This window comes from Terrapene carolina, unplaced genomic scaffold, assembly GCF_002925995.2.
Source record: "Terrapene carolina triunguis isolate 2854851 unplaced genomic scaffold, T_m_triunguis-2.0 Scaffold85, whole genome shotgun sequence".
Classification (NCBI taxonomy): domain Eukaryota; kingdom Metazoa; phylum Chordata; order Testudines; family Emydidae; genus Terrapene; species Terrapene triunguis.
In genome coordinates, this window is record NW_020664436.1 from 23,923,274 (window position 1) to 23,995,362 (window position 72,089).

At 42.7% G+C, this 72,089-nt stretch overlaps 2 protein-coding genes across 2 annotated transcripts; one reads left to right on the forward strand and one right to left on the reverse strand.

The window, feature by feature from the left end:
* Window positions 1-4,387: 4,387 nt before the first annotated feature.
* Window positions 4,388-38,996, forward strand: RAB4A (RAB4A, member RAS oncogene family). The gene is made up of 8 exons (XM_024213810.3): window positions 4,388-4,510; window positions 17,035-17,115; window positions 21,085-21,199; window positions 23,432-23,494; window positions 27,582-27,736; window positions 30,222-30,317; window positions 32,503-32,664; window positions 38,279-38,996. Exons 1-7 carry the CDS (start codon window positions 4,480-4,482, stop codon window positions 32,616-32,618), a joined length of 657 nt encoding a protein of 218 aa, XP_024069578.1. The 5' UTR covers window positions 4,388-4,479; the 3' UTR covers window positions 32,619-32,664; window positions 38,279-38,996.
* Window positions 38,997-49,643: 10,647 nt separating this feature from the next.
* On the reverse strand, window positions 49,644-65,724 carry CCSAP (centriole, cilia and spindle associated protein). Its single transcript, XM_024213820.3, has 3 exons — window positions 65,326-65,724; window positions 54,886-55,154; window positions 49,644-50,159 (listed from the first exon to the last, which is right to left on the reverse strand). Exons 1-3 carry the CDS (start codon window positions 65,660-65,662, stop codon window positions 49,986-49,988), a joined length of 780 nt encoding a protein of 259 aa, XP_024069588.2. The 5' UTR covers window positions 65,663-65,724; the 3' UTR covers window positions 49,644-49,985.
* Window positions 65,725-72,089: the final 6,365 nt, after the last annotated feature.

Here is a 72,089-nt window from a genome sequence, read left to right on the forward strand (position 1 = left end):
CTCCCTACCTGGCTCTGCGCCTTCCCCCCCAAGCAGCAGCAGAGTTTGGGTGTGGGTGGAGGCAGGGGGTTGGGATATGGGACGGGGTGAGACAGGCTCTCAGCTTACGCGGGGGGCTCCCCAGAAGCAGCGACACCCCCACTCGCTCAGCTCCTAGGCGAAGGCGTGGCCAGGCAGCTCTGTGCGCTGCCTCCACCTAGAGTGCTGGCTTCGCAGCTCCCATTGTCCGGGAACAGCGGCCAATGGGAGCTGTGGGGGTGGTGCTTGCAGGCAGAGGCAGTGTGGAGAGCTGCCTGGCCATGTCTCCACCTAGGAGCTGAGCGAGGGGGATGTCACCGCTTCCAGGGAGCCCACGGAAAAGTACCGCTGCATGGGTGGGTGGGGGAGAGGTGTAAAAAGTTTCTTATGTACCCTTATAAATACAGTACAACTTCTAGTAACATGGGGGATATTGAATAAGTTTGAATAATTGAGGTTTTTAGGTAATCAAGGAAATTTTCAATTTAATTCAATGATGTCATGGGATATGACCCTGGTTTGGATAACAGAGATTATCAGATAACTAATGTTTGGCTAATCAGAGTTGCACCCTATTAAGAATCGGCTCCATTTCTTTACATATGTAAATTGTTTAAATCTCAGCACAAAAACATTACATTTTTCTAAAGCTCATTAAATGCCCTGATTAAAATACCACTGGCCTCTACAAAATGGCGAATCTGGGGGGATTTTCTTGACCAAATTACCTTAGGAGTAATTACCCCACTCTTCGCATATTCAAAACTCCCACAGGTTCCAGGATCAGGCCTTTATTACTAGCTGTCCAACAAAGCAAAATGTACTGACTGGTATCGTACACCCACAAAAATTATTTGAATCAGTATTGACTAATTATCTATTTCCAAGCACAATCTTAAAATTCTATCTTTTCTCTCTTTTGGAAAAGCCCTACATAATTTTAAAAATATGAAAACAGTAAGATTCTATGGAAATGTAATCAATTTCTATAGAAGTTGCTCTAAAAATATGGATCCTTTCCACAGGTGGTTTTAAAATTACCTTATTCAAACCAGGAATGCAATTGTCTATTGAACTGTATATAAATTTAAAAAAAAAATCTTTAGAAAAGTTATCACTTCCTATTAAATTATATAGGATTATTATAAGATTAAGTTCTATAGGACTTTTTCATAAGGATTACCTCATACATCAGGAATCATAATACTCAAAAACCAGTGGGAGAACACTTTAACCTGTCTGGCCATTCTATGACAGACCTGCGGGTGGCTATCTTAAAACAGAAAAACTTCAAAAACAGACTCCAACGAGAGACTGCTGAGCTGGAATTGATATGCAAACTAGACACAATCAACTCAGGATTAAATAAAGATTGGGAATGGCTGAGCCATTACAAACATTGAATCTATCTCCCCTTGTAAGTATTTTCACACTTGCTTCTTATCAAACTGTCTGTACTGAGCTATCTTGATTACCACTTCAAAAGTTTTTTTTTTTTTCCTCTTACTTAATTGGCCTCTCAGAATTGGTAAGACAACTCCGACCTGTTCATGCTCTCTGTATGTGTGTATATATATCTCCTCAATATATGTTTCACTCTATATGCATCCGAAGAAGTGGGTTGTAGCCCACGAAAGCTTATGCTCTAATAAATTTGTTAGTCTCTAAGGTGCCACAAGTACTCCTGTTCTTCATACATTACTGCTATCTTTCAGCCATTATTGAAAACTCCTTTCTAAAGTACACTTTTCTAATTTGAACATTTGTGTTATTCTTCATGTCCCTCTCCACTGTTGCCTATTCATGGCAACCTGCTTTTCCATCTAGCCCTGAAGCACATTCTCCAGGTGGTTAGATAAAGGGATCACAGAATTTATCAACCACCAGGGGACACTATTGACAATAGAAAGAGGATACTAATGTTGACTCATTAAAGGGAAATGCAATTTAAAACTCAAACTCCTGTGTGTGTATATATATTTATCTATAGCTATATATAAATAAAACTTACTATTGTTACAAATAATACTTAAGATTACAATACCTGAATGGAAATGGAGAAAATTTTAGTTGACTTTTCCCCCCAGTTTGTTTACTTTGTGTATTTTAAATGTGTGTAATCAGTTTCACTGTTTTACCCTATATAATCAGTTAGCTATTGAGTCAGTTTCTTCTGTTGTTTATGTGTTTTAAAGAAGTGTTTTAAAATGACAAAAATAGGTGTCCTACCTGAAACTACTCAATGTACTGAAATTTACCAAATTTCAGGCAGATGGTGCCTTTTTAAAACCCTTATCAATATTTATGAATGCACCATATAATAACTCAGCATAAGAATATTATATTAAAACCATCACAGCCCACTGAAACAATGTTTTAAAAACAAAAGCTACTGACTTACAGAATCTAGACCTTATTAGTTGATTCATAAAAATGACACCATATATCAGAGTATGGCAAAAAGCCATGTAAATAAACCAGACAACTTCCAGACCTCAGTATTTAAATTTATTAATGAAGTTTCAGTCTGCAACTTTGACAAAACATCATTTCGGAACACCACTGAAGTCAATGGGACTGGTAGATGCAGATGTTCACCAGTCTGGGGCTTGTTGCAGGACTAGGGCCCTAGACCATACACAAGCGGTGTCGGCTTCCAACATTCCCCGGGGGTGTTCAACCCCCACTCAGCCCCAGACCCTGCCCCAACTCAACCCCTTCCTCCAAGCATCCATCTCTGCCCTGCCAAGGGTGACCGTATTTTCCAAAGGGAAAATGGGACATCCCTAGTCATTCACCCGAGCACCCTCCCCCCCGCAAGGCTGTTGCCGGTCGCTGGAACCCTGACAGCCCCTCGCATGCTGGAACGCTGCGTATCCCCCAGCCCGCCTCCCCCCGAGTGGGACTGCAATCTCCGTTCGCCTCCTCTCCCCACCTCCGCACATTCCTCTGCACCACACCACACTTTTTTGACAAAAGTGGGCATTTGTCCCATTTGCTCTTGCCAACTGACCAAGTCAGCAAGAGCAAATGGGACAAATGCCAACTTGTGCCAAAAAAGTCAGGACAGATGGAACAGGACTTAAAAAAGGGGACTGTCCTGGCCAAAATGGGATGTATGGTCACCCTAGCCCTGCCTCTTCCTGCCACCACTCTGCCCCAGGCCTTGCCCTCACTCCACCCCTTCCCCCAATCCTCCACCCCCTTACACCTCTGCTCCGCCCATTCTCGCCCAGTTCTGCCCCCTCCCCCGAGCGTGTCCCATCCCTGCTCCTCCTGCATGCTATGGAACAGCTGATCTGTGGTGGGCAGGAGGCGCTGGGAGGGAGGGGGAGCAGTTGATCAGTAGAGCCGCCGACAGGCACAAGGCACTGGGGGGGAGCTTGGCTGCAGATGGGTGCTAAGCACCTGCTAATTTTTTTCCATGGGTACTCCAGGGCTGGAGTAGGTGCCTATGAGACCATATCTATTACTACTATTACTTGGCTTTATATTGATACCTCTTCCCTCATTTCCAAGAGACTGATTATTAAGGATCAAGAACTCACAAATCTAACTATTTACAAAAATCATCACCCTCCCCTCCGCGTGGGGGCCATGTTGAATATAAGGCCTTTCAGGTCAGCAGCTCTATTAATCAAACCACCACCAAGAAACTCATTTTAAGTGTGTGTCACAGGAAGACACAAGCACCCAAGGGTGGGTTGCTTCCACTAGAATCAAATCACCGGCAGCCCTCGGGCTACTGGTAGCCAGCCTGGCCTTAGGCCGGGTAAAGAGGCACAGCTAGCCCCGATGCCCCCGCGTTACCTCAGGGCCCACGAACCACCCGCCCCAGCCATCCCACTCCTGCCTACCCCGCTGGCGGCCCAGGCCAGCGCACGAGAAGCTGCACTGCGGCCGGAAGGGTCCCACCTATCGCGCACCAGGGGCTGGCGAAGTGACACCACCCACCTGACCCTCCTCACGTGCCTCCCATACAGTTACCGGCCCTGCACCAGCCGCCGCCCGCCCCTCCCTCGCGCCCTCAGTCACCTGCCCGCGTAAGGGCAGCCACGCCCACATCACCTGCTCGGCTCGTTCCGTGTCTCCTCCCAACGGCTCCGCGGCTAGTTCTAAAGCCGCGCACGTGCGCTTTGTTTTGGTGAGCGCCGTTGGGGGTGGGGAGGAGGGCGGAGAAGAGCAGACAATGCGCATGTGTGGAGGAGAGACCACGCCCCAAGAGGTTGGGGGTGAAGAGCTGCGTGCGCACGCATGCGCAGAAGTGGCAGTGCGTGTCCGTTCCAAGCCAGTTGCTGCTGCTGGGGAAGCTTCTCGGGTTGGGGGGTTTGTAGCGGCGGCCGCGGTGGGGGCCCCCCCCCCCCCCCCCGCCCTTTGTACCTGGCGGCCTGAGGCGCCCCCAGCCCCTCGCTCAGCACCAGCCGAAGGCGCGGGAGGAGGTGGAGGCGCGACGCTTCCAAAATGTCGCAGACAGCCATGTCCGAGACCTACGGTAAGAGCCGGGCCGGGGCCGGCGCGGCGCTGGCCGGGGGGCTCTGCGCTTGCGGGGCGTGCCGGTCTCCCTTTCCGATCCCCCGGGCGTGCGGGGTCCCGGAGGGTTCGTTCCCCCGCTCCCTGCTCTCCCGGGCGGGGTCCGGGCCCCCTTGCGGCCGGCCCGCCGGCGCTGCCCCTGCCCTGTGTGGCGGTTCGGCCCGGCAGGGGGTTGGGGACGCTCAGCTCCCCGGGGGCAGGGCGTGTCAGCGGCTGCGGGACGGGTCTGAGAGCGCTGATGGTTATGCGGTAGCGCGTGTGGCCCCGGCCCCAGCGTGTGGGATGCAGCAGGAGCAGCTTCCTCTCCGGGCGCAGCGCTGCGCGGTGGCCTCGGTGCATTATCATCCCGGGAGTGGGGGGTGAGATTTGCATCCTTCTGAATGACCAAGAGTTGGCCACAGCTGGCGACAGAACAGGAAATTTGAACCCATCGCCTCACTCCGTTTGGCAGATCCTTTGAGGTCCTGGACTGCAGCAGGTTTTTGGTGCCTATCCTTCAGCCAGACCTTTTTCTCTTACATTTGTCAAACAAACAACATACATTACTTGTGTTTTCAGCTTCCTGGATTTCACCGTGGTCCTTCCCTTGGCTGCTCAGTACAAGCAGCCTAAAATTAGAATGCCTGGTTTAATATGGTTTTTCACTGTTAAGAACTGGTGAGTTATTTGACTTAGTGGTGAAATTCAGGCCTTGAATCTTAAGTAGACACTTAATACTGTTGTATTTTAAATGGGTTCAGAAGGAACATCAGAGATCCATTATTTTAGCAGGAGGTGATTGTTACTTTTATGGCAATGCTCAGAGGTTCTAATTAGGATTAGAGTCGTCTTGTGCTAGGATCATGTCTTTCTATAAGTTTGTACAGAACCTATCTCCAAAAAGCTTAAAATCAAAGATAAAATATGTAAGTATAGCAAACCATAGGAGGGAATGGGGAAAGAGGACAAGAGAACAGTGATATCTTGTCTATGTAAGCACATGTTACAGGGCAAAGTTAAGGCAATCATGGGGCCTGTGCACAGCATGGGCATCTTGTTGCAGCTTGGTCTGGCTCGCCACTGTAGCTGAAGGTGTTAGGGCTGTTCTCCTGTCCTAGAAAGGGGAAAGCGCACTTCATAGTTGTCCTGTTAAGTTGAGGATGCCTTCAATACATCATTGTAAGGGTAAATACAATTCACGTTTACCTGAGATTCCTTCCACTGCATTGGACTTGCCTGTGCTTGACTGCTGGGATTGCAGTGGAGTCTCACCTGGCTCATGGCATAGCTGGATGCACTAGTTGTATGTCCTCCAATCCTTCTCCTCGACCTCATTGTTCACACCAGGGGCCTCTGGCTTGGTCTCCTCAGACATTTCTATGGGGGCATTCAGGGTAGTGGTGGGGTCTCTGCCAAATATGGCATGCCACTCTTTGTAAAAACAGCAGGTGCGGGGTTTGGCACTAGGTTGATTGGCCTTCTGATATGCCTGAAGCAGTTCCTGCTGCTGGTTCCTGTCATACCTTCTCCTGCAAACCTCCTCATCCCCGTCCCCCCATGCAATCTGATTGTAGATGTCTCTGTTTCTAGCACTGATCCGTAGGTGTGCTTGCACAGCCTCTTCTCCTCACAGGCCCAGTAGGTCCAGTATTTCATGTCTTCTCCAAGCTGGAGTGCATCTGTAGTGTGTAGCCAGCATGATCAGCTGGGCAGTTGCACGCACACACACACACACGGAAAGCTGCTAAGTGTGCTCAGCAAGCTGAACAATCAGGAAAAGGCATTTCAAAAATTCGTGGGACTTTAAAAGGTAGGAGGGCCTTCTGGTCTTTGTGACCTGTGGGCAGTGGAGTTCACAGTAGTGACCAGAATGGTCAGTGTCAGGTGTTATGTGACAGCTGCTGGAGGACAGTGATGATTGATATAAATAACATGTCTACACTTGCTCTGCATTGACCTCAGTACATTGACTATGGCTCAACACCAGCTGGGGATGGTGAGGTGTCTATCTAATGATCCCAAACTGGTTCCTATGCTTTGAGGCTTCAAAAGTTCTGTTCCCCGTCTAGCTGTCAAAACCTTCAGATTCTCCTTGACCTCTTGAAACGAAAGTTGTGCATTGTTGGTACAAAGGTCTGACACAGAAAAATGAAAATATGGGGGATAGCATATAATCTGAATTTTCTATCAAAATAGCACAAAGATTACTGTATGGACTATATTTTTGTGTATTATCAAAAAATCAGTTTTTTAATTTTAAATGAAGCTGCTGTAGAATTTAGTTTTATCAGTGCCACAAAAAAGAGTGCCTTTCTGCAGACTTTTAGATCTAGCTTAACATGACATATGCAAGGCCTTGGTTAGAGTCTGATATTGCTTAGGTTGAGATCTTTGTTGTTATGATGTATTTTGATTGGACATAAGAAGTATGCTGCAGGCAGTCCCATGTATGATGCTGCTGGATTTACTCTTGCAAAGAGCCAGGTCCATCGAAAGTGCCCATGGGCTGCGGGAAGCAGCGCGGGCTGAGGGATGTGCTGGCCGCCGCTTCCCACCGCCCCCATTGGCCTGGAGAGGCGAACCGCAGCCACTGGGAGCCACAATCAGCCGAACCTGCGGACGGGGCAGGTAAACAAACCAGCCCGCCCTGCCAGGGGTGCTTACCTGCCGATCCCTGCTCTACAAAGTACCCACATTGATTTAACCAGGATGTCCCGTGATATCTGGAAACATTCAGGACTAGTCTCCACTACAAAGGCTTTGCCAAAACAGTTGTGCTGGTAAAGCTTTATTGACAGACTCCTTTAGTGGAGAGTAATACCAGCAAAAAAAATCTTGTTGGTATAGCTAATCCAACTCCCCGAATGACGTAAGGTACACTAGCAAAGGAGTTATTTTGTCATATAGTGGCATCTGCATGGTCCATTTGACCGACAGAGATGTGATTTCTCTCTTTCTCCTCCTCTTCCCCCCCCCCCCCCCCCCCCCCCCCCCCCCCCGGTCTGACTGACATAGCTTGCCAACACAACTTTGCCGTTTAGAAGTGATCTCACATTTTTCAGTTTGGTTCTTGGACTCTACCTACTGCAAATAAGAATTTATATTGAGATGTTCTCCTCTTCTTCCAATTAACTTTGCTGCTGACAGAATTTTGGAAAATGGAAGGTAGCTGTTTTGCTAAGAAGGTGGTGTTAGCTCTTCTCACAAAATCAGAGCAGTTCCAGTAACCTTGATGATTCACATGTAGGTAACAGATTCAGTACAACTTGAAATAATCTAAAGACCATCTTAGGAAACAGTCTATATTTATAGTAATATCCAGTGTATTGCTGAGATTGATTATGCAGTGTTGCTTCTTCCACTAGGTGAAAATGTATGGACCCTACCAAGAGATGCTTGAATTTGCAGTAATAGACTGGAACATTGTAATTTGCAGGTGATCTGCTATTAAAAATGTCTTAATGGTATCAAGAGAATAGTATTCTGTGACTCTCGTATCATATGAAATTGTTCCTAATACCATTTTTACAGAAACAATGATTTTTGTTTCAAAAAATCTGGATGCAAACAGCTAAAGCAAGATAATTTATTTCTTAATCAAGTTTCTGTTTTGGCACTAGATTGAAAACTTGCCCTGAGCTTAACCATGAATACATTTTCAGTGTGAGTGGAGGTTTTCAAGAGCACCTAAGGGAGTTAGTTGCCCAACTTCCACTGAAAATAAGTTGGAGTTGGATACCTCACTCCCTCAAGTGCTTTGCAAATCCCACCCTGTTTACCAACAGAATTTTAGATAGGCAAACAAAAGGCTGGATGCTGTGGTGAGTCAAAGATTTGAAGGAGGGGGGTTGGAGGTCATCCCCCAGCAAATTGTAACATACTTGATGCAATTTTCTGCATTTCAGAAGATTTTAGACAAAAGTTTTAGGCACTATATAAATAAAAGCCAAATGAGCAGTGGGGGAGGGGAGCCTATCTGTTCTTAATTTGGAGTTCTGGTGTAACTTGCCGGTGACAAATAAAATGCCAACAAAGGTGCATCAGAAATCCTGTGTTCTAAAAGATGGGGATTTTTGCATGCGATAACACTAGCATTGTCACTGTTTGGTGGGTTCTTTTTGTTTTTAAAACAGAAGATTATCACTGTCTCCATAGACATTAGCCTTTTATGTCCGTTGCCTGACCCCAGTCCTTTCATCCTACACATATATACATTCAATAAAAATGTTTGATTCTACATCATATTTTGCTTTTCAACTTTTTATTACATAAGTAAAACAAATGTCACACTTCAGTCTTTTGATGTCTTTTTCTACTCACTGTAGGCCTTGCTGGAGCCCTAGGCATAACTAATAGTGTGAACCAGAGTAGGCCTGACCTTGGCAGAAACACAACAAAATAGGTATTTGTTAATGCCAAGAAAGCATGTACATGACGTAAGAGGATGGCACAAAAACACACATTAACTACGTACACACTCCTAAGAGATGGTACAAGAACACACAGACTCTTCATAAAGATAAGGAGGAGATGACAGGATAATGATGTTTTGTTCCAACTGTAGCAACAGGCCTGAGTACCGGAAACTTTTCCATTGCAGAAACACAGAAGTGAATGGGCAGGGTAGTGGAGTAAGGGGCAGCACATAACTGCGCTACTCAGAGTAGGTAGGGGACCCAACTGTGATTAGGTGACAACTTGATCCCTTTTTTCCTCTTGTTTTGGGGTGAAGTAAGCAGCATTAGGAAAACGGCTGGCTCAGCTTTCTCCACCATAGTGCTAACTTAGCTGTGTTGGCCAACCCATTGTGGGGGTGGAACCAACATGCTGGTGATGCAGGTAGTCTGTGCAGGGGAGGAACAGGGTTCCTTATAAAAACAACAAGGAGTCCTTGTGGCACCTCAGAGACTAACAAATTTATTTGGGCATAAGCTTTCATGGGCTAGAACCCACTTCATTGGATGCAGTCTTTATTCAGGCCTAATCTGATGGTATCCAGTTTGCAAATTAAATGAAGTTCTGCAGCTTCACGTTAGAGTCTGTTTTTGAAGTTTTTGTTGTTGTTGAAGAATTGCCACTTTGAGGTCTGTTATTGAATGACCAGAGAAATTGAAGTGTTCTGCTACTGGTTTTTGAATGTTATGATTCCTGATGTCAGATTTGTCTATTTATTCTTTTGCGTAGAGACTGTCCGGTTTGGCCAATGTACATGGCAGAGGGGCATTGCTAGCACATGATGGCATATATCACGTTGGTAGATGTATAGGTGAACGAACCCTGGATGGTGTGGCTGATGTGGTTAGATCCTATGATGGTGTCCCTTGAATAGATATGTGGACAGTGTTGGCAGCGGGGTTTGTAGAAGAGTTTGGTTCCTTGGTTAGTGTTTTTGTTGTGTGGTATATAGTTGCTGGTGAGTATTTGCTTCAGGATGGGGGGCTGTCTGTAGGCGAGGACTGGCCTGTCTCCCGAGGGCTGTGAGAGTGAGGGATCATCCTTCAAGATAGGTTATAGTTCCTTGATGGTGTGCTGAGAGGTTTTAGTTGGGGGCTGTAGGTGACGGCTAGTGACTTTCTGTTACTTTCTTTTTTGGGCCTGTCTTGTAGTAGGTGACTTCTGGGTACCCTTCTGGCTCTGTCAATCTGTTTGTTCTCTTCACTTCACCAGGTGGGTATTGCAGTTTTAAGAACGCTTGATAGAGATTCTGTAGGTATTTCTTTGTCTGAGGGATCAGAGCAAACGAGGTTGTATCTTAGAGCTTGGCTGTAGACAATGGATCGTGTGATGTGGTCTGGATGAAAGCTGGAGGCTACCTTACCATGTGTACAGAGCTGAGATAACAATGGAGCCCATGCTGGCTAGTTTTGAGACTAGCGATGGTATTTCTTGTCATCTGAAACTCTCTGTGGTGCAGTTACTTTTCTCCTGAAGATTTGTTTTTAAACCATCTTTTCCATATTATGAGGATCTTAACTACAGCCAAAGATTAACATTTCTAAACTTTTTTTTTTAGCGGTAGCAGCAAGTTTTTGTGTAATGTGAGAGTAACATTCTTCTTTCAGCTGCACTGTCCAGAAAGAATGATAGAATTTAAGACAGAAGCTCCTCTAGGATGATAGCTGAATGGAATGTTGGAACTAAGGGTTCTGTGTCAGTTGTGAAGAAAGAGAAAAACCACAACATGAAGTGACTTACAAAGTGCTTTTGCTTCCAGTTCTGCTCTGGGAAGAGATGACTGAAAAGACATTCAGGCAATTCAGCAGCAGTAGAAGCACTAGCTGTGAATTGCTTTCAGTGCCTAACACTACAGGGAGTGAGCATATAGAAATCAGTTTTGTTCCTCACTGAGTTTGAATAAAGACTAGTGTATGCTAAAAGTACAGCTGGGCCAAGGGGACCAGTTACAACACATTTTCATGTTGGTAGGGTAGACAAGACTAAAATCATGTTTATGTACCATGTTAAAGCTTTGGCTGTGTCAGTGCAGTTCAAGGACAGTTCAAAACAGTCAAATCCTGTCTAGATTACAGAATGTAATGGAGTCGTAACTGTCTTCTGACACGATTGTAACTGGAATGTAGCATGGATCTTTGAGAGGAGTTTGCCAAAACAGCCGAGTGAAAAGTACTCACTCTTTTTTACCTGTTGCATAATGTATGAACAAAGGGCATGTGGTGAAATTAAAAGCCTGTACACTTTGTTAAATGGAAATATTTTTTTACACAATGTGTTGTCAACTTGTGGAACTCATCCAAAAGACTGTTATAGGCACATTTTTACTCCCAGATATGCTCCTAGTGTATACTCTGAAACATCTCTGTTCGTCACTGACAACGTTTCTGTGTTTTTGTTAGCTCTTTTCATCTTACAGTAAGTACTATGTGGAAATAAGATGGATTCTATTGTGGTGTTCTCAACATAATATAGTTAAGTTCTAATAGCAAAATCTTCAATAAAGAGATCAGTATATACCTCAATTTACATCTTAACTGCATTGTTGCAGCTCATTTGAACCAGTGTTTGCTAGCCTAGCAGTTTCTATTTTAAAAAAAATTGTAAACTAAGTAAACTTGCTCTGGCGTCGACTGTTTAGATGACAAAGTTTGAGGCATGGACTGTCTCTTATTGTGATTATACTGCACAATGGGACCCTAGTCCTAATTTGGGCCTCTCAGTGCTAGTATGATACAAATAATAGAGACAAACCTGGAATCCCAAAATGCCATTTTCACTTTTCAGAGTAGAATTTGAAAGGATACCATCATCTTCAAACTTTCAGACTTTTTTTTTTAAGTACAACTGTTAGAGTAATTGTAGAGGTTATTTGTAACTGAAAGAGGCTAAAAAGGAAAATTTCTTCCATAATTTTTTTCAGTGTACTCTGCATTTGATAGCACTTAATGTATATAGTCAGTTTCACTATGTCTGATGTGGCTTTCACACAATGTGGTGGTGGTGGGGATTTAAAAAGAGATTTTGTAGTTTAAAAAAAAAAAATCCTAACAAGGAGCCTTAGCTAGATGTTGTTATACCTGAGACTACCTGATTTCAAATTGGGTTTAATGTCGCTGATATACTATAAATCTGAGATACTGTACATTGAAGCAAACTGGTCACAATGAAGATATAATGTTCCTTTGAAAAGCTTGAGTTCATTCTCAAGTGAAGAAAAACCTGAATTTAAAAACTTTGTCAGATAGCCACAAAGCTGTCAGCTGATGCCATTTTGGGACACTGGGTTTTTATGATATATACCACAGTTTGACACAGGCAGTAGTCTTGAAGGCTTTCCGGGTGGCCCAGAGAATGAAACCTCTGTAAAGCATGCATTTTGGGAATCCAGAAATTGGGAAACGAACTGTAGGCAGAATAAAGGCGCTGGAGAACCAGTGATATACATTGTTTGAAGCCCTACCTTTCAGTCCACTGGGGAAGATGCTATCCAGAATGCCCATCAACTAGAACGAAAAATCTTCCCAGGTAACTGTTTCTTGTCAAGGAAGCATGAATAGCTGGGTGGAGGAGTTAAGGTTAACTGGGAGAAGAATTTCGGAATAGAATCTAGTGAGGAAGAGTGGTCCTATACCTGTGAGCAACTCAAACGTCTCAAATTAGCAGAAAATATAATGCTTTGATACAGTGTTTCCCAAACTTGGGACGCCGCTTGTGTAGGGAAAGCTCCTGGCGGGCCGGGCCTATTTGTTTACCTGCCGCGTCCACAGGTCTGGCCGATCGCGGCTCCCACTGGTCGCGGTTCGCTGCTCCAGGCCAAAGGGGGCTGCTGGAAGCAGCGCAGGCCAAGGGACGTACTGGCCACCGCCAGGGGCTTTCCCTACACAAGCGGCGTCCCAAGTTTGGGAAACACTGCTTTGATGGTGTTAGAATTCTATGTGTGGCCACTAAAAAGGCAAAACACAACCATAAGAGTAAAACAGTGACGGTGTACGCTGTCATTGTAGAGATGAATACATTCTGGAGGAAAGTTTTATGGACGTAGGAGGGTTGGGTGCATCTGAGCAGCAGTATTCTGTTCTGTCTTCCCATTTACTGTTCAACAGCAGGATTTTATAAACACTGAAATTTATTTGTGGTGGTTTTGCTATTCCTATAAGATGCTTAATGATGCACTGTAACAAAGAATAATTCCCATCGTGACACGTTAGGTCACAGAGACCCCCTTGGGACTGTCACCTGATGAACTGAAACTACCTCTGAGTCGGTTTTCTTTGCCAGCTTGGGACTCCAGAACCTGTCTTGTTGAGCCAGACACACTAGCCTGCTGCAACACAGACCCAGGGTCTGAACCCCCAAAGCTGCAGACTTAACTGAAAACAGCTCAGCAAGTATTCCTGTATCCAACACCCAGCTCCCAATGGGATCCAAACCTCAAATAAATCTGTTTTACTCTGTATAAAGCTTATATAGGGTAAACTTTTAAATTGTCTGCCCTCTATAACTCTGAGAGAGAGAGATGCACAACTGTTTGCTCCCCCAGGTATTACTCTGGGTTAATTAATCGATAACATTGATTTACCAAGCAAAATAAAACAAAACATTCAAGTCTAAGCCCAATACATTAAGAAACTGAATACAGGTAAATCTCACCCTCAGATGTTCCAATAAGATTCTTTCACAGACTAGACTCCTTCCTAGTCTGGGCCCAATCCTTTCCCCTGCTACAGACCTTTGTTAGTTCCAGCAGGCATCTTAGGGGAAAAGCAGGGGATTTCACATGATTGGGACCCGTTTGTTCTGTTCCACCCCCTTTTTATATCTTTGGCACAAGGTGGGAATTTTTTGTCTCTGTGGGTCCACACCCCTCCTTCTAAATGGAAAAGCACCAGGTTTAAGATGGATTCCAGTATCATATGACCTGGTCACATGTCCTGTGAGACCTCATTCTTCATTACCCACCTCACCTACACAGGAAGGCTTGCAGGTGAACAGAGCCATTTACAGCCAATTCTCCTAGTCAATGGGAGCCATCAAGATTCTAAACCACCATTAATTGCCCACACTTTGCATAATTACAATAGGACCTCAGAGTTAACTTCATATTTCTAATTTTACATACAAGAATGATATATACATACAAATAGGATGAACACACTCAATAGATTATAAGCTTTGTAATGATACCTTAGACGAGACCTTTTACATAAAGCATATTCCAGTTACATTATATTCACATTCCAAGCATATTTTCATAAAGCATATGGAGTGCAGTGTCACACCCATCTGAAACAGAATGGACTAATGATTTGAATGCATGCATGCTCCTGGAGAAAAATAACCTATAAATGAAGGTCTCACCCTGGACTTCTGATGAAGTATAGTTTTCATGCTTTGACATATTAGCCGTGGCCTGATTTTTCAAAGTTAATACTTATGTAACCCATTTGACCAGTGAACACTGACTGCTTGATGGAATTAATCTTCACTTTCTGGTGGAATCCCAGTCTTCATACTTCAATTTCATGCTTATTTTGTGTTCTCTGGAAGCTAGCTGTATTTAAAGAAGAAAACTAACAAAGATGATTAAAAGAAAACTGAGACTGCTTGGAACAAAATAGGTCTTGTAAAATTTTGTAACTTTCAGGGTAGATTGATTAAAACAGGGATTTAGATCATGATTTAAATTGGCAAGCAGGAAACCTTGATTTATAATTGATTTTAATCTTTTTTTGTATTTAGTAATTTTCCTAAAAAGAGATTAATTTTGATTGATTGGTAACAATTAAAACATAGCCTTTACGCTAAACTTTCTGCTTTTTTGCTAATCAGAAGAATGTACTATATCTATACACATTTAAGCAATTGTATAGCTTAGTTTACTTATTTAATTTATTCAGATTCTTAATTTTTTACTTATGAAGAAAATGGCAAATGCATTTCTTATTTACTAGGTGATTAATTTTTACTTGTGATTTGTGTTGAGCTCTATTTGGATGGAAATTAAAATGCACAAAAACAATTTTAAAAGTGTATGTTAGTTAAACTATCTTAAATGTGCTGTATACTTTTTTATGTATCAAAACGTGAGTTTAACGCTAACTGATTAACCAAAGTGAATATTACCTGTAGTTAGTGAGTTGGACTAATTTTTTCTTGTTACTTTGTCCTTCAAGATTTTTGAACTAGTAGATCTCTTTTCACACCTAGTTTTTATTCATAGATTGGAAGAGAAAATCAAGCTTTGTGCTTTTTCAATTTCTAATCTGTTTCTTACCTTTGAAATAACTAGTCATAGAACTGAACAGTTGAATAAACTGAAATGACAAAAATACTGTCTCGGTACTTGCAGAAGAGGCTACTGGTCTTAACACTGGTTGTCACAATTTAGGCTTACTTTTTAAAAAGTAAGCCTAGTTTGAATTAATATATTTTTAAAATTGAATTTATCCACCCTGAACTAACATACCAAATTTAATCTTTTTTGCCATGTATTGGGGAATTTAAGTCTGATATTGATATGAGAAAATTTATTAAATGGTTGAAAAAAATCTTTCCTTTCCTTGTCATAAGCAAACAGTGGAAGTAGTCCCATAAGGGAAGGGTGAAGCAGATGTGGGCAGAGCACAAATACTGAACATATAAATGAGCCAGTGGACACAAACATAAAGAATTATTCAGCGAACTCCTATTTCTGAATCACTTTTCATGGCACTGAAGTGCCAGAAGTGGCTTAATTCATAAGGGAGATGTGAAGGCAGTGATCCTGGAATATAAAACTTTTTTATTTTTTAAGCCTACACACACACACACACACACACACACACACACTTGTTTCAGATATAGAAAATATTACAGCAGAATATGGAGTTAGGTAATAAACATACTTTTAATTTTGTTCTCATTAATCTAAGCATAACAGTGCAACTCAAGAGTTTTGCACATGGCTTGATGATACAATGCATAACCACACTACCTATCTGCAGAACATCAAGCTGTGGCTAAAGGGTGACAAGAGTTTCTTGAGGTGGTAGTGCCCAGTAATATGTTTTTTTCGTTTGGTTGGTTTTTTTTTTTTTAAAGTGAAGTATGTGTTTAAAAACTAAGTTTTTCTTAATTTATCTTTGTAGTAAGTGTTATAATACTAAAAATCTTATTTATTCCTTACAAATTGGCTTACGTATCTTACTTGACTCCAACAGTTTATTGATTTGTAATATGCTTATGCCACAGTGTTTCCTGAACTCTAACTACTTTGTGTATCAGCATATCTTGAATGGTGTTTTGATTTTGTTCAGCATCATGGTGAATTTCTTGTTAGTTCTTGATACTACAAATAGCAATGCTTCATTTTCTCTTGACTGTCTTAAGATTGACTTTTTCTGTGTTCTCTTGATGTAAGAACTGTTACGTGAAGCAGATCAGTTTTCATGTGTTTAAAATAAATCAACTCTTGGGCTCTTAGCAGCCAAGAGGCATGGAAATGTTATTACTTCTAAGTAATATCACTTCTACATTTTTATGGTAGGAATCAATTCCTAGGACTTCCAGCATATGACTTTCATTTTGACTTTACAGAAACATTGTCGCGTATAAGAACTGTGTTGTAATGTCTGAGCAACTTGAAATGACTTTTAAATAGTGTTTTTAGGGCTCTCGTGAGAAGTGGGGATACTGTGAAAAACAAGAATATACTCTTTTGGAATACTAAAAGACCACCTATCTTTCTATGCCTTTGTATTTTTCTTTAAATTGCCCTTTTAATCCAACTTCTCTGCTTTTTAATTATCTATCCCTATAGCTCCGTAAACATAGTGCTCTTTTTTTTTTTTTTTTTTTTTTAAACCCCTTTATTGCTACCTTATTCCTTATCTTTATGGCCATTTTCCTAAGTTTCCTATCTATTCCTCCTCTTTAGAATAACAGCTAGTGTCAGGTGGCTGACTGAAGAAGTGTTTTCTCCTTACGTTACTTGGTCTGCTGACAAGGCAAAAAACAGACACTAAAACAGAAGTAAATGTCTCATAGTTGGCTCTTTTTGTTTTCATTCTTCAGATTTCCTCTTTAAATTCTTGGTTATTGGAAATGCTGGAACTGGCAAGTCCTGTTTACTTCATCAGTTTATTGAGAAGAAATGTAAGTATTTATATCTGGGCATAGTGACATGTCTGATGTTTCGCCGTAAAGTAGTTTTAAACCTCTGTCCACACTGGCATCCGTTTTTTGCTAGCCACAACATTGTTTAAAAGTATTTTGTACTAGCAACACTTCTTTAACCAGTGTAGACAGGGATTTTGTCTGGGAACTGTGTTCAGAACCATGTTCTAAAACTGTTGTAGACTGCAGAGGAAGGTGATCTATACTATGATGCTCATTAATAATTCTTGTCCCCACTGTCCAAGTAAACCATTCTAGGGCATGCTAGTAGAGTGTTTTAAGCAAAGTAAGCTAGCATGTTTCTGATGCCAGAGTGGACTGGGCCAACACTTGTTAGAGTACACCTCTATCTGTTTTGTACTTGTTTATATTTGATGGCAAAAACCTGCTTTAATACAGAGTTAATGTTGCTTGGTGGCATGTCATTCCTTTGCAGAACATTGAGTTGATCAAAACTAAGACTTCAGCAAATGCAGAGTTAAGGTTGCCCATACAACCTTAACTCTTCTCTCTTTCAGCAATGCACCCATACACCCCCTTAACACACCTACCTTTACTCTGCCAACTCCACAGTTGCTGAGCTCTTCACTTCCTTTTACAGCCCGTTCTCTCTCTCTCTCTCTCACCCACAGGATTCCATCTAATACTATTAAAGGACAAAAAAGAACAGATTTTCCATACCCTCTTCAGGCAATGCCTCATTATTCACATTGGCTCTTGGCATTATAAGATTCAGGAAGTTCCAGATCCCGGCATATATTCTCATACTTAGCCAACTCCTCAGGAAAAAATAGCGTATGTGTTGCAGGGGGTTGAGGTGCACTGGCAGAGCTGGGGGGTGTTATGCCTTCTTCACTTAAGCCTCTAACCTCTCACATCCCCTGCCATCCATCTCCATTTCCCCCCCTCCCTTCACTGCAGCCACAAACCCTCCTCTGTTCCTGGGAAGCCTTCACACATCTAATTCCCCCGCCCCCCCCCCCAATACTTTGTTCCCCTCCAAAATGAAAGTGCCACCCATGACTGTCAGGTCTTGTCTATGCTTAGAATGCCGCAGCAGCGCAGCCACAGCACTTCAGTGAAGACACTACTACGCCGATGGGGAGACTTCTCCCCTTGGCGTAGGTAATCCACCTCCCTGAGAGGCGGTAGCTAAGTCAACAGGAGAAGCGCTTCTGTTGACGTAATACTCTCACATTTGGAGTTAGGTCAGTATAATCTTGCATCGTTCAGGGGTGTGGATTTTATATACCTGTTTTTCCTTTTACACACCCCTGAGCAAAGTAGTTATACCAACATAAGTTGCTACTGTAGACCAAGGGCATATCTACACTACAAAATTAAGTCGACTTAATTTATGTCGGCATACAGCCACTGCAGTAATTGCATCGTTTGTGTGTGTCCTCACTTTGCTCCTTGTGTCGGCAGGCATGTCCTGACTAAGAGCACTTTTACTGTCAGTGTGGGGCATTGTGCAATGGCTTCTCAAAGCCAGTAACAGTCGATGTAAGCAATGCAGTGTCTACCTTGGCACTGTGTCGACCTAACTACGTCAACACTGACTCATGGAGGTCGAATTAAGTCGATACAGTGAGGCAGATACGTTGGTGGGAGCAAATTTTTAGTGTAGGCACTTACATAGTTAGGTTGACATAAGCTGCCTTGCGTGGACCTAACTCTGTAGCGTAGACCAGGCCCAAGCCTTAAATTGCAGCAACCTTCCGCTACTCAGTTCAAAACTCCTTTTGTCTTAAGTGGGGGGTTATGATTAATTATGTTTAATTGAATGGTGAGTTCACAGCCATCAAGAGGTAGGTCTGTGATTCATCCATTCGAAGTACCTCTCAGTGTAACAGTACAAGGCAGCAGAATAAACCATTTTGTGGGGGTGCTGTAACTTGGGAACCCCTTGGTCAAATGACTGCAAATTTGGATCACTAACACTACCGTGCCCCCATGAGGCACACCAAATTTCAGAGTAATCGGTTTGATTTTTTTTAAGAGTACTTAGATGAGTTTAAAGCATATGGATGACAGCAATGGAAACTCTTGCTGTTTTTCTGTATTGGCACATGTGCACTGTAAAAAAAATATATATATATATATAAATTTTCTTAAAAGCTATTGTCACTAAATCCCCAAAGATTTAGTGGATGTCATGCACTACCTTTGACTCACATTGTATCAACAGTTTGATTTGTAGCTCTGGGCACACACAAACAAAACCACCCACCTAAAAAAATTTTAAGAAATGGCTCTTTTGGGGGTGGAGGCTTATATTTCTGGAACTCTGGACTAAAATTACACTAAATTTGTGTTATTAATCCTACCTGCTGATGAAAGAGAAATCCGACTAAGACTGTCGATTTTAGCAACCTTAGAAAGGTCCATCTTTAAGCAGATGTCATAATTCAAACTTTAACTACAGAGGCACTCCTGTTAAACTATAAGGCATGGTAGTGCATAATACTCTCAAAGCATTTCACAAAGTTGGGAAGGTTTTATTGCTATTTGTCTAGATGGGCAGCTGAGGCAGAAAGAAGCTGAGTTTCCCAAGGACACTCGGGTAGTCTCTCAATGCCTAGTCTCTTGCTATGACTGATAGATAGGGCCCTACAAAATTCACTGCCATGAAAAACGCATCATGAATTGTGAAATCTGGTCTCCCCCTGTGAAATCTGTGTTTTTGTTTGCTTTTACCCTATACTATGCAGATTTTGCAGGAGAGTTTCTCAAATTGGGGGTCCTGACCCAAAAGGGAGTTGCAGGGGGTTTGCAGAGTTATTTTAGGGGGATTGCACTATGGCCACTGTTACTTCTGCACAGCCTTCAGAGCTGGCTGGCTGGAGAGCAGCAACTCTGAAGGCAGCACCAGCAGCAGCACAGAAGTAAGGGTAGCAGTACCGCAAAGGCCCCCCCCAATAATCTTGCGACCACCCCACACAAATCCTTTTGGGTGAGGACCCCTACAATTACAACACTGAAATTTCAGATTTAAATAGCTGAAACCATGAAATTTATTATTTTTAAAATCCGATGACCGTGAAATTGACCAAAATGGACCGTGAATTTGGTAGGGCCCTACTGATAGACAACCCTGCCTTTCATGTTAAATAGTTGGCAGATACTTTGACTTTGGTAGTGGTGCCTAATGTTTTACTGGTTTATCTTACATTTATCACTTCGAGTCATGCATTCATTATCATGATATTTAAACAAAAATGAACTGGGATTCTGATACACAAAGTGCATTATGTACTGGGAGACCCATGCAACACTCACATGGTCCCATAGTTATGCACTGGAGCATGCTCCTGTGCTTAAGCAGGTGTGCATTGCTGCCCATTTTGAAATTTGAGCTCCATATGTGTGTGCAAGAACAAGCTTTACAGGAGAAATAGAGCCTGCATATTTGTGGACAAGACTGAGTCCTTTGTGTTCTGCTATTGTATTGAATTGGTCTGTTTTTAAAAATGTAGAGCCTTAAACATGGTCTTACAGAGACTATATTAAAATTACTCCCAAAATTACTAGTGGGTTTAGTATTCTGAAGTGGCTTTATTTAAAAGCGAACCTTTCCTGCGGTGATATTTTGAATTGGTCAGGATATTCAAAAATTGGGGTGGGGGGGAGAAAATGTATTGATGGCACAGGAAATATGTTGGATTATGAACAATTCATCCGGTCTTTTGACAAGCAGGCTGTAACTTTATGGTTACACTTGAAGAGTTTTGCTCCTGCCTAAATTGGGAGCATATGCGTCACAGAAAGTGACTTATCTAGCATTTACAGTAAGTGGTAGAGATCTGTTTTTAATGGCACTTTCATTGTTTATACTCTTCACAATGAATATATATTGAAATGTTTCTAAGTTATGTAAAAACATCTAATCATAAACCTGAAATGTTCTCAAAATAAACACTAAATCTGTTTTTCTTTCTGTTTTAGTCAAAGATGACTCAAATCATACTATAGGAGTGGAATTTGGTTCAAAGATAATAAATGTAGGGGGTAAATATGTAAAATTACAGATATGGGACACAGCAGGACAAGAGAGATTCAGGTATCTTTTTCATTTACTTTATTAAAGAATATTTAATACTAAATTGGAGATGTAGATATTATGGACCAAATTCAGCCCTGGTGTAAATGGGTGCAGTTAATGTCTGAGTCATTGGAGTTGTATCTGCTTGTTATGGCTAACTCTGTTCCACTGAGCCTGAGTCTCAGCTTGTGTAAACTGGCGTAGCTCCATTGACTTCAGCAGAATGATGCTGACTTGCATCAGCTGAGGTTCTGGCCTTCTGTTTTTCATATAGTGAAACACCACTCATGTGGTTGGTTGTGTAGTGTATTGTGTAGTTTAAGTTTATATAATGGTTAAGGTATGTAAATAGAAGAATACATGCCTTAAGTTTGCTAACAAAATTCAAATATTATGTTATCAAATTTTGAGTACTCAGATTTGTGTAGAAAACTTCTGGCTGGAACAAGGAAATGCCAAGAAACTCTATACCAATCAAAATATACAAGAAAATAAATCCCAATATCAGTGTAGTCTGTTACAAAAATAGTCCTAGTACATTTGTCAAATACATTCATAGCCTGCCAAATACACTTCTAGAGAAACTGACCTATGCCCCAGACATGCTGGTATGGGTACAATATATTGTTAAAGGTACACTGGTGTTTTGGTTTTGACAATTGAGACAGTTGCCTCTCTCCACTCCTTAAATTTTATTATTTATTAGCTATTTATTATCTAGTATATTCCAGGATCCCAGTTAAAATGTAGATACTGAAGGCTTTGATACAAATATTTGAATGGACCTCTATCTAAAAGTACTGAACGATAAGTTATGTCTACTTCAATATTCTTTAACTGAAATGGTTGATCAAAACTCCAATTAGAAATAATTTTTAGTTGCTTAAAGCTAAACTACAACTGACCTATACTGGGTGACTCTCTTTATCTGGGTTTATCTGGTGAAGCTGTGAATTTTTAAAAAATATCATGTCTGAAACACAGTGGACTTACATTGCAGTGTAGACATACCCAGAGTTAGTGGAATTCAAGTTAGCAGACCCTGGGATAGTTAACCTAGGGTTTGAGCATCTTTACTCATTTGTAACTCCAAGTTAGTAATTGTTGAACCCGGGGTCCCAACTTGGGGAGCCAGTGTCTACACTGAATTATGAGGGCCCAAATCCAAACACCCATATCCCAGATTTTTTAGCACTTCCCAAAATGTGGCCACTCTAGCCTGTTTGTGGTGCAGCATGGGGAAACTTCACTGTCCAGAAGACAAAGAAGGCTAGCCCATGGGATCGTGGAATATTTTTGGCAGACTCTCAGAGTGTGAGTCTAGTGGGGCTGTGCCTACACTGGAAAGCAATAGGGCTTGAACCCTGGGTCGACTGTAGGGTCCTGGGTCCAAGCCCTGGGTTAGTGCTATTTGTGTGTAGATGGCAGAGGCGGCTAGGCTTGAGCCAGAGTTCAGAACCTGGGCTTACATTGCAGACAGTGTAGACATACCCAATAAGAGCCTCTTAAGAAAACCTCCACCGAAGGTCACAAAAGACAGACCAAATAATAGGAGAAATTAATTTCAAAGCTGAAGGCTCCTGAGAATGTCCTGCTGTTGGGCATTGCCTGTTTAAACCAGAGGACTGTTCATGCACTTCGGATGATCACAATTGCCCTGGAATGAGTGAAGACAATCTCTCGTGTAGTCAGGACCCAGAGAGTTTGGAACTCATAGGTCAAACCAACAGTTCAAGCTCCATCTGGAAGTCACTTGGTAACCAGTGCAGATTGTAAAACATTGGTGGAAGGTGCTTCCTCCAAGAAATACTGCTTAATTATTAGCTTCAGTTTCTGAATGGTCTTTCCTGGGTGCTGGCTGGTGAGTCTTGCCCACATGCTCAGGGTTTAGCTGATCGCCATATTTGGAATTTTCCTTCAGGGCAGATTCGCAGAGGCCCTGGAGGTTTTTCGCCTTCCTCTGCAGCGTGGGGCACGGGTCACTTGCTGGAGGATTCTCTGCAGCTTGAGGTCTTTAAACCACGATTTGAGGACTTCAATAACTCAGACATAGGTTAGGGGTTTGTTACAGGAGTGGGTGGGTGAGATTCTGTATTGTGCAGGAGGTCAGACTAGATAATCATAATGGTCCCTTCTGACCTTAAAGTCTTTGAAAGCATAGCCCCATGTGGAACACATCATGGTAACCCAGATTTGAGATGACAAAGGCATTATGGGAGCATAATTGTATAACTTAAAACTCCCTTTCAGGTCTGTAACAAGAAGTTACTACAGAGGTGCAGCGGGTGCTTTGCTTGTCTATGACATTACCAGGTAATAAAAATTAACCATTTCTGGCTTTTTCTCTTTTACTTAAGTCTATAATTCATTTGATACTAGATACTATTAATGGTTCAAAACGTGTTTTCTTTAAAATCAATACCTGGGGGCTTATCAGTTGGAAGCGACAGAGGAGGAGAGAGACCTGGTTTGTTGGTTAGTCACAGGATGCTTTAATGTGGTGCAGCTGTGAAAAAAGGCAAATGTGCTCTTAAGGTATATCCGGCAAGGCATTTCCAATCGAGAGAGAAGTATTAATGCCATTGTACAAGGCATTGCTAATAGGAATACTGTGTATAGTTCTGGTCACCTGTGTTCCAGTAAAATGAATTCAGCTGGAATTAGTGTGGAGAAGATCTAGTGGGATGATCAGGGTCTAAACAGTGAAGTTCCACTGTGCTCTAAAGCAGCATTAATATAAGATAGAAACAGTGTAACAATCTGACACTAGTTTACCAAGCCCAGGGTGTCACAAGTGAAGAGCAGAATTTAGCCTCTTGACTAAGGAAGAAAATCCTTTTCTGGAAACGTGACTTATCTGTGTGCTGGTATGGCAGTTCCCCTCTTGCTCTCTGGAGAAAGTGAGGTGGTTGACTGGATTTCTCCCTTCTCCCCCCCCAAGATTTGGAAGCTACAGCTCTAGATGTAGTACTAGAATTACTTCTGTTCGTGGTTCTGTCTTAATTTTTTATTTTAAGGTTCTCTGAGATTTCTTAGCTGGTAGTGAAACCCAGTTCTCAACAATGGTTAATCAGATTTATATGCACTGACTTTAGGATCAACTGTCTTCTCCCGTCTGATGTTCTATAACCAACTTCTTGTAGAACACTAGTCTGATTAGACTGTAACTGATTTTTATATATCCTTGAAAATTCTTTAGAGGTGGCGTTCTTGCTTAATATGGTGCCTTTTTTTTTTAAACACTAAGCTAGATAGCTACTCAAAATGTTTAGTTAGAGCAATTTTGTATTGCCATAAACATGAGAACATATACAGAATGTTTCATAGTTATGTCATTATACTTCACTAGAAGTATTTTTTTTGGTGAACTGATGTGTACACCAGTAAACTGCTAGTCTAAAGCTCTTGTGCTAAACTTCATTCCAAAGTGAGCTCTTATTGCTGAATTATAAACCCTGGTTAAAAACTTCCACAGAAATAAATGCCGATATAATTGTAGTGTACAAAACAACTAGGTTACTCAAAGCAGTAACTTTGTGTGCAAGATATGAACAAATTAGAATTGGAACAAGCTACACCACTTTTTATTTCAACAGCAATACCCACAAGCAAGGGTATTCTGCTAAGCATCCATCATTTAAGCAAGCACCATACCCTGACAGGTGATATGAAATAGAGCCTAGAATGAACTATTGGCCAGATTATTGTATACCTCCCTGGGCTAGATGGCCCTCGTGTCATCCTCCTGGGCATTACCCTGACACTCAGCAGTCTCGCTATATGAAAAAACTAAGGGAGATCTCTTATTGGCTCCAAAGATCCGGGATCTGTCAGCTTCTAGAGAGAAGGACCAGTCTCCAGTAGTTATTCCAGATATACTCTGGTAGTGCTGGAATGTTATAAAGAGATGAATCCAGAGCTGGAGGACCAGATCTCTCCAGCTGAGAACATGGCATTAGCATGCCTCTTTCAGAGGATACAGTCTTGTTTTACAAATTAATAGGCAGAATGGCAACAACTCTTAAAATTCCTCCTGTGGCAGTGGAAGAAACTCTACAGCCTAAATTTGATATCCTTGACGACTACATTGCTGCTATTGAATGGTTTTTAGAGCCAGCCAAAAACATATGGTCCAAGCCTGCATCAATACAGGCTGTGCCCAAGAAGGGAGATAAACTATTATCAGGTTCCTTAACAACACTTTATTTTCACATTCACCCCTCTCCCAACACTCTCATAGTTGAGGCTGCAGTTCAGAGCTCAAAGGCCAATGAAGTTGACTTTACACCAGCAGGCAGAGGGAAAGATGATAGATGTAACTGGCAGAAAATTCTTGTTGGCAATGCTTGGCATCAGAGTATACAATGGCAAGGTACTAGTTGCATCTTTAGGAAAAGATGGTGGTATTTAAAGATCTCTTCCAGAAGATCAGAGCGAGCTGGCTAGTGCACTGATATCAGAGGGACAGTTAGTGGCAAAACACTGATTGTAGCATTCGATTCCTCTGATGCATTTGGAAGAGCAGTAGCCTCAGCAATTTCTTAAATGTCATGCTTGTCTCAGTCTGCCTTCGGAGACAAAAGTAAGAGTAAAGAACCTCCCATTTGAAGGGGGATAGCTTATTCTCCACTAAGACAAAGGATACTAGGTCTACTGCTATGTTGTTGGGAATATACCAACCTCCCAAAGGAAACCTGAGGTAAGTCTTTAGGTAACAGACAAAAAATATCCATTTTCATCTAGTTCCTCATGTTTTAATCAAAAGCTACAATACCAACATCAACAGGTCCTCCTTTGATGTTAAGGAGGATACTATAAGCCACAAATAAAGATCAGGAAGACCCAGTGACTTTTTCTGGGTCAGACCTGAGGTCACAGACTTATCTGAGGATCAAGAACTATGAACCAATATGGAACCATATCTCCCTCCTCTCCGCCCAGCACCTCATTTGGATACCACCTATGTCATTTTTAAAATGTCTGGTTATCCCAGTCCAAGATGGGCATTTGGAAATGATACGAAGCGGATGTGCAAGCCAGTTCAAATACTTCACCCCCTCCTTCCCTATTCACGTAGCAAGAGGTAGACTTACTTTTTAAAAACCACCCATACCGAAACAAGACATTCCACTTCACACTCTTTCCCTTTGGGGACAGGATATGAGAACAAACAACACGTGACAGGTTGTGTAGTCACATTGATGAATGCACTACCAGAAAGCACTCAGATACTACGGTGATGAGCGTAGTATAAGAATCTATATACAATGGATTATTCAGGAGTCCCTCTTATTTATGAAAGTCTGCTATGAACAGAGGCTCTATCTCTTTTGGAGATGAGGGCAATAGAAGAAGTGCCAAAGGAGTTCAGAGAGAGAGGTTTTTACTCAAGATATTTACTGATCCCAGAGACAGATCTATACTGGACCTCAGGAAACTGTCAGAAAGTTTCTATTGTGGATGTTACCCTAGCATCTGTAATACCTTCCCTTGCCCTTCAAGATTGGTTTGGAGCACTCAGTCTCAAGGATGCATGTTTCAAATGCACAGAAAATATCTTCATTTTGTAGTGGGGAGGAAGAACCATTTCCAGTACAACATCCTCTCATGTGGTGTATTTATTGTCCCCAAGTGCCTGTCTGCAGTTGACAGTGCATTTAAAGAGGTAAGAGATTCATGCAGACCTGTCCTTAGACAATTGGCTAATCAAAGCATCCTCTCAAGTAAGCTTTGCAGTGCTGTATCCCCACAACCTGCCGCCTTCTTGGAAGACTGGGACTCATGATAAGAAACTGTCGCTTTTGCTTTCCACTCAAAGGATCCTCTTAGTGATTCTGGACTCTTGGGTAGGAACAGCCTTTCTGCCAAAGGACAAACTTTTAAACTTTCTTTCAGTTATAAAGTTCCCCTCTTCCTTGGAGTTCTAACTGTAATTCTGGACTTTGGGTGGGGGCGTAGAAGGAAGTGAGGTGGGCAGAACATCATGCCCTCTTTTATAGTCTGACTCAAAGTTGAGGAACAGTGAAAAGAAGAGTAGGAGGGTGTGAGTGAGTGCTCCAACAGGTTCTATCAAAATAATCCACTAGAGCTGCACCATTGACATCTCACGAGTGTGAATATGCAGAGTCTATCTCAAAGAACTCTGGTGACAAGAAATAACCTCTTGTAATGCTCTTCATCTGTAGATCTCAACGTGCTTTGCAAAGGAGTTCAGTTCTATCCCCATTTTGAAAATGGGGAAACTGAGGAAGTAACTTGTCCAAGGTCACCCAGCATGCCAGTGGCAGAGACAGGAATAGAACACAGGTCTCTTGAGTTCTATCCTCTAGGTCATCCTGGTCCAGAAGTTTATAGAAATATTAATTGTATATTATAGAAATGTTGTTTTTGTGTTACGCAGCCGAGAAACCTACAACGCACTTACTAATTGGTTGACGGATGCAAGGATGTTAGCAAGTCAAAATATTGTTATCATACTGTGTGGGAACAAAAAGGATCTCGATGCAGATCGTGAAGTTACTTTTTTAGAAGCATCCAGGTTTGCACAAGAAAATGGTAGGTAGTCTGTTTAATCTAATTTTGAAGATTTTTTTTTTTTTTTTTTTAATTTTTTAGTTCTTTTTTTTTATTTTTTTTTTTATTTTTTTTTTTTTTTTTTTTTTTACTTCAAATTATTCAGCTCTTGTGTCTAAGGAACTAATGTTTGCCCACTTACAAACCTTGTTAAAATTCTAATACTGTTTTCCATGTAATACCCCTTCCCCTTAATTTAGCATTAAATACAGAGGGCTTCGCTGAAGTAAAGGGGGAGGAGGGAGGAAATTTTATTCACGGAGGGTCCCATCATGTAGTTTCCCGAGAGAGTTCACTTCACTGGCTTCCTTCCCCGACAACAGAAAAGGCCAAAAAGATGGCCCACAAAGCCCCCATTTTCCAGGAATCCAGGGGAGGTTAGAACCATCCATGTAAGGGCTGTGTGTCTCAGGTGCTTCATCCTCTACTTCCTGTTCCCTAATAGCACAGCCTCATTGAAGTCACACTACCAAGGATTCCCCCTACACATAACTATTCTCAGGGCCCTCTTAAAGAAGGGTTCCTAACCATAGAAAAGATCCACAAATAAAATATGGCAGAAATACAGGCAACACAGCTCCAGGATATATCACCATAGGGCTGGGGAGATGATGAATAGGATCTTCTAGCTCTCACTCTTTTCCCCCGATGAGGATCCCTCTCCCATGGAGATTCTTTTGCAGATTCTTGGGGTGGGATGGTACCACAAAGGCAGCTTCCATGTGGGAGGGGTGAGATCCAGGCATAGAGGTTCCCCTCCCTGCATGGATCTGGAAGAGCATTATCTGGGGAAAAATATGAAAGTTAAAGGCCAGCTGATTCTTTTCTGCGATTTAAGGGGAGAAAGGAAAGGAAGACAGAACAGAGTTCTAAAAAACCCCAAGACCTGATCTTCAGTCTCCTACATGATTTTGCTATGATACAAAAATTGCAGGCAATACAACATTATGTGAGCATCTGAGTGTGGGGATTGACTTCAAATGTTATGTCTTTTTTTTTCTTACAAAGAGGAAAACAGGTAACTTGCTCTGTTAACTGGTGATAACATATAGTACAGTACTTGCTTTAAGCCACTGTGGAGCAGCATTGATTAACTTTGTCAAGGGAAGTTAAGCTTGCTGCTCTTTGAAATGTAACATGAATGGTAGGTAGGCAGGTAACATAAGCTTCTTGTGAAGATCAGGAGGGACGAAGGCAGCCCAGCAAAGCCTATAAAGTGACAGTCCTTTAGCCACTGGAACAAGTCAAGTTGGTATTGTCTATCCAAACTGCAAATATGCCCTTGGTTTGGATAGTGGGAGAAGGCATTTTGGTCTACTGCTGAGAAGAATGGCAGTGTTTCCCTGCCCTTGCCTCCCTCCCATTCCCACAAAATCTGCTAGCCGCTCTCCTTCCACCTTTAAAACTAATTTTTCCTAAGTAGACATTTTATTGAGGACTGGATTTTCTGAATGGGGTGTTCGCTCTCTCATGCTCACTCTCACAAAAAAAACCTTGAATTTTATAACTGAAAGGTGAGGGGAGGATGTTACCAGGTCAAGTTCACTTCAGAGGCCTGGATAGAGATGCAGTAAACTTCCAAATAATTGCCTTGCTATCATATTTGACTTCCGGATAAAGTGTTAAGCTGAATTTTCATCCAAGAACTAGCTGCTCATGCCATAGAGCCAATATGCAGCCTTTTGTAGTCTAGAGCAACATTTTTAATTTGTCTATGATCAAATAAATATTTGGTGAATGTAATATTGTTTGTGGCCTATTTGGGAAATATTAGCCACTGATTTAATTATCTCTTCTTCCTTTAGAGGTTTAAAAAATAGCTCAAAATAAGTGTATTTTAGGTTTGTCTTGGAACTGCTTCATAGTTTGGTGCTCACATCACCGTTTCCTCTCTGTCAGCATGCTTGCAGCTTTTTAGGGCATTCTTTTAAATTATTCACCGGAAAACACTTGTGCTGCATAACAGCATGGTGAGTTAAAGGGACATAAAACACAATCAGTTAAAGAATCCATATCTATATTACTAAAACCTCTTGATAAATCTAATGTCTTACCATAAATACTGGCTGATTTTTATGCTCCACTTGCTTTGAACAGTAGAACTAGATGGGCTTGTGCAGTTGGCTTCATATTCTGAATCCCGTGCACAAGCACAATGCTGTTGCCTTTGAGTTTCCAGCACTTGAGGGAGAATGTTTAAATCTCAAACCAAAAACAGTTTTTCAGTTACATGTAATCATGACAGTGTCAATATTCAGTATGTTCTAGGACTCCTACCTTCAGAACCTAATTATTTTTTGGAGAGGGTGGGGGAGGCTAAACTGCTTCAGAGTCTTACTTAAAAATAGCTTCTGTTTAAAAGAAATTCTTACTGTTCTGACAAACTTTTTTCTTGTTTCAAGTACTGCAACAGAGCATTTCAAAGTTTTAATGACCTGAAATTTTATTTTTCTGGCATCAAATGCAGAGCTGATGTTTTTGGAAACAAGTGCACTAACCGGGGAGAATGTTGAAGAGGCCTTTGTACAGTGTGCAAGAAAAATACTTAATAAAATTGAATCAGGTAAATTGAAATAAAGATTATTATTAAGTTAGAATTTATTTTCACTTCTTGTCCCACAGTGAAAACTCCAGTATCTCTCAGCTTTGGAATTTCCTTATAGTAAAAGTTTAGTCACAGTGCATCAGTAAATCTATGGATACAGTTACTTGTAATAGATTACATATATAAATAGATTCAATGTGTACATTCTTTTGTTGTAAAAAAATGTCCCTTTCTGTTTATTCACCTCTTACCTCCCCATATATGTTAACGGGAATGAACATTAAATTTAATTGCATTCATCAAAAGGAGGATGTACCCCCATAGAGTTTCTTAATGTTAGACTTAACATTCAGCTTTCTGGTTGCAGGCTGCATGCTCTGTGGCCTTCTTTGTCTTCACAACTACAGAGCCTCTGAATTAGGAAGACTTAAGTTTTAGCAGCTTTCTGGGCTGCATCACTATCATAGCAGACATGACTCTTCAGATCACTTTTGCACCTGCTTTTATATAGATAGGGAATAATAATATCAAGGTGATTAAATAGATCATATACTAAGCATATGAGACCTTCCCTTGTTAGAAGTGCTCTAATTGACCTGCATGGCTTCTGTCTGAGGTCATCTTACTCATTTATATTTTTGCAGGCTCCAGAATACACAAGGTGCCTCACAGTACAAGTGAGACTTGATTGTGGTAATAGTCATTGCAGCAAATCCACTTTCTAGTCTACTTGGTGCCTCATAAAATAACTTTTTAAAATTGGCAAAATCAGGAAGCTCAGTCTAGTAGGGAGCCAGTTTCCATTATTTGAATTCCAAGGACGTATTTTGAATGTTCAGGAACTCTTTGGTGTAAATTCCTCTGTACCTTTTTAACTCAATCAAGGCCAAAACTCCATTTTTTTATTCATATTTTAAATGAAAATGGAACAAAACAGAGCTCATGGCTAGTGTATCAAACTGATCTATCTGTCCCTGGTTTGCTATGGTACTTTTGATCCTTCTTTGTTTAAAAATATCCTGATCCTTCTTTGTTTGGGTACCCTTCTCCCCCCCCCCCCCCCCCCAATGAAATTGGAACTATAAAGCCAACATTAGTTATTTTGGACTTTAACTACCTCTAAGGGAAAAGACCTCTTGCTGCAGTCAGTCTAAGGGCTTGTTTGCACAGGGAAGTTAGTGCACAGTAAGCTAGAGTGTGAATTTAAAGTGTATTAGCTATTTTGCACAAATCTCCCCATGTGGACACACACTCTACTGTACACTAAGGCTACATCTACATTACACACCACTTTCAGTGGCACGTAGTGTACATGTAGCTAAATGCAACCGGGGAAGGCACACTGCGTCCACGCTGTAGTCCATAGCTACCCAAGTTAGTGAAAGCCTCTGGGAGAGGGGAGGCCTTGAGAAAAGGCTTTAGCTGCTCCTTGCTGCCTCCACCCCACTAAAGCCTTTCCTTGCCACTGTGAAAGCTTAACCCTTTCCCTGCTGCCTCACACACCCCACCAGAGCGTTTTCCTGCTGCCGGAATCTTTCCCTGCAGAGAAGGGCTCCAACAGCAGGAGCTGGCAGCCTTTCCCTGCTGCCAGAGCTTTTTACTGCAGAGGGAAAGGCCCAAGCAGCAGGACACTACACTGCTAAAAGTAGCAGTGTAGATGGGAGGCACAGCTTGGGCCAGTAGAGAACATGTAGGGAATGTACTCCAGGTACATGCCACACCCTTCAGGTGTGTCTACTCTACTGGCTTAATCCATGCTTCACCATCTGCACTGCTGTTTATACCATACTAGGAGGCTGTGCGTGTATGCCCACTGCCAAAAAAATCCTGCAGTGTAGAGAGACACTGCACTTTGGACAGGCAGAGAAAGCTACTATGCACAAAGGCACTTTTAGTGTGCAGTGTAAGTGTTCACATAGGAAACTAGTACACACTAGGCACTTAGGGCTTGTCTACATGGGGAAAAAGCCCAAACTCACTTGTAAGATGCACTGCTTCAGTTCTGTTCAGGGGCTGGACAATTTGAAACTACTGTGGGAAATGAAAGATGGAATTATCTGAATGATAAAACAGTGATCCAATTATTTATAACTGGGATAGGAAAACATAAATGCTAATAACTTTATCTAGTGTTAGCTGTTTTTACTTGTAATCTGTTATCTACAATGAGGACAACTTATGAGGCCATTTTGTTTATCATCAGGTGAACTGGATCCAGAAAGGATGGGCTCAGGAATTCAGTATGGAGATGCTGCCTTGAGACAGCTGAGATCCCCACGTAGAGCACAGGCTCAAAGTGCTCAAGAATGTGGCTGTTAAAAAAAACACAACAAAACAAACTGAACACTTGTTCTAGAAACAAAAGGTAAGCCATAGAAATTGAGAATAAGGATCTTTGGTAGGTTGCTATACCTTGTTAGTTTATTATATTGATGTCTCCATACAGAGCCTTCATATTTTGTGGTGGTGGACTTTTTCACAGCTAACCTGTTTGATGGTTTTTTGGGGTAGCAAGGTGGGGTCTCTCCCCTCCCCCCTTGCCTCCAGTATGAGGGAGACTTGCTTGCACTTAGCTGGGTGTCAGCTCCCTGACACCACCAGCCTGTTAGTCACCCATGCACACTCCTCTGGGCAATGCCAGCCCTTTCCACATAGTTCTCTGAAAAATCTGCTCAAAGCGCAGTGGCAGTCACAAAAGATATATGTTAGGGATGGGATAGATAAGATAATAAATATCATCATGCCACTGTATAAATGCATGGTATGCCCATACTTTGAATACTGTCTGCTGTTCTGGTTACCCCATCTCAGAAAGATATATTGGGATTGGAAAAAGTACAGACAAGTGCAACAAAACTTATTAGAGGTAAGCAACAGCTTCCATATGAGAAGAGATTAAAAAGACTGGGACTGTTCACCTTAGACAAGGGAAGAATATGATAGAGGTCTGTAAAATCATGAATGGTGTGGTGAAAATGAATAAGGAAGTATTTTTTACCCCTTCATGTAGCACAAGAACCAGATGTCACCCAATGAAATTGATAGGCAGCAGGTTTAAAACAAACATACGAAAGTGCTTCTTTACACAGCGCATAGTCAGTCTGTTGAACTCATTGCTAGGGGATGTTGTGAAGGCTAGAAATATAACTGGGTTCAAAAAAATAATTTAGTTAAGTTCATGGAGGATAGGTCCATCCATGACTATTAGCCAAGAAGGTTGGGGATGGAACCCCATGCTCTGGGTGTCCCTAAATCTCTGACTGCCAGAAGCAGGGACTGGATGACGGGATGTATCACTTGATGTTCTGTTTCATTCCCTCTGAAGCATCTAGCACCAGCCACTATCTAAAGACAGGATTCTGGACTAGGTGCACCATTGATCTGAGCCATATGGCCATTCTTATGTTCCTTTACTTTGCAAGTTAATAATAGGTGTACTCCAGTCCCCGAGTTCTTTTGAAGCGTTCCTGTAGTGTCCAGCTCCTTATCTAGTGAACACTCCCAGAAATACCAGGTCTCTGGTCCCCAAGGGAACAGTGTACACACCAGCTTATATGATGCAGCTCAGGGTCAACACCTTGCTTAATACCTCAGTACTGAGATATAGTTATAGTGAAAACAATAGGCTTCTTATCAGAGATTCAAGAGACGGTGAATAATGATAATGGATAAAGGGCTACATAAACAAAATTACATGCTTTCTGGGTACTAAACTTAACTATTAGGGTTAAACTTCTGTCTAATGAAGTTTTATCTAAACCAAAGCTGTTTGCAGCTTCTTTAACCAAGGCTGGTTGTGATCCTGTTTTCCTGAATGTAAATGCACTGCCCATTTACTTGGCCTTCTCAACATCCTCTGGCAAAGAGTTCCACAAGTTGTGCGCTGTGTGAAGAAATACTTCCTTTTTGTTTGATTTTAAACCTGCTGCCTATTAATTTCATTTGGTGACCTCTCCCCCCTCCCCCCAGTTCTTGTGTTATGGGAAGGAGTAAATAACACTTCCTTATTTCCTTTGTCCACACCAGTCATGATTTTATAGACCTCAATCATATCTCCCCTTAGTTGTCTCTTTTCCAAGCTGAAAAGTCAGTCTTATTAATTTCTCCTCCTATGGAAGCCGTTCCATACCCCTAATCATTTTTGGTGCCCTTTTCTGAACTTTTTCCAATTTCAATATATTTTTTTTGAGATGGGATGACCACATCTGCACGCAGTATTCAAGATGTGGGCGTACCATGGATTTATAGAGACAATATATTTTCTCTCATTATCTATCCCTTTCTTAATGATTTCCCAACATTCGGTTTGCTTTTTTGACTGCTGCTGCACATTGATTGGATGTTTTTCAGAGAACTATCCACAATGACTCCCAAATCTATCTTGAGTAGTAACCGCTAATTTAGACCCCCATCATTTTATATGTATAGTTGGGATTATGTTTTCCAAGGTGCATTACTTTGCATTTATCAACATTTGAATTTCATCTGCCATTTTGTTGCCCAGTCACCCAATTTTGAGAGATCCTTTTGTAGCTCTTTGCAGTGTGCCTGAAAACTGCCATTTATTCCTACCCTTTGTTTCCTATCTTTTAATCAGTTTACCAGGCCATGAGAGGACTTTCCCTCTTATCCCATGACTGCTTACTTTGAAGAGTCTTTGGTGAGGGACCTTGTCAACAGCTTTCTGAAAATCTAAGCACACGCTGTCCACTGGATCACCCTTGTCCACATGCTTGTTGACCCCTTGAAAGAATTCTAGTAGATTGAGCCATGATTTCCCTTTACAAAAACCATGTTGACTCTTCCCCAACAAATTCTGTTCTTCTGTGTCTGACAATTTTGTTTTTACTATAGCTTCAACCAGTTTGCTCGGTACTGAAGTCAGGCTTACTGGCCTGCAAATTGCTGGAATCACCTCTGGAGCCCTTTTTAAAAATTGGCGTCACATTAGCTATCCTCCAGTCATTTGGTACAGAAGCGGATTTAAATGATAGGTTACAGACTATAGTTAGTAGTTCCGCAATTTCACATTTGAGTTCCGCAGAACTTTTTGGTGAATACCATCTGGTCCTGGTGACTTCTTACTGTTTATCAATTTGTTGCAAAACCTCCTCTAATGACACCTCAATCTAGGACAATTTCTCAGATTTGTCACCTAAAAAGAATGGCTCAGGTTTGGGAATCTTCCTCACTGATGCAAAGAATTCATTTAGTTTCTCCGCAATGGCCTTGTCGTCCTTGAGTTCTTTAGCAACTCGATTGTCCAATGGCCCCATTGGTTGTTTAGCAGGCTTCCTGCTTCTGATATACTTAAAAAATTGTTGCTATTACTTTTTGAGTCTGCGGCTAGCTGTTCTTCAAATTCTTTTTTTGGCCTTCCTAATTATATTTTTACACTTCCTTTGCCAGAGTTTATACTCCTTTCTAGTTTCCTCACTAGAATTTACCTTCTACTTTTTAAAGGATGCCTTTTTGCCTCTCACTGCTTCTTTTACTTTGTTTAGCCATGGTGGCACTTGTTTGGTTTTCTTACTGTGTTTTTTAATTTGGGTATACATTTAAGTTGAGCCTCTATTATGGTGTCTTTGAAAGGTTTCCATGCAGCCTGCAGGGTTTTCACTTTTGGTGCTGTACCTTTTTCATTTCTGTTTAACTAACCTCCTCATTTTTGTGTAGTTCCCCTTTCTGAAATTAAATGCTACAGTGTTTGGCTGCTGTGGTGTTTTCCCTGCCACCGGGATGTTAAATTTATTATATTATGGTCACTATTACCAGGCGGTCCAGCTATATTCACCTCTTAGACCAGATCCTGTGCTCTGCTTAGTCCTAAATCAAGAATGGCCTCTCCTCTTGTGGGTTCCAGGACTAGCTGCTCCAAGATGCATTTAAGGTCTCAAGAAACTTTATCTCTGCATCCCATCCTGAGGTGATATGTACCCAGTCCATATGGGGATAGTTGAAATCCCCCATTATTACTGAGTTTTTTATTTTAATAGCATCTCTAATCTCCCAGAGCATTTGTCACTATCACCATCCTAGTCAGGTGGTCAGTAATATATCCCTGCTTCTATATTCTTATAATTAGAGCATGGAATTACTATCCATAGAGATTCTATGGTACAGTTGGGTTCATTTAAGATTTTTACTTCATTTGATGCTACGCTTTTTCACATATAGTGCCACTCCCCCACCAGCATGACCTGTTCTGTCCTTCCAATATATTTTTGTACCCTGGTATTACTGTGTCTCATTGATTATCCTCATTCCACCAAGTGTCTGTGATGCCTGTTATATCTCGAGTTCACCCATCTTATTATTTTGACTTCTAGCATTGGTATATAGGCACTTCAAAAACTTGTCATTTTTTAGATGTCTGCCATTACATACATACATATGATGTAATTGAATGGGACTTTCTTTCATTTGACTGTTTCTCATCAGATCCTACCTGTATTTTATCATCTTCCATCCTCTCCTCCATTACTAGGACATAGAGAATCTCCATCCTCCCCCTAAGGGATGTCTCTGTCCGAACCACATGCTCCTTCACACCTGTCAGCTTTCCCCCAGCCTTTAAAATTAAAAAGGTCATTGAGCAGTTTTTAAACTAAGTGCCAGCAATCTGGTTCCATTTTGGTTTAGGTAGAGCCCATCCTTCCTGTACAGGCTCCCCCTCTCCCAAAAGTTTCCCCAGTTCCTAATAAATCTAAACCCCTCCTCCCTACACCATTGTCTCATCCACGTATTGAGACCCTGCAGTTCTGCCTGTCTAACTGGCTCTCCATGTGGAACTGGAAGCATTTCAGAGAATGCTACCATGGAGGTTCTGGATTTCAATCTCTTATCTAACAACCTAAATTAGGCCTCCAGGACACACCACCTGTCCTTCCCATGTCATTGGTACCTACATGTACCATGACCACTGGCTCCTCCCCAGCACTACACACAAGTCTATCTAGATGTCTCGAGAGATCGGCAACCTTCACACCAGGCAGACAAGTCACCATATGGTTCTCCTGGTCATCGCAAACCCAGCTGTTTCTAATGATGGAATCGCCCATTACTAATACCTGTCTCTTCCTAATAACTGGAGTTCCCTCCCCTGGAGAGGTATCTTCAGTGCGAGAGGATACCACAAGGTCATCTGGAAGGAGGGTCCCAACTACAGGATTGTTTCCCTCTATTCCAGTTGGATGTCCTCCTTCCCTGAGACTTTCATCGTCCTCAATAGCACAGAGGCTGTCACACTGGGGGTGGGACCATTCTACTGTGTCCTGGAAAGTCTCATCTATGTACCTCTGTCTCCCTTAGCTCCTCCAGCTTAGCCACCCTGGTCTCCAAAGCCCGTACATGGTCTCTGAGGGCCAGAGTTCCTTGCACCGAATGCACACATACGCCACCTGCTCATAGGGCAGGTAATCAATACATGCTGCATTTGGTGCAATAAACAGATAGCCACCCACTTGCTCTGAGCTGCAGATGTATTAAAAATAAAACTGGTCTTTGAAACACAATAACTGGCTTATTTTCTCTGCATTCATTTTGGCCTGTGTGTGATACATTATGAGTAGTACACATCCTCCTCATTCAAGCTGCTAGCAGAAATCTGAGCAGAGGAGGTTGAAACTTAAGAGCAAAGTTTTAAAAATTTTCCAAATACTGATTTCTTAAATCAACTGTCATCCATAAATCCTAAAATGAAACTTTCTATTCCTAGTGTAATCTGTGAGTTGGCAATCCCTCAATCAAAGAGCTTTGTGCCCTTTAAATGAAGGAAAACTGGAAGGATGCAGCTTGAGGGATCCTGAGTTTACAAATGGCTTGAAGAATGCATCCATCTGAAGTCCCAGGAATTTCAGTGGGGCTCCGCAAGGGTGCATGTCCATGGATCCAATTGTAGGATTTGAGCCTTTTTATTCCTAAACTTAGATTAAATTCCATAAAATGTTCACAGCAATAATTTGTTTTTGTATTTTTAGATGTCCATGGAATTGGTGTGTGTAGCAACAACTGACGCAGCTTGAAGGCTATGCAGTTTTTTTAAAACATCGTTACTACTGTATGTGAACAGAAAAACCACTGCTGGAAAAACAGTACTGTATGGTGGTAGGCAAGAATGTGCATATGACATAGCAGACTGCAAAACAAACCTGACAATTCAGTGGACAATACGAAGACTCACCTGTATGTAAACATTTTCCGTTACATATTTTTGTCACTCACCTTTAAAGTATTGCTGTATACTGTATATAATGTAACAGTAAATTTCCAAAGCATGATATACTTATGTTTGATATAATAAATGTTGCACTAAAAGCAATTATATTTTATTTTTTTAATCATATTAACTAAAACTTGTTAACTGAGTTAGGCTTTATCATCATGTTTGTGTTAATTGCACACTAGGTTATATTTATGACCTGAAATACAAAGCCACTGGCACTGTTAGTGATTTTCCTACTTCACTACGTTTGCCACATTCTACAAGGTGTTTACATGATCCATTCTTGAAGTACGGTGAGGACATTACCTACGTTTACTAATCTGTCAAATTTGGAATGGACGTTTTTATTGAAGTGCATCTGTCCTGTTTTCTGACAATTCTTAAATAAATTTCTCTCAACTGTATTTTTTTTCCTACTTTGTAGGTTAAAAATGCTGCTGCTAAGTCTCTGAAATGACTGCTGTCTGACCTTGGAAGTTTCTTATCTGTGTTCTCTGGTTCTGTTCTGTTCCTTTTCTACTTCTGTTGTATAGAAGTGGGGGCCAATGAGATTTGTTTGTTTTGGCAAAATTGTGTATCTTCTGTTTAACAATTCTACTGCTGTGTGATGAGTACATGAAAGATCACCACAATGATTTCTCGTGTGTGTGTATGAGAGAGCAATGTCTATAAGGTATTGCTTAATCTCGTTAGACTGCACTTCTCAAAAATGCTTTAGCTACTAATAAAGCAATCTGCTATAAAAAGTCTGTTCAGTGAAAATACCTGTTCAGTGAGGCCAAGTGTTTCAAACGTACAGTACCTAGGAAGTGCAACCAACTATACTGAATGTGGAATTTTCATTAAAATTTATTTTAAATATTCTAAAAAACTATAATTGTATTATAGGAATTTAAACATCGGGCTTGATGGTCCTAATTGGAGGGTCTCTTCATACAAGTCTCCCCTCTGGCCTGGAATAAGGTATCATCCTCCCTGTTGTCAGATCCCACTGAGGGTATTTCATAGTGTTGGGGATTTATATACATGAGGAAATGGAATATAGGTGGGCTACATGCATTTTCTTTCTGCCCCTGGAAACTATCAGGTATTCAGCCTGTGATATTAACTTTAGTTCAGAGTTGTTTAGGATGTTGGAAGCTCCCTCCTGACCTCTTTATTGTGGGGCAAAACAGCCAGCACAGGAAATCCTATTGTCATTGGACTGTCTCCCACTGCCTTAGTATAGCTCTAATGGAGCCATGACAACATGAAGCCTAGGTATCTACATCACTCTCCAGGAGTGGTGGGAAATCTATATAGCTTTTGTATTGCCCCCACTCCACAGGTCCTTAAGTGGCATTGCTGAAGAATGTAATAAGGAGGGGGTAGAAAGGTTTCTCATGAATGTAAGTCCAGAATAACTCCATCGAGCCTAAGGTTAAACTGGTGTAACTGAACAGGATTTGGCCCAAGAAACCTAGCAACATAGAAAATTATTTCTTAGACATCTATTACAATTTCATGGGCAAAAACTGCATTATTGAGGGATACCTGCATCCTCACTTGATAAAGAACACAAGTAGAATATAAATGTTTCAGTATTAAAACAAAACTGAATTATAGTGCTATTCTTCCAGAGGGTATTGGCAGCACAAGAGCACACCTAGAGTGCTTGAGGTAGATACTAGAGCCCCTCAATGGAATTTTAATCCTACGTTTAAAAATAGTCCAGTGTGAGGCTTGGTTCAGTTTAATTTTTTTTCCAAAAGGGTGTGGGTCTGTATCTAAACTGAATATAGAAGCAAGAGGATTAAATAGAATCACTTTACCATGCTTTATACAGGAAAATCTATCTTTGAAGTCTTGCAGGCCATTAATCCAAGTAGCTTTGTGTGATATCCCCCTCTCAATCAAAATGGTCAGCATTAGACTTAAATGACATGTAGAAAAGACACTCATATTACTCCTGGGGGAATTCTGCACCAAAAAAAATAAATTCTGCATGTAATATTTTTAAATTCTGCAAAATTCTACATATTTTGTGTCAAAATAATACACTATAATCACACCAGCTTCCATTATTTTGGTAATTTATTTCAAAATACCTGTGAGCAAGTATGTCTGTAACAATACAGACTACAAAAAAGATTCAGGAAATGTTTTTTGACAAATAAATTCCTTACTAGGAATATTTAATACAGAACTCTGTGTAATTCATTTAAATGACAATACCAAACTATATTTCCCACCACCCCCCTCAGAAGCAGTGCAAAGGCTTGGGGGAGTTAGGGGTAATGGAGGAGCTGACTGAGAGGGAAGTAAACTGCTGGGAAGGAGCCTGGATGTGAACTTAAAGGGTTGTTTGGGTAGGGGTAGGAAAAGTATGGAACTGGTTGGGGGGGGGAGGGGGCATGGAGGGGGACTGTTAGGGAGTGTCTCCACACAGACCCTGAGTGACCCCTAGCCCTGTCCCCATGTCTCTGTACCCCCATGCTCTATTCCCCTTCCCCTCTGTAGCTCTACACCCCTCTCCCCCATGTCCCTGTGCCTCCACTCCCATTCAGCCCCTGCCCCAGTCTGTCTTGCCCTATCTGACACCCCCCCCCCCCCCCCCAGCAGCCCCATGTTGTCTGTCTGTCTGTCTCCCTATATCTCCTGATCTGGTCCAACAGGCACTGTGAAGAAGGCAGGCTCTTTCTCTTCCCTATCCTGGCTGGGGCTTGCCAGGAGCTGCTGCTGTGCTCTAGCACCACATTCCCCTCTGGTGGGCAGAAGCTATTTTCTACCAAACATTTTAAAAATATGCATGGTACATGAAAATATGCACACATGCAGTGATGCAGAATTCCCCCAGCAGTATTATATATAGCATGGATGTCTATTACCTAGCTGATCAGAAATGCTCCCAAGGAATGTTCCTCTCCTAGTATATTTGCATATATTTTTTGGAAACTGCCTAATACTGCATTTCAAAGCCTAAAATAACTCCAAAGAACTATAATATGTAAATATCTACCTTGATCCCAATTTCTTGGTTGTCTTCCAAGTACAATCATCTGGAAGTGCTTTCAGCCCTCCTGTTTCTCCTCCCAGAAAAGAGAGAATATAACTGGTGAGGCAAAATAGAGGGAGTTTGCACATCAGCCTTGGAAGACCCTGCTGATAGCTTTTAGTTTTAGATCCTGCCATTGCCTGTCCTTTGATCCCAAACTCTGCTGGGGGTAGTCCAGTGGGATATGTTGCCTTCATACCAGCTTCTCAAAGTTGGGAGAATTGTGTCCTGCTTTCCAGAGCCCCAAACAGGAATGAATGCTGGGAAATGACTGCGGTTTTCACCTTTACACCTCCTGCTCAGCTTTTGGTAGATGGCGAGGAAAGGGGAAGGCTGCCTGACCTTCCCAGTTCTGAGATGTAGCACAAGCTGTGGTCTCTCTCCTGCCACTGTTGTTGTGACCAAAGTGGGTAGGGCCTTTAATCATCTAGTTTTCCTATTACCCACCAAGTTAAGGGTGCTGATAAGAGGAAGGTTTGCTTAAGTCCAAGGTTCTCTAACCCCAGTGCTACTTGCACTGTGGTCTCAGGTGGCTTTCTCCTCCTTGGGTGCTAAACCTCATTCATTTTCCTTCGCTGCAGCTCTTTACTTTTCTCCATTACAATGTCATTATCTTCAGTGTTACAAATGTGATTTGATTTTTTTTTTGTTCTTTCCAAACAGTCTGAGAAATAACTGGTGCAGCTCTAGATTTGGAATGATAAAAACAGTATCTCTTCCCTCCTGCTGTTTACGTACAAAACTGATAGAGAAGCCTTTTGTTTATATACGAGTACTTTTTGAAGAGTTTGGTCAATTCTCTGGAACTAAAAGCTAAGCACAATTTTTTTCTGTAATCAGTTATCTTAAGCTTCCAGATTCCCTTCATATAGAATAAGTAGCTTTATTACAGTAAGCCTTAGTGTATATACTTGATCTTAACATCTTAAAGTGTTTCTAAAAATAAAGTGCATTCAGACAGTGCACATTAACAAGGTTAAAGTGCATGACATATGTTACAATTTGTACTGTGATGCAGATTTCATTTTAATGACCAGTTGGTAAAGTAACAAGGTGTTTTAAAACTTAATGTAGCAAGCTTTGGGAAAAATATAATCATGACAGAGGGTAGCTCTCCACAGTGTGTAGGTTAGATTATCTACTATTCCACAGTGAGAGATTTGAAGATGTTAAATGTCATGCCAGGAACATCCCCAAACTAATAGTTCAAGTTTGGCTCTAAAATTTTAATCATACATGTAACAAACCAGATTGACAAATGTAGTGTTTACCTAAATAGACCCCTTACCTTCCATATGCATAGTGCATGCATTCCAGGTGTGGAGAAGTTCTTACCCTAATTGACTTACCAAAGCAAAATGGCTTAGCAAAGCTTTCCTACCACAACATCAGGCATCTGAAGTCTATAATACATTGTTCATGGAGGTTTTAGATTGTTAAAGTTTGTAAAGGTTTAAGTATTTTATAAAACCCTCTGTCCTACCTTTTGAGTGTATTGCTGCACTATGCCATTGTTTGATGCTTGTATCTAATCTTGAATAAAGAATGTTTTCTGAAGAGTATAGGTGTTCTGTAGTGACTCATCTTACTTCTTGTACCTCTATTACAGGGCAGAGCTGGTTTAACTCAGTTTGTTTAGGTGATTTTATTATGTTGACTGGAGAGCTCTCACCCATCAGCATAGTGTAGCTACATGAGCAGTCTTACAGCAGCACAGCTATAGCTGTCCAGGTGTAAGCTTGCTAGTTCAGACATGGCCTCTAAGTCTTCCGATTCAAGGCAGGGTTGCTGTATGGGTTTTGTCACCTGTTTGTCTCAGTTCATTTGTAAATTACAAATTGTAAGCTAGTACAGTGGAAACCCTATTTACATACAAAGTGAAGATACCAGAGAAGGACACTCTCCAGTTCAGTCTGAGGGCAGACCATGAACTTTAGGGAATTTAAGGGAAGGGCAAAAAGATGCCCATTTGTCCTGTGGAGGAAGAGGACTGTTTACCTTCATGAAAATGGCACCCAAAAGAACCTTGCTTGGAAATGTAATGATGGACATTTAGGATGAGAAAAGCTGCTTTAGGTAGATGGTTAGTCCAAGTGTAGTCTTCAGGAATCATGTTTTCTGTGTATCTTGTTTCCATTAGCCGGTCTTAAATCTTGATCATTGAGAATAAACTTTTTTTTGCTACAAATGTGTTAAGTAAGTGCTGATCCTGAATTGACTAACAGGCTGGGTGTATACAGTTTCTTTGGGGACAGGATATTGAGTAGTTACTAGCCGTATTCAGTGAATGCTAGAGAGGGATGTGTCAAAGGGGACTAGGGTACATCTGTTAACCTGCAAGACAAAGTAGAGGCTGCATAGCCCAAAGAGTGTTGGTGGCAGGGAGCTGATCTACCCAGTTAAGCACAAGCAAATCTCTTGCTGGAGGCTGGGGGGGGGAAAATCAATGACTCACTGTCCTAGGCACCCCAAAAACCATCCCATTGGTGCACCTGAGATGAAGGACCCCTACACTAGTGCAAATGGCAGTAGACAGTAGGATCCTCCATTCTCCCCTTGCATCTTAAGATAGCATTATGGCCAAGTCATTAGTAACATTTCCATAAGTAGAAACACTTGCTTAAGAAAGCAGCTTTTAGGAGTGATACTGTGAAGTAAGAACATCCTCAGGGCAAGAAGTCTTCCCATGAATGTTCAGTGTATAATGGGCTGGACACTATAGGGAACACTGAGAAGGCCTGTGGGTTGATGTTATAGCAAGGCCAGCACAGGCCTCACAGGTAGTGCTTGTACTGCCAGAAGCTGATGGTTTCCAGGAGCTGATGCACAGAGGTACAGATTAAGACTCCTTCACATTAAGGCAGGTAGCTCACAACCCTGGGGAACATTAGATACTCGTTGGCATTTGGTCATCTTATCTAATGTAGTTTCCAGCTAGGTCTAGAAAAGAAGTTGCTTGCTAAGCTCTTGGAACACTTCCTCTAGCCTTTCCTTTGATTTTGCAATTCCCCGGGGTTGCCAGAACTTTAGTGTGACACCTGCATAAACTTCTGTAACTTCTTGGAAAGTGACAATCTATGGCCCTGATTCTGCTACAAACTATTACAGATAAGCACCTCTCTGACTACTTGTGGAGTGGCCCTTCTCAGCATGAGGGTCGCAGCCTCAGGCCTGAGTAAGCACACCACTGCATTAAGGCTGGGCAGGTTAGTGCATCCTTTCCTTTCTGGAGCTCTCAATGCCACTTTGCACCAACAGCTATGGGGGCCAGTTGAACTATTTACCTAGGCAAAAGAACTGATAGAATTTCTTCTTGCCCTTGTCAGAGGGACCCCCATCTGCACTTAACAGAACAGAGCAATGAAGCCAATGTTGTTCTGTTAAGCAGATGAGGAAATGGTATTAGGGATCATGTTACACTACACTAACTGCTGTGGGAACAATAGCAAGGAGGAGGGAAAAAAAGACTCCTACAGGCCACTTTCCAGTATTCCTTTGAAGATGGAAAAGCACCAGTTTCTTTCCATACTAGTACCTATTCCTAATGTGGTGGCTCAGAGTACAGGGTGATGGCTAGATAGGGTTGAAGCCAAGGTTACTGAATTTTTAAATAGCCACTTGATGACTTTTTTCCACTTTAAGGCCTGCAAAGTCAATAGGTACTTGGTTAGTGAAGAGGTGGTGAGATTCACAAAGCTATACCCCCACCTTCTGTCTGTACCACTGTTTAAGTCAGAGTCTAAGCCAGTTAAGTCACTAAATTTTATTCACATGTACAAGTTGACCCTACATTGTGTTAAATACAAATACAGAAGCTCTAAAAACAAAATACAGTTTAAAAACATTCTAAAAAAAGTCACATATTGCTTCAAGCTTAGATGGTATTTTCCCCATAGTTCTTAAAGTGAATTCAGTGCTCACAAAAGCTAACAAAACAGCATCGGCAGCTTCCCCCCCCCTTCTACCCCTATTTTTAGAGGAGCCAACTGTAGAGTTGAGTGAGGCTCCATTATGGCTTTGCTGCTGAGTGATCTAGGAATGGACTGAAACCAACAACTCATTGCACATAGATCCTCAGATTAACAACTTTTGGTCACTATAACCATATGTCCAACTCAAAGACTTCCTGTGCCGGTACATTACATTAAAAAATTTATATTTAAAGACTGATGTACTTTCCCCAGAATGAAAAATTGGGTGGTGTACATCTGCTGCCTCAATTAAAGTGGATCAAAACAAGTTACTAGGAATAGGAGACATCACAAGTCAAATCTGACTCTATATCTAGACAATATCCCTTTCAGCATCTTAAACTTTGATATTTGTTACACTGAAATTTAGATAATTACATGATACAAGAAAGATGTGACAGCATGATTGAACAAGCATGCTACTCTATTGTACAAAGGCATTCTTTTACAGTTTTCATTGTAACTGTACACAAAGTACACCAAACTAGTCTTCATAGAACTTGTAAAGTTGACAAACTGCAGCATTATATTAGTGAAATCTATCAAGTTTCACTTAATGTAGAGTGCTGTTAAGTATCTAGTGAATGAAGGGACACCCTTCAGAGTTTTAGTGAAGACTTAGCAAAAAATACTATGAAATATTTACCAAAGTATAAAACAAACCTTGTCTTTAAAATGAGGGTTCATTAAACTGGTAAATTTACTTTTTCTTTAAAATCAACTCAATGCAAGATAAGCTGCTGTCTCCTCTAAACTGAGAGGGTTGTGACATTTAGTCTAGCTAGATGTTTAAGTTTCTCATCGTCAAAGAGGCAGTCTGCTTCAGGTGAATCCATCTCTAAAGCAAAGTAGCTGGAGCTAGCTAAACCATTATAGGTATTTAATAGGAGTTTCCTGCTTTCCATCAAGACTCTGCTCCAAAACACATTACCAAATTTAGTTTAAAAGCTGTTTATCTGCAAAACCTGTGCTTTAAGAAACTGTCTTTGGGACTCTGATCAGCCATGACCACAAGTTAGAGTAAGTCTACATTTACGATGGCAAGTAGAGCAGATACTACTAGCACAGGTATGAATAGCAGTGCAGACAGTGAAGCACAACTTAGGCAAGTAAAGTGCCCTACGCATCTCTCAACAGGCCCAAGCCAGCCTCCCACCTCTACACTGTGGTTTTTAAACAGTATAGTGTCCTGCTATCTCCCTGCTGCTGTGAAGGACTCTAGCAGTGGGAAAGGCTCGAGGCAGCTCCCCGTTCCAGAGCCTTTCCCCAGCTCAGTGAAAGGTTCTGGCAACTTCTTGCTGCCAGAGCCTTTCACTGCTGCCTCCCCCAAAGCCTTTTGTTACTGTGTCTTGGTACACATCACAGTGAGTGTGGGTGCAGCCTGCCTGTCACTGCAACATGAAACTACACATACTCTAGACAAGCTCTTAGATGTCAACGCTACAATTTGTGCCCACAATTGATGGCAAACTCCAAGTGGTCAAGATTAGGACCCTTTAAAAATATGGCCCCAAGTGTTGTGAGTGAGGTGTTTATTTTCAAATGGTTATCTTGAAGAGTCAGAAGGATCAGCAGCTTTCCCAATTTAAAAAAAAAAGTCTTCAGAAAAACCTGCCTCTCAACTCAGGCTTTACCAAAAGTCAGTCCATGCACATAATTCAATGCTGTTTTTAGCCACAGCCTGGTACTGCAGAACCATCCAACTGACAGACATATGACCTGATTTTGTGACACTACTGCCTTTTAGCAAGTTAGTCAACAGCTGTTCCTGTCAAAACTAACTTGGCCAGAGGGTGAAAACAGAACAACCCCTTTTAAAAAAAAGTTGTCAGAGAAACTGATGCTGTAGCTTAAGTAGGACATAAACCTTATATAGGATATTTAAGCAAACCTACTGAACCTTTAAATACCTAGAAGACCCAGGCAGTAGTTTGGCTGATTTGATATCTGCACTGAAAGTATGGAACAGAAAGACTAAATATTAGGTACTTCAAAATATTCCAGCAAAGCCAGAGAAGCACCCAATGTTTGAGTAAAAGCAGTTTTTAGTGAAGTCAGTGGAGAAACAGGCACCACCACTTTTGTTTATCCAATATAGTTGCCAACATACAGCTACTGGAGCTTCTGTGCTGTTGTCTAGGGGAGACAAATTAACCCTGAGAACAGAAGAGGACATTTGAAACTGGACCATGTTTACAGCAGATATCTTGAGGGAAAGTAAACTAGGCCCCCGATAGTGGAGAGATCTCAGTTAAGTTTAAAAAAAATTGACATGCAATGGACTAGGATGTCCTCAATACTGGGCATTGATCTGGAGGAAGGGAGATCTACTAAGCAGCATATTTTAGTCAGTTACTAGCCACAAATAAAATTTACAGAATATTTTCAACTGTAGACAGAAATTAGTTCTGAAAAGCAAATGGTCTGTCTATTAAAAAACTCTAGTGACTAGTTTTAGAGGGCTAGGCTTGTAGAAAGTTGTATAAAATGTATTAGATGTTTTGATTTTTTGGTAATTGTATTGTAAGTGAAAAGTTTTTAAAGCCAGAAAATGAGGCCATGTCTTAGTTTTATTAAGATACAGAAGGATTTAATAAGTCAGTTTTAATCATCTCTGGCCTCAGTGACATACAACTTTCAAAATATTATTTAACCTAATAGTATCCCTTGAAACTTAAATATGAAAGCCATGCTTGCTCAGTCAATTTGGCTAGTTTCAGCCAGGCTTTCATTGAGGAAAGCCTGACTATTCTAAACTGAATCACACCAACTCCTATATTACTACTAACCTTAGATTTTTGGATTCCAGTTTACTTATTGCTGTTTATTTTCTGCGTTTCACTACAGTGAAGTTAAGCAGACTGGTCAAATGCATTAAACACACTGTTACTACACTTCCAATAATAGGGGCATAACATTTCTCATAATAGATTTTAAAAGTCTTGTTTAAAAAAAAATCTGAAATGTTAAGTGTGATCAAGCGATGTCCATGATCCCAAAGCAGCCTGTAAAAGAATGAACCTCAGAACTATTACATTACCACCACTGCACTTCAAAGAGATCTCAAAAAGCGCACAGCTACTGCAAGGATCTGTTTAAGCTCACATTTACTACAAAACTAAAAGAATTCCATTTAGAACAACTGAGTAAAGAAACAAATTGAGGATCCAACATCAATTACTGGCAGTCCTACATTGTACAAAAAACAGCCAACCAAGTAAAAATAGCCACAGATTTCATTAGTCTCCAGTTACTAAGGGGTTTATTTTCTTTCCCCTTGGCAGGGAGTTATGAACATGCCTCCAGGACAGATATGACCCCATGAAAACTTCATTTGCAAATGTTTATCAAAATTGTTCTACAAATTTAAAACCTCTAAGTATTAACCATACTAAACCAAATGGAATGCATACCAGTGAAATACACTCTCTCCACTCTCCAGATACAAAACATTAAAAATAAACAAGACTTCACTAATGAATCAGCTGGTGTCTGGTCAAAGTATATTGAAATATATACAGTCTCCATTGAGAGGCTGGTATCAAAATGATTAAGCATAAAATGGGTGTTTTTACTAGCTCAGTATGTTGTTGTCAGGTCAAGAGTGGTACAGCAAGCAACTGTCTATTGACCAACAGCCATCAGATAATGATTGTCTACATCAGTCATTTGGTGTAATAGTCACAGTAATCGCAAATTAATCCAGTGACTTCTCACTTGGAAAATAAATTGCCACAACAACTGGATCATATTAATCTATTCCACTGACATTTTAAAACAGCAATGAAACTCAATTGAAGAATAACTGCATGATTCACTAATTACTGAAAGTTTAGAGAAATATTACCAAGTTTTTTAAAAAGTCTCCAATATATAGCAGACAACCCCTAACAGCTGTCTTCATTAGGCCGGTATTCATTGTGTCTCAGATTGTGTACCAGAGCCACTGGCTTCCAGGTTGGATATTGTAATCTACATGGTATTTTGAAGGTGTTGAATCAAGTATTTTAAATAATGCAATGGCACATACACCACACCCTAGGAAAGCTTTCCAACACCACCATGATCACATGATTTGAGTTAAGCCCCCCCCTTTTTTTTTTTTTAAGGGGCAGTTGAAAGTTTGTGAAATGAACCAATTCTAAAAAAGATTTTGAAAAATTTACTTAGACTTTCAGTATTTTGAAATCATAGTCTCAAAAGGTCCATTGAAATGCCTCGTAAAAAGACTTCAGAAAAGGAGAAATATTTAAAAATTTAAGGAACTATATTTAAAAACATCTTCAAATGTTATGGCTCCAGCTCTACGCTCTACTGATGAGGTAGGTAGCCAAAATACAAACAATAGCAGACTGCTGGAAACCCCCTATAAAAACCTTGCATAAGTAGTTTGCACCAATGTCCTGATCGAATATAAATATTTTTTAATTTAGAAAGATGTCCAAGCAAGTTTTGATTCACCGAGCTCTTGCTGAGTAGCATCTCATGTACTCAGTCATCCAGGGATTATCTGGCAGGGAAGGCTTTACTCTCCAGGTTCGATCCACATCTGCAGAGCGCACTCGCTTTTGAGACAACTTCCTTTTCTCCACTTGCCTTCTGTTCTTTGCTCGTAGTGCAGACTCATGAATCTATCAAGAATTTAGAATTACAGTCAGTTTTGTGGAAAGAGTAAGAAGTCTAATTTTTATTCAAGAAAACAAAGGTTATTTAAAAATTGACCCTCAACCTTCACTCCCCAAGTCAAAGGGAACAATTTGATTCCACATGACTATAGGATTCCAAAGAGATTCTAGAACACCCTGGGGTATACATGTTGCTGCCACTAATCACAAAAGGGAGGGCATTTTAGTGTGTGGTCTCAGATTAGATGAAACTGAACTTTACAAACATTTGGTATTTCTGCCCCCACTGTTTTTCCTCCCTTCATGATTTCACTCCAAGGTAGAGTTGAAGTTGCTTGGGAGTCTTGAGTTTGCATTTCTATACCTTAACATGTTTGAATCTGTCAAGTGTAACCCTAACTGTGAATTTTAAAAATTATAACATCCCTCTAATTTTAGTTTACCCTTAAAATGGAGTTACAGTTGAGTACATCTCTATAACTTAATTTTTCCTTCCTCTTGGAATTTTTGGTTTTTAAAAATTAAAAAAAAAAAATCATACACGAACACCAAAACCCAAAAGAATGCAATCATAAGATATTTCTATTGATTTGAAAATGAATTAACAAGCTTATTTTTATTTTAACTTAAGGACAGATTCACCAGTACACCACAGCAGTCCTTAACATCCAAAGCATACTGTACTTACACAAAATTGATCCTTAGTTTGCAACTGACATATTGGTTTAAAGGGCAGTATTTGGAGACCAAAAAAGTAAGTAAAAGAGAAATGGGAGCCAGCCCCCAAGTCCCAACATCTGGGCCTGCACTCCTTTCCTCAATTATCTCAACAGTACTCAGAGCCATAGGGAACCTTTCAAGCACTGACGCCCAAGCTAGTAGGCAGCTGGAGAACCTTGAAGGAGGATGTGTCAAGTCTCCCTCATACTAATCAGTCAGTAGAATGGTTACATGCAAATAAGCTGTAGAGCAAGGCTGATGGTTGGCTTATGTGAACAGCCCCACTTCAGAGTCCCCCAAGTTGTTGAACTGACCCTGTAGAATCATAACAGTTAAATACAATAATTAATGTAGCTTAATTACAGCCTAATTTCTTCAAATGTAATTATGCACAAGATCTCCACGAGCTTTAACTATATGGAAAAGTTAGGAATGGAATAACATTCCTATCATCATTCAGAAAAGAGGAAAGACTACAGCAAAACTTTCTTAGAACCCACTGTTAGCTTGAGTTTTAAAATTAACTAACTGATTTGCTTGTACATTTTAAAAGAAGGTCATGGTGTACTCTGAGTTCAGAGAGGATATACTGCATTTTTCATAAAGCAAAGATAGAACCTCAGTGTAAGAGGAAGACAGAACTCAGCCTTAACTACGGACTCACAACCAGCATCTCCATAATTTGGCCAGCATCCACGAGTATCCCAAGATTAGCCTAATAAGTCTATCCTGTAGAATGTAGAACCTAAGGAACATGCTATAGAGGGGGGAAAAAAACAAGCAAGTCTTTCTATATTAAGAATGATTAATATGTGGACTTCCAAAAAGTTGATTTGGGGGGCTCATGCAGGCTGCTATGCAATAAAATATAGGTTTGCACCTATTTTCAGAGGCATTGGTCATAGCCTCCCCCGCATCCCAAAAACCTGCTGGAATAATGCTTCTGGAACACATGTATTGGAGAACAAAGTGATACCATATCCCAGCAGACCTAAGTGGCCAATAGTTACACCTAATTAAAAGTGTAACATGACTGAGGGGGTGAGGAAACAGTCACTCTGTACATAAAGGCCCTATATGTAGAGCGATTATGCAGCTGCACAAACCACTACCCACTTGCAGATGTTTAATCATAAGCCTTCAGAAATATCTGCTTCTTCATGAAAAGAGTTCTGGAACCAATGCTAGTCATCCCAGGTCTGCATGATGTGATCCCACCAATCTGTGCTTCTGGTCCTGCTCCAGAAGGATCAGACTACATATGGGGAACCTCTGACTGACAATAGGCATGAGCAGCTTCAGTCAGTTGCAGCTGCCATGTCTGTGACCCCCTGCCAAGAGATGCTGTCAATAGGATAATTACTGCTGCCAAAACATCCATCAGTATCTCTCAGATGCTCTGCCCAATTCCCAAAACAGAAGAGAATGTGAGCTGAAGGTCTTCCTCCAGTGCTGGATCCAAGTTAATGACTCTGGATGCTAGGAGCATGCAGACTCAAAAACGTCTTGCCTGGATGCATTGGCAGGCTCCAGTCAAGTTCCACAGGATGGGCAGAGATGTTCTCCCACAATACATGATGAACCAAGCCCTAGAGTGTCCGTAGCTACCCAGGGTGCTGAGAAACCTGGAATATGCCCCAGAAACCTCAAAGTCTGACTCGGGTGTAACTCTGGTCTGCATAGTGGAGTGGAGATGCATCGGCATGCCTGCGAGACTCACATAGCAATGCAGTGTGGAAATTTGCATGTGAGCTTGGAAAGAATGGGTCCCACAGACCCAGGTTTGCTATGCAGCATAGCCATACCCTTGGTCCACTGTCATGGGACATCGGGCCTTGACATATTCCAATGATGAGACCTAGTCTTTGTGCATCAAAAACACCCGTTGACTTGAGCAGGAGTTTTGGGTGAACAAGGAATAAAGGGCTCAGGTCCAAACAAGGTCAGCCATTCTGTAAGATAGTGCATTACAACAGTCAGAACTTTCACCATTTTGGAGTAATGAGTTGTTATTCAGACATAACGTTTTACTTGCCAGCAATACTATCAGACTCAACATTTACAACTTCATAACGTTACTCAGCTTCCAAGGGATAGACACAGAGGAATTCACTCATCAATAGCTGAACCACTTATGTCATTTCTAGGCTTGAGCTAGTCTACCTGTCTGCCTGCTTTGGGACACTTGCTGCTAACTGCCCACTTCTGATAGACTTCCTTTCTTGAAGTTCAGACCGTGAGGGTACATTTATTTCATCCACTTTGTCTTATTTCAGCACTACTGGGAAAAAAAAACAAAAAAACCTATGCATTAATCAGAGGCTGCACCAAGGGGTCATTTAGTCTGGAACCTTTTGAAAGTGATTGGCAGTTTAGAAGTTAGGGGACATGGCCTTAGTCTACATTTAAAAACTTCTATCTGCACATCTATATCAGGGGTGTGGGGGGTGGGGGGGGGGGAACACACCCCTGATTGACCAGCTATGCAGACAAAAGCCCTGGTATAGACACAGATGTACTGACAGAGGAGTGTTTCTGTTGGCATAGCTATCATTTGGGTGGGGGTGTTCCTACACCAGCAGAAAAACTCTTGTCAGCATAGGCTGCGTCTACACTAGGAGGCTATGTAGACATAGCCTCAGTTGTGTGAGAACTACAGCAGTATTCTTAGATCCAGCCAAAACCAGCTATAGACTTAGTCACTGGTTTTCTTACAGTAGAAGCTACAGAAGTAATCTCCGTGCTTGAAAAATTAGTGATGGGACCAAAGTATTGGTCCAAGTTCATTTGGAGTCTTCAGACAGGAGATTTTGATTCTTCATGAGCAGTTGCTCTCCCCACCCCAAAATCCCCACCCAAGCTCTATAATGAGACAATCATGTCCAATGACAATCAGATAATTGGCATCTACATAGATAACACGACCCAATCTTCAGCATCTCACAGGAGCAGGCCCTTAATGAAGAGGGGAGGGGAGGGTTGGGATGGGATGTGCGTTCACTATACTATTTGACTAGGAAGAAGTTTATAAATTATGTAGTGTATGACAAAGTGGCACAACCACTACATTTAAGACCAAGGCCTTTTAGTTCTTGTGATCGTCACTGAAATAAAGGCTTGATTGTGAATTTGATTTTCTTCAGGGTAGAATCAAGGTAGGTTGCATTCCTTGTTTGAAGAGTGCAACCTTAACTGAACTTCCTGGAATATTTTAAATTCTAATGTTCTTGAAAGGTACCATGCACTCAAACCACTGGTATGACTTCAACCTTCGAGTTTGAATTGAAATTTATATAAAGAACGTATGCATTAATACACTGGGGCAAAGGGTGAAAGCCAATGAAAGGAAAGGTATCTATTAGAAGAGCCATTCTGATGTACTTATGGCAAGATTTTCCAAAAGTGATCAGTGATTTTGGGTGCCCATGTTTTTAGATGCCCAGTTTGTCACCTCAACAGCCTGAGTTTCAGAGGGCAGGTACTTAGTGCTACCTGAAAGTCAGGCCTGCAGGGTGTCAAAGTGGGCACCCAAAAATTTTTAGGAAGTGGCTGATTTTTGCTGTTTAAGCCTTAGCTTTGCGTGCATAAACAGTAGTTGTCCTCTGCCCTAAGTGAAAGAACACACTACATGGAACTCAATTTTCCTAAACTTGGAAAAGTTAAGGCCAAGTGAGTCCTGCAGGATTCAGGCCTGGAGCTCTAGAGGATTTAGGAATTTCAAACCTAATGCCTCCCAGTCCACCACTCCCAAAGTATCATTCCTTCTGACTAATACAGAGTGACAAAATAGCATAGCAGGACTAAGCTAGGAAAACTTTTCAAGACATTAATGCCCCAAAGTAGTCCTGGATGCAGGTTAAGGAAGGTTAATAAGAGGGTAGTGAATTTTATTTATAAATAATCCGTATTATTCCTCTTTCCCTATAGATGTGGGGGGAAACTAAACTGTAAAAAAAAATAAACTTTTTTTTTTATAAATAAATAAATAAATAAATAAATAAATAAAGCTTACTTCATGCACTGAAGCAGAAGCACAAACGTTGTGAGTTTTCTGGCTCCCTGTATCTGTATGTTTTTCTCCCCAGCCATATAAAGCAAATGGATGTTTATGCTCCTTTGCTGCATCTGTCCTTTGAGGGCTTTTAGCTGATCTTCGAGCATTCCGACTGGACAAGGCACTTCGATTTGGATGTTGTCCTGTATGGCTGGTTGATTTGTCAGTTTCTTTTACCAATGTCTGTTCTGCAACTTTTTCTTGGCTGTCTCCCTCTGTTTCTTTCTCTAAAGGGAAAAGAAGAAATCAGTTTGGCTTTAAAACATTTAGCAACAAAGACCGCATACATCTACGTGCCTGAACGACAGTTAAAAAAAAATATATATATCTTCCTAAAGTTGTATTGAAAGATAGAGAAGAGGAACAGCCCCCGGTTGCATGACTGCAGATACACCCCATTAAGTCTCGTTTATACAAAACATCTTCCCCTCATTAGTGTCAGACTGGTATAAGGAGTATGCTAGTCGTTCTGTAGTTTTGGACATGAAGTATCAAATACTTAAAACAAGTGCACTCAATATAAGGGTGTGACCAAAGCCACCTAGCAGCACTTGATGGCCCTCATGGTACTCAGTCTATCAACAGCATTTCCACAGACTCCCTAGCCTACCTATTCCATCATCTTCTTGCAACTTTTTCCACGTAGCCAACAAATACGTTGACATATGGCATTTAAACTCTACCAGGCACACTGAAGATAGCGACAGATTTCATCAGAGTATGTGAAATATGACCTCACGCTATAGGAGCATCTACCCTTACAAAAGTGGCTTTGAATTTAGGCTTCCTCGTGAAAGCTTTTGTGCTTCCTGATTACACACACTTTTGCCAACTGTATCCTGCTGATATTTTCATGGGAAAACACGCTCCCCAAAATAGTCTTATGTCTAAGTGTCCCACTTAACACACTGTGCCATGCTTGGCCCAGAGCCTGTAATACTGCTCTCTGCAGATTCCTTTCAAAACACCAAAAGCCAACAGAGTTATATTTTTTTTTAAAACAGGTATTTGAGGGTTTGTTCTCTTTTTCTGATGATTTTTTTTAAGTAAGTTGTTGTACACTAGTGTACTTAATATGCAAGTGAAAGAATGGCCAGCAAATTCAACTGTCCAGCACTGCAGGACTTCAGTGTTGGAGAAGCCATCTTGCTCCTAAAAATCAAGTTTTATTTCACAATCTGCCTTTGCAAGAAAAAGTTAGACTATTGCTTGCCTTCAAGTTACCTAAGCTTAGTTAGAAAGCCTATGCTCATTCTCCCCTGCCTCCATCAGATCACTAACATTCAAACTGAGCCCTAGCCTCCAGCATGCCCAACTGTGTGCACTGCTCCCAAGACATTGCTTTTGACATCAGCTACTCTCCATCATACTCCACTCTAACTGGCAGCTCTGCTCTAGTGTTCGCATTGCTCTTCCACCTCCACAGCTGTTTATTGTGCTCCACTTCCTCTCAGCCTTTCCAGACATCCCCACTCAGACTAGCAACTCATTGCTGTTGTCCCTGATGTTAGTCTGCCTGCCTGCAGCACCACCTGTTGACCATGCACAGTGGGAAGCAAAAGTGACACTTTACCAAACTGCATTTCTACTTGTCCTGAGTGGACACTAGGATTTTTCCGCAGCCTGTTCAGCACAGTTCCAAGGAGTGTTCTACATGCATTCAAGAAGGGCCTTTCAAGGTTCTATCTATGACACTGACCCCTGGCTCTCAGTACACAGATCAATTAACTGTTAGAAAGTTTGCTCAAATGCCAGAAGGCTTCCCTCCTTCTTGTAAGAGAACAAGACAGTTTCCATCCCAGAAAATGAAAAAATAGTGTGTGTATATATATATATATATATATATATATATATTTTTTTTTTATTAATTAGAGAGATCTCTCTCTCCCCCCTGCCCTGAGTTATGTTACTGGTCTGGATGGGCAAAAATGTAACAAATATGCATAAGGGAAATTTTTCTTTGAAATTTACAGTAAAATCCAAACTGTTTTAAAAGAGTTAATGACAAAAATATCAGGGCACAAGAGGAGATTATGAAAGGACCTCAGAATAGACTATTCTGCAAGTTCTACTTTAAATAAAAGCCATCTTTCTACTGTTCTGAAGACAACAATCACAGTGTAAATCAAAGTACATCCTGTTAGTGGTCTCTATGCCCAAATGCAAGGCTAAGCCCTTACTCCCAAGCATCCAGTTTTAAACCCCACAATGGCACCTGGTGGGCAGCACCACATGCATCCCCCACCCCAAGACTCATGAACTCATGCCAGGTTTGCGCTGTAGAGTAGACTGGGAGCTCACCTTCTGCTCCCTTTCTCCAGATGCCAACACTATGCACAGAGACCTACCCGCAATCAGGAAGTGAGAGCAAGCCAATAAAAAAATTAATCAAGAGTGGAAAATTTAATGGAGTGTTTTGGTTTGTTTGTAGTTTTAAAATGTGTATGGTTGAAGGTAAAGAGATACCCATACTTTAGATAGAGCTCCTATTGGACCCAACTTGCACAAGCAAGCTTATGATTTCACTGAGCATGTAAACTCTAGCACAGTTTGGGTACTTAGCTAGCACAGGAAAAGGCAGTCATGTAAGAAGAAATAGTCAAAATTATTTTTAGGCTTGGTGGTTTTGGCCATAGGTTGTTGCCACAGCTTGCCAGCTTGTTCAAAGACATCTGCCCACTGCAGAAACTGAGAACACAAACTATGTAGCCAATAGAGATGAACTGCCTGGGAAGTGGGATAGTATATGCAAACTGATATGGTGTCGCATTATTCCCAATTCTTAGCACCTTTGAACTCCATATGGAATGGGGGAAATTCATCTAGCTCAAGGTTGGAGTAGCTAGTAGACTATGGAAGTCAACAGGAGAGGGGGAAGTTTAAGAACATTACAAAAAGAAGAAACAAATTCAGTAATACGCTTGCCTGCAAAGCTTCACAAACAAAAGGGCAGCATGGAAGGCTACAAGAACTTAGGGGTGAGAAAGAATATCCTCCATACACATCAAGTACAGGATGAAGAGTCTTCGGAGTACAATTCCACAGTCAACAGCAGTCATTCTTCCCTGCCTCTTCTCCAGCACAGCACTATCATCAGATCAACACCTCTTTAAGCAACTTGACTCTGGATTGGTCACACTACAGCTATATAGCATTTGAATAATTCTCCAGCACAGGCCTTGTCTGCACAAGAACCTGCACTAGTAAAAATTACACTTAATAAAACCAGGACAAGTCCTCGTGTTGACACATCCATATGTGTAAGAGGCAACAGGGGATTCTTTAAGGAGGATGAAAATTGAGATGCCAATCTATATCCATCAGTGACCTTTGCAGTGCCATCATCACCTCCACACCAGAGCCCTGTTTATGACAGGTTTTTTTAATATGGGGAATAACTTTTCAGCAATACTACCACCTAACCTGTATCTGAATGAGTCAGTATGATGCAGTTGCTAAGAAGGTTAATATTCTGGGATGTACTAACAGGAGTGTTGTATGTAAGACATGGAGATAGATGTCCTGCTTGGTGCTGGAGTGCTGTGTCCAGTTCTGGGGAGCCACACTAAAATAGATATGGAAAAATTGGAGAGAGAGCTTAGAGGCGATTAGCAAAAGTGATAAAGGCTTTAGAAAAACCTGAACTATGAGGAAATGTTTAAAACCTGGGCATATTTAGTCTGGAGAGAAGACAACTGAGTGCTGACCTGATAAGTCTTCAAATATGCAAACAACTGTTGATTAATTGTTCTCCATATCCATTGAAAATGGGCCAAGAAGTAATGGGCTTAATCTGCAGCCAGGGAGATTTAGGTTAAATATTAGGAAAATCGTTATAACTAGAAGGGAAGTTAAACACTGGAATAGTCTTCTAAAGGAGGTTGTGGAATCCCAGTCATTGGAGTGTTTAAAGAACATGTTAGACAAACATCTGTCAGAAATAGTCTAGTGTAGTGAGTCGGTGTGGCTCCCCTCCTGCCCAGCAGAGGGAGTGCCCCTACAGACACCCAAGTGGGCGGAGCCTCCGCCGCCTGTTCCCGCCCCCTGGAAGTCAAGGGGCGGGACAGGAAGTATAAAGGCCGGCCGCCAGAGCTCAGTGCGGCCCCAGCCACTGCAGGGAGCAGACATGCGGTGGAGAGCTCGCGGCCGGGAGACCTCCGAGGCCGTAACTGGCCGGAGCTGCCCCGAGCCCACTACGAGGAGAAACCACCGGAGCCCGTCCGCTCCCGTCGCTGGGAGGAGCCGTTGGAACTCCCCCACACCAACCCTGAAGGCGAGACGCCACCAGAGCCCCTCCGGCCCTGCTGTTACCTAAAGGAGCCGCCCGAGTGCAACTGGCCGGATTTCCCCGAGGAGCTGCCGGACCTGCTGCCAAGCCCCGGCCGAGAGGAGCCCATGCTGGTGGACTGGACTGGACCCGGGGCCACAGATGAGGTAGGCCCTGAGGGGGAACTTGGAAGTAGCCCAGGGGTAGCCGACCCCAGTGAGGCTGCAGACACATGAGCCGATGTCAGTGTGTTTCGGTCAGGACACCCCACTGACCCGCAGCGGCAGTGGCCGCTGCTAGGGCCCCGGGCTGGGACGCAGTGGAGTGGGTGGGCCTGCGTCCCCCCCTGCCACCCCCGCTCGTGGGTGGCAAGCTTCCCCCTCACCCAACGCTAAGGTGTAGGAGCCTGGGCTTACCCCAACTGTTATATTGTTGCTCAGCCCCTGCCCCAAAGGGCTTGAGCTGTGACTGTTTGTGCCCTGCCCTGATCCAGGGCCTGGGCCTATGAAACTAACTGTTGTACTGTTGCTCAGCCCCTCCACTAAAGGGCCTGAGCCCTGAACTAACTGGTTGTTTGTTCCACTGGTAGTGAGTCGATGTGGCTCCCCTCCTACCCAGGAGGGTTGAGCCCCGGCACGAACCTTCTACATCTAGGTATACTTGATCCTGCCTCAGCACAAGGGGCTGGACTAAATGACTGAGATCCCTTCCAGCCCCACATTTCTATGATTCTATAGAACTTGTAATGTGGATGCATTAAGGATGTTAAGGAAAGAAACAGTTTTCAAGTTAGTTGACAAAGGCCATGTGGGTGGGATCTTTATTTGGCACTCCACAACTCGTGTTAAGTGGTTCCCTTCCAAATGAACATAAGCCTGTGTGACAACTTTCTATTGCGATAAGTCTTAAAACGTGCACTAAGCATCCAGCACTGAAATCTAATTTCTTTGGGAAAGACTGCTACACAAAAGGACCAAGGAAGGAAGAAGCAGTAGTCCCCATAAATGTCACTGCAGCAGTGAAATATTCCTAATTCGAACAAGAAGTGCTAGCCACGAGGAATGCACAAATATCAATAGCCATATTAAAAAAAAAAGCACAAGATTTTAAGTACAAAACTAAACTAATGAATAAAGTTGCAGTCTTAGCTCTTAAACAAAAACAAACAGAAAAGAGAAAAGAAAAGAAATGTATACTGCATGATAACAAACAAGCACATCTCCTGGTAAGGCCCTATCAGATAACTGCAGTGTGTGGGTGGATGTCAGTCACAAAGCTTGGAAGAGCTAAGTAAAGAAAATGCTGATATTTAGCTACCCACACAGCACTTCTAATTGTAATGAAATTTTCCAAGAGAAGTGGTTGGAAAGTGTAGATACTACCTCTTCATAATTTTTCCTCTCCTTGTGCTTTGAAAATTATAGACATTAAGCAAAGAATGAAATGGAGGGGGGGGTTTCAACAGAGTGACCAATAGGAGTTCTGAGCTACTGTATATTATACCCAGCATAACTGTCCTCTGGTCATGCTGTGAAGAGGGACTTTTCCTTAAAAAAAGGAAAGAACAAAAAACCTTATTCTGCAATTATGCAGAGACACTAAAATCTCATTTGAAAAGTTAGGTTTCAGACTCTCTTGCTAAGGCTCATGAGTGCATGAACAGTTGCCACAAATGGATGTTGTGCAGTCAATCATGACAAGTCAGCAGGAACCATAGGTGTTTGTTTTTTTTTTCTCCCTCCCTTCTCCTGGAGGCAGGCAGATCTTGGGGGAAGTGTGTGTGTTGCTTATTTGCACCTATTGGAACCATGTCAGCCTCGTGTGAGACAGGTTGTTTTCATCAGTCAAAAGCCCTCCATGCAGTTTTAAGGTGATGGCAGCTCATCAAAATGTTGGCTCATATAGCTCCCCAAAACATAAATTAGACGTTAATGTGGGGCTGCGTGCAGCTCTAAACTAACAAGGTGTATGCCAACTTCGGCACTACATTGCTACAAAATATTCCATTGGAACAAATATCAGCGCTAGGACCCATGTTTGTAGAACATTTGCCTCTGCTCCCCAGGAGGTTCCAGATAGCTTCTGGATCAAGGCAGTGCAGGAGGAGATCTTTTCTTTAAGTGTTCTAGATGGGAATGGTATGTTAGACTATGGTCCAATTGACTCCTAAATGAGTGACAACTGGCTGAAAAGGGAATGAACAATCCTCAACACAGATTGGAAGGGGTTGATTGGTCTGGTGATGGAAAGTTGTTACCACCATTTTAGATTCCCTTAGTGTAAGTAGCTAAAGCATTCATGTCCTGGGTAAGCGACCCTTGGATATCGTTTAGATAGTCACCCACATCAGCGAGAGAGGTCATCTACATATATGTACTTATTGGCAGGTCATCAGTATACATGTTGACAAGGAGAGGACCTAGAATGGATCCTTGTGTAGGAGTCTGTTATGGAGATGCTGTACTGTGCTATCTTCCATGACTGAGGGGCTACAGAGGGAGCCAGGCATGGTTTCTGCTATTTCCCCTGCTCACCAGAATCAGTGCTATATTACACAGGTTGAAATGTGAACCAGCTGTCTCCATCCAAATACTTATTTCTGCTACACATTAGGACAGTGAGCAACAGTAAAGCCTGATCCAGCTGGAGAAGGATATGTATAACCATGTAAACATACTGTTGGCACTTGAACCCACAGCAGCTCATGATATCCACTAGTGATGGGGGGGAGGGGGAAGAGGATTGATTTCTATAGGGTCCTGTACAAGAAGGCTCCCAATGAAGATGAGCAGCTGTCTATCAAGATCACCTAAAATCCATCTGTGAGGAATGACCAGAGAGCCAGCCTCCAGTCTATCAATTTGCTACCCAGTGTAGCTATATACATAACTTCATGGAATATCTTCTATAGAGACCAATGTCAAGTTGTGGCTTCCCGGCTTGAATCTAAGGGTCTACACTGTAGACTCCTTACAGCAACACTACATGCCCCTCTTGCCCCCAACACAGGTATAAATAGCAGTGTAGATGCTGAAGTAAAGACACACCTGTCAGTATTGACATTTGTCAGTACATACCCTACATGGCTCTCTACATGCCCAACCAGTGCCTTCACTCTCTACACTGCCATTTTTAGCAGTGTAATATTCTGTCACTCCCCTGCTGTGGGGAAAGGCTCTAGTAGCAACCCTGCCACAAGGAAAGTCTCCAGCAGCTCCCCTCTACCCGAGCTTTTCCTCACTGCCTCCCCGTACCAGAGCCTTTCATTGCCATGTGTAGATACACACGGCAGTGTCAACACAGCCTGATTTCACAACAGCACATAGCTACACACACCTTACATACCACCATCAATGGTGTGCCATGTAAACATACTTTAAAGTTACAATGTTCTCAAAACTCCAGTAACTGGCATGTAGCCTTCCTTGCTGCTGCTTTTCGCCACAGAAACTGCTTATGTAATTATAAAGATACACTGATACCATAGCAACAATTTACATAAGTAGCTGTGAGTCCGGATGAGAGATACTGCCACAATTTGTTTCTTTAAAGATGCTCCACAAATGCTGCAGTTACAGTTTCCCACTAGCCTGGGTCATGACAATTCATGATTTACAGTCATTAATGTACCTGGTACTCCAATACCACCTTCATTTTACAAAAAGTGCTGCAAGAAAAGAGGTTTTAAAAGGAATACACAGAACTTCAGTGGTTAAAGTGTTTCGCCTCACAAAGCACTTAACTGTATAGATGCCCTAATAAATCTATATACATGGTATGACTGCTTATTATTAAGTTTTTGTACATCACATCCTCCATTTTAAGTTTCACATTTTTACTTAATTTACTTATGTTAGTATACTGTAGATGTGTCAGAGTCAGACTTTGAGGTATTGCAGGTGCCAGGTACCCATTCACTGCAATGGGAGAGTCAAGTGCTCAGGAACTCCCAAGGATTAGGGCCTATGGTGTCTGCCCAAAATCACACTTAGTACTTGTGTGACTGACTAATACAGAACAGTTCCGTGATAACCAAAAGTAGTTACTACACAACGCTGGGTGACAAGAATTGATAATGGGTAACGGTCCACATAGCAAGTTATCACAACTAGCATGGCAGTCTTGACAGATAAGGAATGAATGAGCATGAGAATCAGCTGCACTTGCCCTAGAAGTAGCCTCTCCGGGGTATGCAAGACACATCAGCAGGGCATAGCAGGAAGATGTGCACAGAGCTTCAATTTCCAAGGTTATTGTGTTTATGAAACATGCCAGACATTCACTTAACCTGGAATTGTAGAACTCCCTGAGCTACAAATGTATGATACAATGCAATTTAACATCCCACGCTGTTGTTTTTGTAGTCTTCTTATTGCTAGGATAAACTAGACTCAAGGATTGTCTATACTTCATTACAGATAGGACTCAAAGGAAAAAGACACGGGGGGGGGGGTAAGACAATTATTTACAGTGCCATATAACACCAAGCCTCATTGTTTTCACAAACCAAAATATTTATTCTCTATATTTCAAAGAAAAATATCTAATTTAATAAAATCTCTCCACATTCCTAATTTTGGAGTTTTCTAAATACATCACAGTAGTATCTAGGCACTGAAAATAACGTAAAATGAAAAGTAAAGGACTCAAGCAGACTAGAGCCTAGGCTACAGTCACGTATACTTGCACTTCCCCTTCCATCCCAAACCACCACTTCTGTTATCACGAATAAACTTCAACACTGCATTCTACATTGGGCTATGAAGGTGGGAAGATTAGAATACAAGCTGATCTTTGGCAAACTGTTCCACAGTAATGGACTAGCACCTAAAATACTTTGTCTCCAGCTACCAGTGGCCTCACTCTGGGTTCGTCCAGTTGATGAACACAGGGGTCTTGGAGGAGGGTTGGGAACCAAGTGGCAGGCACAGAGGTAGCTTGGTCCAAGCTCCTTAAGAATTATAATGGGGCCAGGACCTTTAATTGAACTCAGAAGCAACTGGAAAAGTCAGCAAGAAGGTGTGGAAAATTGGTACAGTATGCTCTGTGGTTAGCCTCCTTCAGGTAAAGGGTATTATGAAATCTAGGGTGAAACTTTAGGAAAGGGTATTGAATTATGAAAGGAGGAGTCAGCTAGACCTTCAGCTTCCAAGCAAACAATAAGTTACTAGGCTGCAAATAAACAGAAATCGCTTGAGCCAGGGGGCTAAAAAAAACCCTATTTGTGTATCACCCTCCACAAGCAGGAAAGTGGTCATGTCAAGAGAGGAGACAGTCAGTTCCTGCAGAATTTAAACCTTAAAAGGAAAAATATGGGTCAGAAAAAAGCCTTTCAAATGGGAAAGGAGCATAACCAAAGCAGCGTTATCTGTCTGAGCCTACAGGCAGTCCTCCCAACAGGCCCCAGCCAGTAACAGCTTTAAAAAGAGTGAAATTAACAAGACCTTCACAGGGCAGGCTTTCAGGGCAGCTGCTCTGGGAACCAAATCACCACATTAATGGGCACAAATTCATAGGAGAGTGGGGATTGTTTGGTTTTTGTTTGTTTGCTCCTGCACCTTTTGCGTGGGGCAATGAAAACGCTTGCTGCTCTGGGTGACAAGGGACCCGGATCCTCCTCAGTTTCAGTGATGCCTTGTGGGCATCAGCCAAGCTGTCAAGAATCACATGATTCTCCTGCTGCGCAAAGCTGTGAGCGACAGCGGGGACCACCAGGGCTGGAGGCCCCCCCACAAGAGAGAAGCAAAGGGGACAGTGTAGCAGACTCTCCTCTCCCCCACCCACGGGCGAGCAGGAAGGCCCGGGTCTTACATCAGTCAGGCCAGGAGCAGCTGAAGGCAGGAAGCGCCTTCCCTTTGCACCGCCCGGAGCGGGGATAGCGAGGGGGGATTTAATCCGAAACCCGCTAGCGGGAGGCTGCTATGGCCGATGGAGCGGCACAGTCTAGCAGCGACCCAGGGGCGGCCCGACGCGCCCAGGAGCAGCCCGAGAGGGGGAGCAGGAAGGTTTGACGCCTACCTCCCACCCTGGCTCTCCCGGCCCCATACCACGGAGCACCTGCCCACGGGCAGTCAGGGCCCAGCCCCTCCGGAGCAGGGCTCCCGCCGCCCCCGGCCCCGCCTGTTACCTACCCGCTGCGCGCAGGGGCTCCGCCGGGCTCGCCTTCCCCGCTGCTCCCAACTCCCCAACGCGGCTGCTGCCGCCGGGACCGGGCGCGCTTGGCGCTGCCGCCTCCTGCTGCTGCGCGGCCGGGGGGCTGGCGCTGGGGGGCGAGGGGGAGCCGGCGCTGCTGCCGCTGCTGCCGGGCTCCCAGCCGTCCCAGAGCCAGGGCCGGTGCGCCTGCTCCAGCAGGCGGCGGCTGAGGCGGTAGTGCAGCAGCTCCTGGTAGCAGGGGCCGCACGACTCCCACTTGGGCTCCTTGAAGCGCTTCATGTACTCGCTCTTCACGCGGGGCCGCGCGGGCACCATGCCGGGGCCGGGCCGCGGCCGCTCCCAGGAGCCCGCTCGAGAGACCCCGCTCGGCGTCGCCGTCGCCGCCACCTCCCCCCGCAAACAGCGCCTGGGCCCGCCCCTCCCGCTGGAACGTTTAAACCCAAACAGCGACGTTCTGCGCCCGCCCCTGCCCCGCTCTGGCCAATCATCGCGGAGGCAGCGTCTCTCTCTCTCTCTCTCTCTCTCTCTCTCTCTCTCTCTCTCTCATCTACGTCACAAAGGAACCCTGTGGAGCGGCGCTTGGGGGAGACGCTGCAACCTGCCTCTGGCCGCGCCCGCTCTGCCTGCCGGGGCTCCGTCCTGCCTTCCCTCCCGCTGGGGCTGCGATGCGGGTGGGGAGCTGCAGCCACTGTTGTCCCCGCGGGCTTCTGGGGGACTGGACCCCGTATGGGCTGGAGCAGCGCATCCCGCTCCCCCTCCCCCGTCACAGGCGGGACTGCCTTTGGACAGACGGTCCCGGGCAGATGCCTCCCGCTGCCGATCAGGGGCTGCAACCCCTGAGCCTGAAGGGGCAGCCAGTAGTTGCTACTGCTTGATAGCGGAGGGGGTTGGAGCTCAAAGCCGGATCAATGCACCCAGGAGACCAAAGCGAAGTGCAGCTGGCAGCCTGGCTCCTCCCTGACCTGACCCTCTCCCTCCAGAGCCATGGGATACAATCTACAGCCTCCCTCCTCTGTGTCACCCCATCAGCCCTCTTTTAACATACTCTTTAATTAACGCTAGTCCCAGGGATGGAACAGGGCCAGATCAGCAACCCAGTGCTTTTTTAAAAAAATGTTGCCAACCTCTTCTCCAGAATTTCAGTTTTCACTGGAATAATAATAATAATGAAACCCTCTAGCCCTCATGATTGCAATGAAAACCTTTACAACTTGTACAGCATGTAAAGGATGCAGTGATGTCTGGCCGAGTCTGCAGGCAACCTGAAACAATCACTCTGGGAGGTTTAAGCTGCTCCATTGACCTCTGTGAGATAGTAACTGAGATGCCTTGCCTTTAATTGTCAACATTGTTGACTATTTCACTGCTGTTCAAAGCATGTCAGAAAGGAGGGGGACAATCAAATTATGAAGAGCTGCACAATCTACAACTCAGTTTGGTGCCCTGAATGAGTGGCACTTGGGAAAGTACCATTTTTCCCCAAAATTGCCCTGTGGGTGTCAAAGGGGAGGACTGGAGCACAGGAGGGCATCTAGTGAGTCCCACGAAGCAGGAGCCAATCCTGTAGAGTCTAATGGGGTAGCTAAGTCATCCTCAACTAGCTCTCCTTAGAGCAGTGGGGGCCTAGCCTGCTCTGGGGGTGAGTGTGGAGCTATGCAGTTTCCTTTCTGGCTCAGTGCATGCTGTTGGGTGCCTGCAGACTCACGGAAAGAAACATCATTAACTCAATGTAATTGTTTTCAAGCCATTTTCTGCAACCCTGGGGACAAGAAACAATTTCATTTGAAATAAGCTCTTAGATTTTGATGTTATTGCATGATGCTGGGAGCGGAGACCCAAAAGCATTTGCCTAAAATGTAGGTCGGGTCTACACTGCAAACTTTTGCCAGCTTAGCTATGTTGGTAAGGGGTGTAATCAGTGACTAATTTAGCTGGTGCTATCAAAAGCCCCTAGTTTTACATTCAGTTATACCAGCAAAACTACACTTTTTGTGGAATACCCTATTTCACTTGGGAGGGGTGTAGTGTACGCTAAACTAGCAAAAGCACAGTTTTGCTGATACAAGCTGCATCCACAGTAGAGGCGCATGATTGCTGGTATAGTATACCGGTATAGCCTTAATTGGGCTCTACCTAGTATCAAAACTCCATTGAGGAGAAGCAAAAAGCCTGAGGGACCCAACAGAACACAACTATCTTATTTTGAATATCTGCACAATCTACTGAGTGGTGTCCCATTTTAGTATCTGAGGTAGGCAGAGCTTGGTTTAGGGGTGGAGTTTGAGGAACGTACCACTATATTTTTTTCCTTCCCAGTTCAAGCCCTCAAGACCTATTGAGTTGTGGAATAACCTAGCCGCATTGCTTGAAGCATTTTAAAATGGATTGGTCAAAACAATAGAAAATAAACCATAGGGATAATCCTATAGTGGCAGAAGGGTGGATTGGATAATATAATACATCTCTTCCATCTTTATCATGAATTCAGTTCAAACTAAAGTGGGAATTTACAGAAGCAGAATGTTATTACCTAGGTATTGAACATTTTCATGGGGAAAAACAAGTTTGTAAAGTGCTCTGAGAGCTTCAGAAGTGCACAGTATTGTCACATTATGGAAAATACTGTACCAAAACTGAATGTAACATAAATGGAATGAATTAGTTTTACAAACATGAGGTTAGATGAGAAATGGAGACATTTCCTTTGCACTGCAGGCCTTTCATCACTAACCTTTTAAATTATGTTTCACGATTATTTAGAACATTTTATTGTTAGTGAATGCTGGCTGTATGTTTCAAATGCCATTTGTAAAGGGACACAATTAGGTTAAAAATCACATTTAAAAGTATTTCCTTCCCTCTGCTATTAACCCCATCTTAGATTAATAAAAACGGAAGAATTTTAAGATATAATTTACTATTTAACACTTATGTTCTAATGAGGACTGGACTTAATGACCCAAGAGTTCCCTTCAAGTCATATGTCCCATGCTGTGTACACTTTGCCCTTCATTCACCATAGACCATTCTTTCTGTTGTTACGTCATGAAAATGTTTCTTCTAAAATATGTGTTTGTGATTTGGGTTAACAAAGCACATATTTTTGGCCTTAGCCTGACAAGCATCCCTCTCACAGAATTAGATCATATAAAAAGCACTTTTTTAACCATGAAGTCCCTTTTATCCACTGAATAAAAGAATAGGTAGAGAAGCAGAATTATGCTGTGCCATCTTGCTTGTTTAACTTTATTTTATTTGCTCTTGAGAGCAAATAAAACTAGAAAGGCTTCATATCTTCCCATAAGGATCCTTTGCAAAATATACAACTGGAAAATAAAATGTTTTTGCGACAGCTTAACTCACCATCATAAACCTGCTGTTGAAACCAGAACACTTTCAAATTTACCCACTTGAGGTCCTGAGGAGACTTTTGCTTTTCATTTTCCTCCCATAATTGTTTCTACATTGAGTTGCACAGACTATGCAGTAGTACTTGGCACTCAATATTTATAATGTAAATTATGTTACAGAAAGTATCATAACTAGGTATCTGTTTCTTCTCTACTGAGTTTCTGAAGTAATATCCACTTAACCATGGTCAATAATTCATTGTTTCTCCTCTATAAATGACTTTAAATATCCCAAAGCTCTTTTGGATACGTCTGCGTGAAAGGTACTATATAAGTATAAAGGTATTATTTATTATTCTTAGATTGGAGTAGGCATCTCAGTTGTCCAATGCATTTATATTCAACTGCCTTGTCTGGGGTTCTTTTTTGCTGACCAATGGATTGTTTCTCCTCTGCTGGCACAAAATATTTTGAAGCGTGGGAATGGCAGAATTCTCAAAAAAATAATTCTAGATAGAATAGTGTTGTTGTAGCCATGTTGGTCCCAGGATATTAGAGACACAAGGTGGGTGAGGTAATATCTTTTCCTGGACCAATTTCTGTTGGTGAGAGAGACAGACTTTTGAGCGTACACAGAGCTCTTCTTCACATCTGGGACTGAATAGAGACACTGAAGCTGGGTCTACACTACAGACCAATATCAGTATAACTGTTGCTCAGGGGTGTGAAAGATCCACATCCCTGAGTGACATAGTTATACCAACCTAATCCCCCATGTAGACAGCATTATATCAACGGGAAGGCTTCTCCTGCCGACATAGCTACTGCCTGTCATGGAGGTGGATTAACTGTGCCAACGGGAGAAGCTCTGCCATCGGCGTAGGAATGTCTTCACTTAAGCACTATAGAGGCACAGGAGCACTACAGTGGCACTACTGCCTGGAGTAGACAGGAGATATTGGATCTACTGGGCCTGTGGGGAGAAGAGGCTGTGCAAGCATAGCTCCGAACCAGCCATAGAAATGTGGACATCTAGGAGCAGATTGCTCAGGGGATGCAAGAGAAGGGCTACGACACCAGCAGCAGTGCCATGTGAAAGCCAAGGAACTGTGGCAGGCGTACCAGAAGGGCGGGAGGCCAACAGCCGATCTGGTGCCGAGTCACAGACCTGCCGCTTTTACAATGAGCTGCATGCCATACTTGGCAGAGACCCCACCTTGGCCCCACACACCACCATGAATACCTCCAAGGAGCCTGAGTCACAGGCCCCTGCTGTGAACAGCAAAGAGGGGGAGGTAGATGAGGAAGAGAAGGAGGAGGGACAGGCGACTGGGGAAACCTGCTGTGTAGTGAGCCAGCTGTTTTTGACTCCACTGCAGTCCAGCCCATCCGGCCACTGAACACAGCTGAGCCCAATGCAGGGGAAGGAACCTCAGGTAAATGTGTAAATAAATTTCCCATTCCAGGGATGGTGCCCCCAAATTAGCACGACACAGGTTTTGACTTTTCATTAATTTACTTGTGCTAGAAGAGGAAGCAGTACAACCAAGAGTGGTAGCGGTGCTATCTGCTTCTCATTCCGCTCTAGAGTTAGGCGGGGGCGGGGGGGGGGGGGGGGGGAGGCATGCGGAACAGTTTGTTTATGGACACAGGGATGTCCCTTGAATCCTCCTGAGAGATCTTGATGAAAACTTCCATGAAGGTACCCTGCAATCCATCTCCTCTAAGGGTGACAGCCTTATTTCTTCCTCCACAGTAGGGCTCTTTCCCACACCAGGCAGTAATAACTTCAGCAGGCACCACTGCAGTACACAGGCTAGCAGCATACAGGCCCAGGTGGCTTTGGGATGCCAGCAACAGCTGTGCTCTCTGTGCCTTTGTTACTCTCAGGAGTGAGATACCAGCTAACACCACCACTGCCTGTGGAAAACGGTGCCAGTATTCAGCGACATTGCCCTATACTCATAGTTTCATACATCTGAGCAATACCCTCCTCATTTCCTTCACCCGTGGTGGACCATACTCACCACAGCTTGAGCTGAGAGCGGCACCAGGGATCAGGAACTCCAAAACAGAAGTGTCAATGAGCTTGTTTTGTTTAACACTTTAGGAAGCAAGGGAAGGGGGGATTTCTGAATCTTACATTTCACTTTCTCTTTCTACTAGCCTAGTGGTGGGCAAACTTTTTGGCCTGAGGGCCACATCGGGGTTGCAAAACTGTATGGAGGGCTGGGTAGGGAAGGCCGTGCCTCCTCAAACAGCCTGGCCCCTGCCCCCTATCTGCCCCCTCCCACTTCCCGCCCCCTGACTGCCCCCCTCAGAACACCCAACCCATCCAACCCCCCCTGCTCCTTGTCCCCTGTCCGCCCCCTCCCAGGACTCCCCGCCCCTAACCGCCCCCTGGGACCACACCCCCTATCCAACCCCCCCTGCTCCCTGTCCCCTGACTGCCCCGACCCCTATCCACACCCCCGCCCCCTGACAGGCCCCCCAGGACTCCCACGCCTATCCAACCCCCCCTGTTCCCTGTCCCCTGACTGCCCACCCCAGAACCTCCACCCCATCCAACTGCCCCCTGTCCCCTGACTGCTCCCCAAGACCCCCTGCCCTTTATCTAACCTCCCCCGCTTCCAGCCCCCTTACCATGCCGCGCTGCCCAGCAGGAGCGGTGGGCCAGAGCGCTGGTGGCACAGCGAGCTGAGGCTGCGGGGGAGAGGGGACAGCGGGAGAGGGGCCGGGTGCTAGCCTCCCCGGCCAGGAGCTCAAGGACTGGGCAGGATGGTCCCGCGGGCTGGATGTCGCCCGCGGGCCGTAGTTTGTCCACCTCTGTACTAGCCTGATAATGGTACCTTGGTGTGTTTTATGTGTAGCTGCGGCCTTGAGGTGTACCCCCTCCTTGCCAGCAGAACAACTGACCCAGGTAAGGAGGAGAAAAAAGAGGATGCAGGAGGACATGTTCTGCAAGATCCTGCAAGCCAGTGTGCATCCAACCTTGGACAGAAGGCCTGGAGTGTGAATATTGCAGACTGTATGGAGAAGGAAAGAGCACACAGGAGAAAGGCTCAGGAGAAGGAGAGGGAGGTGTCCTAGGACATAATAGGGCTTCTCCAACAACAAACTCAGAGGCTGCAGACTCTTATGGACCTCCGGTTCAACAAACCCAGGCTCGACTCCCATTGCAGTCTGTGGACAACTGCAGCGTAGTGCATCTCTATATCCCCTACCCCCAGGATCTCTCACGGCCAGCATGCCTACACCTACCACTCTACACTGGGGGGAAAGCACGGACAACCACAGCTTCATGTACACTGACCTGTGAGAGCCACAGTTGATGTATGTGTAGCTACAATGGCCAATGTTCCTTCCTCTGGTTTATTTATTAAGGTTCCTAA

Excerpts from the sequence above, each read along its gene's own strand:
- RAB4A (XM_024213810.3), top strand. The coding sequence starts at position 4,480 with ATGTCGCAGACAGCCATGTCCGAGACCTACG. Across the intron at positions 27,737-30,221 it reads CAGGTTTGCACAAGAAAATG|AGCTGATGTTTTTGGAAACA; the intron begins GTAGGTAGTCTG and ends CATCAAATGCAG. Across the intron at positions 30,318-32,502 it reads ACTTAATAAAATTGAATCAG|GTGAACTGGATCCAGAAAGG; the intron begins GTAAATTGAAAT and ends GTTTATCATCAG.
- CCSAP (XM_024213820.3), bottom strand. The coding sequence starts at position 65,662 with ATGGTGCCCGCGCGGCCCCGCGTGAAGAGCGAGTACATGAAGCGCTTC. Across the intron at positions 55,155-65,325 it reads GGAGCCCCTGCGCGCAGCGG|AGAAAGAAACAGAGGGAGAC; the intron begins GTAGGTAACAGG and ends TTTTCCCTTTAG. Across the intron at positions 50,160-54,885 it reads CTTCTGCTTCAGTGCATGAA|ATTCATGAGTCTGCACTACG; the intron begins GTAAGCTTTATT and ends AATTCTTGATAG.